General features: G+C 37.1%; 4 protein-coding genes across 7 annotated transcripts; all 4 read right to left on the bottom strand.

Moving 5' to 3' along the window:
• Positions 1-31,348: 31,348 nt before the first annotated feature.
• Positions 31,349-33,304, bottom strand: LOC142632534 (uncharacterized). Its single transcript, XM_075806919.1, has one exon. The coding sequence runs from the start codon at positions 33,302-33,304 to the stop codon at positions 31,349-31,351; it is 1,956 nt and encodes a 651-aa protein (XP_075663034.1).
• Positions 33,305-43,599: 10,295 nt separating this feature from the next.
• On the bottom strand, positions 43,600-46,499 carry LOC142640661 (uncharacterized). 2 transcript variants are annotated; one of them, XM_075814852.1, is made up of 2 exons: positions 44,021-46,499; positions 43,600-43,928 (listed from the first exon to the last, which is right to left on the bottom strand). In XM_075814852.1, the coding sequence occupies exon 1, from the start codon at positions 46,036-46,038 to the stop codon at positions 44,125-44,127; it is 1,914 nt and encodes a 637-aa protein (XP_075670967.1). In that variant the 5' UTR covers positions 46,039-46,499; the 3' UTR covers positions 43,600-43,928; positions 44,021-44,124. The 2 variants fall into 2 exon arrangements, with proteins under 2 accessions (XP_075670967.1, XP_075670976.1); XM_075814861.1 differs by having other exon boundaries at positions 43,600-43,911.
• Positions 46,500-47,460: 961 nt separating this feature from the next.
• On the bottom strand, positions 47,461-48,483 carry LOC142632525 (F-box protein SKIP23-like). The gene has a single exon (XM_075806913.1). It carries the CDS (start codon positions 48,481-48,483, stop codon positions 47,461-47,463), a length of 1,023 nt encoding a protein of 340 aa, XP_075663028.1.
• Positions 48,484-52,817: 4,334 nt separating this feature from the next.
• Positions 52,818-70,758, bottom strand: LOC142621554 (protein RST1). 3 transcript variants are annotated; one of them, XM_075794841.1, is made up of 26 exons: positions 70,217-70,758; positions 68,901-69,185; positions 68,679-68,762; positions 68,190-68,469; positions 67,453-67,730; positions 66,999-67,182; positions 66,588-66,775; positions 66,361-66,461; positions 65,485-65,560; positions 65,117-65,248; positions 64,952-65,033; positions 62,362-62,434; positions 61,677-61,845; positions 61,355-61,485; positions 60,298-60,389; positions 59,806-59,897; positions 59,517-59,732; positions 59,326-59,403; positions 58,688-58,870; positions 56,756-57,655; positions 56,375-56,656; positions 55,116-55,742; positions 54,813-54,963; positions 54,441-54,559; positions 53,478-53,872; positions 52,818-53,366 (listed from the first exon to the last, which is right to left on the bottom strand). In XM_075794841.1, exons 1-25 carry the CDS (start codon positions 70,607-70,609, stop codon positions 53,510-53,512), a joined length of 5,559 nt encoding a protein of 1,852 aa, XP_075650956.1. In that variant the 5' UTR covers positions 70,610-70,758; the 3' UTR covers positions 52,818-53,366; positions 53,478-53,509. The 3 variants fall into 3 exon arrangements, with proteins under 3 accessions (XP_075650956.1, XP_075650957.1, XP_075650955.1); XM_075794842.1 differs by having other exon boundaries at positions 52,818-53,331; XM_075794840.1 differs by lacking the exon at positions 52,818-53,366 and having other exon boundaries at positions 53,373-53,872.
• Between the last annotated feature and the right edge of the window lie 1,331 nt (positions 70,759-72,089).

Raw genomic sequence — 72,089 nt, 5'->3', positions numbered from 1 at the left:
GAAATCTTTGAACCCTAATTGGCTTCTGATCAGCTTAAGACTTTGGCTCAATAGTGGGTTGGCCATATTCCTTATTCTCACTTGGGAAATTAGGATTTTTAAAAACACAAAAGCAAAATTTAAAATATAATAAAATCACACTAATGAGTCATCTCTCTCTCCTTAGATCTTTAATTCATGGACGCGTTTTTGCATGAACGGAGTCATCATCTCCACCGGTATCTATCTTTGTTTCTTTTACGTACTATTTGTATATTTCGTTTGGTTTCGCTATTTTTATGAGTTTTTCTTCATTGTTTGAAACATTAAAAATCGAGTTGTAGTGGAGAATTTCGATCCCTGCTGTGAAATTTGTGCAATATAATTTTTTGCATGTGCAATTGATCCAAACCTAGTGTACGAAGGTATGAATCACAATTCACCCTAGTATGTAAAAACACATTTTGAACAGCAAAAAATTAAACATTGACTGATTTTATGCAGTGCACTTGATGGAAGTCAGGCCTTAAATTAAGAGAGCATTCGTTCTTGTTCCTTTTCCTATTAGCTAATGACGAATGAAATGGTATCTCATTTTTTACATAAAGGAGGATATAAATTAAGGACCAAATAGGTTTATTGAATGAGTAAATTTATCAAAGATAATAAGGAATATGAAAGCTCGGATTTGTGTTGAAAACACAAGAGTTGTTTAGACCCCAAAATAAAAAATACGGTTCGGTTGATTTTAATCTCACTTAAACTAGGTGTGGAATAAAGTAAATGCGAGCGAACAAACAAAACAACTACTCTAAGCTATATTCATTAAAGCATAGCAGTAAAATGAAAGCTAAAAGAGTAGGAAAGAGAGATGCAAACACAAGATAACACTCCGATGTGTTATCGAAGAGGAAACCGAAGAACTCGGCGAAAAATCTTTCCCCGCCCTCCAAGCAGTAAATCGATTCACTAGACAATAAGTTGGGATACACGAAGCAAAAGACCCTCCAAGCTTAGTCTACCCAATGCACCTAAGCCCTCCAAGCTCCTACTCTAACAAGGCTTCTCGAAACCGTGTCTTATCTAGCTTTCCGGATCCCGCAATGCGCCTGATTGTATCCGCCAAAGCTTGGCTTCTTCCAATGCTTCCCAACAGCACCAAAGAACTCACTAAACACTCAATATGAGTATGGTAAGTGTTTGGGCTATCAACTTCTCAAGGATTTAGAAATGAAGAGGTAAGAGTAGAGGAAAATCACAATGGATGGGGTGTAGAATTGTGGGTATGACAATCTCACACTCTCAAGGGTTTGAGGCTAGGGTTTTTTCTTCTGAAAAGCTCTCTACTCAATATGTGGGTAATGATAGTATAAATAGTGTGTATGAGGACGTAGTGAAGCAGATATGACAAAATAGCAAAACAGACTGTTTCGCGGGTATCTCGCAGGAAGGCCTTACCCGTGAGACACTCGCGAAAACCAACTGTCACCATCTGTCATGACTCTTTGCATTCCAGTCATGTGCAAGGCACATGAATCACTTCGTGGGATGCTTAGTCGCGAGCTACCCGTGGAAACTCTTCTGTCTTCAAATGCTTGAATCTTCACACACACTCTCTCTCTCTCTCTATCACACAACCCTTACAATTAAATCCCACAAAAAATACAGGGTATAAAAGATTGAATAAAATTACAATCAAATTTGACACAGAATTAAAACCAACACAAAATAGTTGTAAATCACAACTTTACAGAATATCCTTATAGTCTAAGTACACAAGATAAGTCCTTACTTCAACGAATGCAAGACTCACATTGTGAGTAATTTAGTGATGATCAGAAGTTAGAACATCCAGTTGTACTTTGTAGCTCTTAAAGCAACTAATCATCGAAATCAATAGGTTGCAAGGCCAGTGGTATTATTAGAGCACTAGCATTTGTTAAGAATCTAAGAAGATCATCACAGAGCATTACTCAAAACCCAACTTCAAACTCCAACGGCTAGTGCTTCAACGGCTAGTTCCAGGACTTGAAGAAATGTCGCGGAACGGTGTCGTTTTATTTAACAGTTGTACAAGTATTTAAGTGAAACGATGCGTTTCATTTATGAGGAATTAGACTTACGAAAACGGTGCGTTTCATGTTGTGCATCAGCTCCAGGTGGTTAGGCAGTTTACAGTTAGTTAGTTAGCTCCTCATTTCCCTCCACATTTCACGGATCAATTCCGTGAATTCAGGAGTGGTTGATCAGGTGGTTACTGGTGCTTTGTATTATAAATACTGTACATGGAGTGTAATAGGAAGTTAAGCAATTCATTTTCTTTTCTCTCAATTCAATCTTGTTTTCTCTCTCGCATCTCTCTCTGTCTTTTATCTTCTTCACTGTGTGTGTGTTTGTTCATTGCTTTACATTGAATCTTCCATAGTGTGAATGCCATTGTTGCATTCTTGAAAAGCTTGCCTATAAATTTCTTTTCTTGGTATCAGAGCATACGATCTTACCTTCAATGGCAGAAACTACCTCAGCTTCAACCTCAACAACCATACCTTCAACTTCTACATCTAACTCCATCAATCTCACAAATCAACCACTGCTATTGCTGTCAAATATGTCCAATATGATGACAGTTAAACTGGATTCTTCCAATTACATCGTTTGGAAGCATCAGATTTCCATGGTGCTAGAAACTTACTCCATGATTGAACTTCTTGATGAAGCTTCACTTGTTCCTGAGAAATTTCTCAAGGACTTATCTGGTGCTACAACCTCAGTACTCAACCCAGATTATCTTATCTGGAAATCAAAGGAAAAGGCACTTCTTACCTTCATTAGCTCAACCCTCACTCCCTCAGTTCTGGCTATAACTGTTGGATGTACTTCAGCTCAAGAAGTCTGGAAGGTTCTTGAAAACAGATTCTCATCAATCTCAAGGTCACATGTGATGAATCTGAAGGGTGAGCTACACAATGTGAAGAAAGGATCTGATACTGTGGATGCATATCTGCAGAAGATCAAGGTGATAAGAGACAAACTTATGGCTGTTGGAGTATTCTTGGATGATGAAGAACTACTACATGTAGCAATTAAAGGTCTTCCAAAGGAGTTTAGTGCATTTAGGTCTGCAATTAGGACCAGAAGCACCAAGTTAAGCTTTGATGAGCTTGCTACTTTGCTAAATGCAGAAGAGGAATCACTGAATGAAGGAATGGAGGTCAAGGACTCCACCTTTGCAATGGCAGTTAACACTGCACCAAGGTTCAACAACTCGAGTGGGTTTCATAACCACAACCAGCCTTACAACAGAGGAAGAGGAAGAAATCACAATGGAAGAGGTAGAGTCAGAGGTCCATCACCCAATCAATTCAATCAATTCTCACCACATTCTCAGTTTTCTCAAAGCAGCTCCAATGTCAAATCAGAGAGGCCTATATGTCAGATATGTGGTAAGGCAGGTCATTTGGCATTAGACTGTTACCATAGGATGGATTATGCCTACCAAGGCAAACATCCACCCACAAAATAGCTGCAATGGCAACTTCCTCAAACTCAATGATAACACAAGAACAACCATGGCTGGCAGACAGTGCAGCCACAGATCATGTCACCTCAAGCCTCAGTCATTTGAACTTCCCTAAGCCTTACACAGGTCAGGAACATCTCACAGTTGGCAATGGCCAAAATCTACCTATTACTCATATAGGTAACTCTTCTATTCCAGCTTCCAATAATTCTATTCATCTTAGAAATGTGCTTAGGGTTCCCTCAATTGCTTCTAATCTTGCTTCAGTTCACAAAATTTGTCTTGATAATAACTGTGGGTGTTATTTTGATGCAAACACCTTGCTCATCCAGGCCTTGGCCACGGGGAAAACTCTTTACAAGGGCAAGAGTGAAGGTGGTGTGTACCCCATCTATCCTCACAAGGCCACTGATCTTTTGCTTCCCAATAAACTGTGTCATTCTGTTTAACTTTCCTCTTCAAACTGGCATCTGTGGCACAGCAGAACTGGTCACCCAAACTCTCAAGTCCTTAGGATTTTGTTACAAAATAATGGATTGTCTGTCAATAATAATGCTAGCTTTGTCAACTCTTGTGTACATTGTCTTCATGGCAAGATGCATAGATTACCCTTTCCTAGATCACAATTTGTTGCAAATTCTCCCTTTGAACTTGTACATACTGACCTTTGGGGTCCTGCACCTGTCAATTCAATAAATGGGTACAAATATTATGTGATTTTTGTTGATCATTTCACTCGTTTTACTTGGCTATATTTGCTTTCTGCAAAATCTGAAGTTCACACTAAGTTTGCTATATTTCATGCTATGGTTAAGAATCAGTTTTCTACCACCATTAAAACTCTTAGATCAGATGGTGGAGGGGAGTACACTTCCAAATCTTTTGAGTCCTTTCTCTCCTCAAATGGAATTCATCATCAAATCTCTTGTCCCTATACCCCACAACAGAATGGCCTAGTTGAAAGAAAACACAGACATCTAATTGAAACCATTATCACACTCCTATCTCAAGCTGACTTACCTACCTCATATTGGTCTTTTGCAGTTCAATCAGCTGTATCCCTTATCAATTTACTTCCCACAACTACCTTAGGTTTCAATTCCCCTTGGTACAGATTATATAGTCAACATCCTGACATTTCTTCCCTTAAAGTTTTTGGCTGTGCCTGCTATCCTTTTCTCAGACCATACACCAAGCACAAACTTAACCATAGAACCACTGAGTGTCTTTTCCTAGGATATTCTACCAATTCCAAGGGTTACTTGTGTCTTGATCTTAACATTCACCATCTTTACACTTGTAGACATGTGTTATTCAATGAGGTCAAATTTCCTTTTTCATCTAAACCATCCTCTACTTCAGCTTCTTCTGCCACTAAACCTGATGTTTGGTTCTCCAACATACTTTATTTACATGCCTCTAATCAACCTTCTGTTCTTGGTCCTTATCCCACCACCACTACAAACTCTAGTCATTCCTCCCCATATTCTTCATCTACCTCATCTCCTGCTTCTATCCATTCTGTTACTCTACCTCAATCTACTTCTTATACTCATACTATTCCTACACTTACTTCAACTTCACCTCCTGTCCAGTCTATTCCCATCAGCATCTGTTCTACTTCCTCTTTACCACCCACTGAATCTGCTTCTGTCATTCCTCCTGTGAATGTTCATCCAATGACCACAAGATCCAAGAATGGCATCTCTAAGCCAAAATTGTGTTACAAGGCTATGGTTGATTACACTCACACTGAGCCCCCTTCATATAAAATTGCTTGTAAATTTCCTCAGTGGATTCAGGCCATGGATGAAGAATTTTCAGCTTTACAAAGACAGAAAACTTGGTCTCTTGTCCCTGTAGTACCTGGCCTTAACTTGGTGGGTTGCAAATGGGTGTATAAGCTTAAATTACACAGTGATGGCTCCATTGCTCGTTATAAAGCCAGGCTGGTTGCAAAGGGTTTCCATCAACAAGCAGGTGTGGACTACACTGAGACCTTTAGTCCAGTTGTGAAACCTGCTACTGTCAGACTAGTTCTTTCCATTGCAGTCAATTTTCATTGGCCTCTTAGGCAGTTGGATGTCTCCAATGCCTTTCTCCATGGGTTTCTCAAAGAGGAGGTATATATGGAACAGCCTCCTGGCTATATTGATCCACAATTTCCTCATCATGTCTGCAGATTGCATAAGTCTTTGTATGGTTTGAAGCAAGCCCCTCGTGCCTGGTTTGACAGATTTACCTCCCACTTGTTGCATCTTGGTTTTGAAGCTTCCATGGCTGACTCTTCCTTATTTGTGTTCTCATATGATTCCACAGTCATCTATCTTCTGGTATATGTTGATGACATTATCATCACTGGCAATTCTCCTTCACAGATCACTCATCTTGTTACTGCACTAAGTAAGGCATTTGAGCTTAAGGACTTGGGTGCTCTCTCCTACTTCTTAGGCATTCAAATAGTGCCTTCAAAGTTTGGCCTCACTCTTTGCCAGTCAAAGTATGCCTCTGATGTCCTTCATAGGTTTCATATGGAGAATTCTAAACCTACCAAGACTCCTTGTTGTCCTAATATTCGCCTTACTCCTTTTGATGGTTCTGCTCTGGCTGACCCCTCTGAGTATAGAAGTATGGTGGGTGCTCTCCAGTACTTGACCTTCACTCGTCCTGATCTGTCCTTTGCTGTGCAACAATTATGCCAGTTTATGCATCATCCCACATCTATTCATTTGGAGGCTGCCAAACGTGTCCTTCGTTATGTGCGAGGCACCTTACACTTTGGGATTCACCTTACTCCTGGTCCACTTACCTTCTCTGCTTTCTCAGATGCAGATTGGGCTGGTGACCCCACTGACAGAAAGTCCACCACTGGTATTTTGATTTTCCTTGGTTCGATCCCCATCTCTTGGTCTTCCAAGAAACAATCCACAGTTTCTCGTTCTTCCACTGAGGCAGAGTATCGCGCCTTAGCTTCCACTGCTGCTGAAATGACTTGGCTTCGCGCTCTAATTAAGGATCTCAAACTGTTTCTTCATCATCTTCCCGTTCTTTGGTGTGACAACAACTCCGCAATAGCTTTAGCCTCTAATCCTGTTTTTCACTCTAGAACCAAGCACATCGAGGTTGATTACCACTATGTCAGGGGTTGTGTTCTTCGTCAAACTTTGGGGATCAAATTCATTTCTGGGCGAGACAATTTCGCTGATATTTTTACTAAACCGTTGCCTGGTCCCCATTTTCTGGTTCTGCGCAGCAAACTCTTGGCAGATACTGCCTCGTGTTTGAGGGGGGATGTTAAGAATCTAAGAAGATCATCACAGAGCATTACTCAAAACCCAACTTCAAACTCCAACGGCTAGTGCTTCAACGGCTAGTTCCAGGACTTGAAGAAATGTCGCGGAACGGTGTCGTTTTATTTAACAGTTGTACAAGTATTTAAGTGAAACGATGCGTTTCATTTATGAGGAATTAGACTTACGAAAACGGTGCGTTTCATGTTGTGCATCAGCTCCAGGTGGTTAGGCAGTTTACAGTTAGTTAGTTAGCTCCTCATTTCCCTCCACATTTCACGGATCAATTCCGTGAATTCAGGAGTGGTTGATCAGGTGGTTACTGGTGCTTTGTATTATAAATACTGTACATGGAGTGTAATAGGAAGTTAAGCAATTCATTTTCTTTTCTCTCAATTCAATCTTGTTTTCTCTCTCGCATCTCTCTCTGTCTTTTATCTTCTTCACTGTGTGTGTGTTTGTTCATTGCTTCACATTGAATCTTCCATAGTGTGAATGCCATTGTTGCATTCTTGAAAAGCTTGCCTATAAATTTCTTTTCAGCATTGGGGTGTAAACACCCCCGAGATGCTATTTTATATCCTAATTCCTTAAAAACAAGCTTCATCCCAGTTGCTAAACCTAAATTTTTTTCTCACCCAGCTACAGTGAGGTTGCATATATGCAACCTCACTGTTCACAGGTTGTATAAAAAAAGTATTATTATTTTATTAACCCCTTTTTCTCTCTCCTTTGACTCTCCCTCATCTCATTATTCTTTTGTTGGCGAAAATGCACTTTTGGTCCCTACATTTTGGGTCAATTCTCATTTTAGTCCCAAAATTGATTTCGTTACTAATGTCATTCCTAAAAAAAGAAAATCGTTTTTAAAATGGTCATTGCCGTCAGCTAACCAACGATGAAATTTTACGTGTCTAACGGAATGCCCTGCTTGCTGACATGGCGCTGACATGGCCATTAAAATATTATTAAAAATATATTATTTGGCATTTTTAAATGCCATGTCAGCATTTTAATTTTTTTAAACAAAGCCACATCAGAAAATTTATATAAAAAAAGAAATTAATTTTAAAAAAAAAAAAACTTAAATCTAATTTAATTTAAAAAACAACTTGTTCTTCATATCCTTCCTAATCAAATCAAGGAAGAACTCAAACCCAGATTACAAGAAAACAAACCCAGCAACCAATAACTCAAACCCAGATCACAAAAAAAAAAAAAAAACCAGAGATCAAACACAAACACAGACCCAAATCACAAATAGAGATCAAACACAGACCCAAATCACAACAACACAAACGGAAAAAAAAAAAAAAAAAACAGAGATCAAACAACAAACACAGACCCAGATCGGCGAAGGCTATGCTTCTTACTCCAGCTTTCCATCTGGAGGATTTCCAGCTGACGGTGACGTGGCCATCAACCACGCCTCCGCATCACCTGAGATCTACAAATTCGATGATCCAAACCCTAGCTACTCTCAATCTCCGTTCAACCCGATCCACATGGATAATGGAAATGGGAACGAGAATGGTTACGGTGGTTTCGGTGAAAACGGCATCAGCATCAGCATCGATGACGGTGTTTTCAGCTTTGACGTTCCGGTGCTTCCGCCACCAACCAAAATAGAGCCAGAGGAAGGTTCTTCTCTTCTGTCAACAATGCTAACTTCGCCAAAAAGGTCTTCAACAAGCCCGCCACAACTCTTTCTTCCGCTTTGGCCATGGGTTTCTGGATTTAGAGCTTGGTGTCTTTGGCCATGGGTGTCTGGGTATGGAGTAGATCAAAGAGAAATCTAAGAGACAGAGAGTGAGAGAAAAATGGGTAGAGAGAGGGATTAAATTGATGTTGTGATGTTGATGTTGGGTTGGGTAACTTGGGTTCGCGGGGTTGGGATTGGGGTTTGGTGCAGAGGATTGTAATAAAAAAATTTAAAACTGAGAATTGAGAAATTAAAATTTCAGTTTAAATCAAATTTGTATTTTCAGTTTAAATTAAAATTAAGAAATTAAAAGTTTGTTTTTTAATTAGATTTAAGGTTTGTTTTCTAATTTAGTTTAAATACATGTGGCCTTTTTTTTTTTATTAATTTAAATGCTGACATGGCATTTAAAAATGCCAAATAATCTTTTTTAATAATATTTTAATGGTCACATCAATAAGCAGGGCATTCCATTAAACACGTAGGATTTTTCTGTTGGTTGGCTGACGGTAAGGACCATTTTAAAAACGATTTTCTTGTTTTAGGGATGATATTAGTAACAAAATCAATTTTGGGACCAAAATGGGAATTGGCCCAAAATTTAGGGACCACAAGTGCATTCACTTCTCACTCTCCTCTCCATCCGTCTCACTTCTCCATCTCTGTCTTCCTCTCTCTATTTCTCTTTTCTCCATTTCCCACTCTTCTCTCTCTATTTCTCTATTCTTTTTTCCCCTTCTCGATCTCCCTCTCTTTGAATTGGTGATTGCTAGTTCGGTGGTGGCGTTTCGGTGGTGGTGTTTTGGTGGTGGAGTTGAATCGGTGGTCGGGTTTGGTGGTGGCAAATCGACGTGGCTCGTGGCTCGCATGGGTCGTGAGCCTTGGGCCTAGGGTCGTGGCTAGCATGGGTCGTGGTTTCTTGGTCGTTCTAGGTTTTGAAGATCGGTCTTAGGTCATGGTGTTTGATTGGTGGTGGTGGTTGGTGATTCGGTGGTGGGTTAGGCAATGGCTATGGGTGTGGATCTCGGTGGCTGTTTGTGGGTATGAAAATTTATTAAAAATATTTGGGTTTGTGATGTGTTAATGCTGTAGTGGTGGTGGTTGCTAATTTGTGGGTTGTTGTGGTTCGGCAGTGGTGGGGTGTTGTGGTTTTTTTTTTTTTTTTTTTTTAATAATTCTGTGGTTTTCAGTGGTAGTGGTGGTGATGGCTTTGGTGGGTTGCTGGTGGTGGTGGTGATTGCTGGCCGTGGGTTTGATGGAGAGAGAAGAAGAAAGAAGTGTGAAGTGTGTATTATATTATTATTTGATGGTTGGTTTATATTATTTTAATGGATTGAATCTAAAAATAGAAACTGAGATGTGGGGTGAGTTGTAAAATGAGTTGGTAAAAGATAAAACAGTGTTTGATGATGTAAAATAGACGCTATTTAACGATCTCAAAGGTTAATGCTCTTATGAGTTTGGTTTCAGCTTGGAGAAAGTTCTAAAATGCATGGGCGAAGAAGTCTTCCACATTTGATCAAAAGGAAACGCTTGTAATTATCTTTGTCTCTATATTAAAATGAGCCAATGGGAGTCCGGTTTTTTCAAGCAGCAAATTTGGTTTTGTTGAGCATATATATTTGGTTTTATCGTTTGGTTTTTACACAGGCTTCTAATAAAGGGATTTCTATATGCCCTTTCAAGAGTGGTAAGAATCCCATTCATAGAGAATTACACGAGTTACAAGCGCAATATAGTTAGAAATAAATTAGAAAGATAATGTGGTTTGGGATATATATATTTCTTAACAATACAAAATGGGGTGTCTACACCATAATAATAAATTAGTGTGCAATCTCATGCATATACGCGAGTACAATTAAAAGCAATTACAATAACAAAGTTCAAATTATACGTGGTGTTAACTTACACATTTTTTAAACCATAAATTTTTAAAAATATGTAATGGTTTCTCGTTATATATATATATATATATATATATATATATATATATAGAGAGAGAGAGAGAGAGAGAGAGAGAGAGAGAGAGAGAGAGAGAGAGAATTTAATTGGATTTAGACTCTTTGTTTTTGCATCAAATAACTTGCCACAAAAATTAAAAAAATTAGATGGACACGTGGTGCAAAATTGGACTCTAATTTAAAATCTAATTAGATTTGAAATCTTCGATTTTTACACATAATAATTCATTGGCACAAAAATTAAAAATTAGATGGGACACAAGATGCAAAATTGGACTTCAATTTAGATTCTAAATTGATTTTCTCTTAGTTTTGGCTTTTAATATATATTATTGTATAGCCTCGTGCATATGCACATGTACAATTAAAAACAATCATAATTATATGGTTCAAATTATACTTTTTGATTTTAGAAGAGTTTCAAATTATATATGATATTAGCTTACACTTTTTTTAAATCATACATTTAAACTATACACACACACACACACCCACACCCACACCCACGCCCACACACACACACATATATGATTTATAATTTAATTGGTTTTAGATTCTTCGGTTTTTGCACCCAAAATTTCACTTGTCACAAAAATTAAAAACTTAGATGAACACGTGGCGGAATATTGGATTCCAATTGAAATCTAATTTAGAATTTAATTGGATTTGGACATTTCGATTTTTATACTCAATAATTCACTTGGCACAAAATCAAAAATTAAATGGGACACGTGGAGCAAAATTAAGAATTCAGTTAAAATCTAATTGGATTTTTACTAAGTTTTGATATATATATATATATATATATATATATATATATATATATATATATATGTATGTATGTATATGTATAGATGTGTTTGTGAACAAGCCCATGCACAATATTTCAAACCTATGATATTTGCTTTGTAATAATTATTTTTTATAATCAAGCTAAGACACTTATTGGTTTTTTGGTGTATGCGGAAATTGAATTTCAGATATTTTATTCGACGACAAGAAATTTTATTAGTTGTCTTAATTGAAACCCATGCTCGTGAACATGATATTTAATTTATATTACATGATGTTTTTATATGTATACTTGTCAAAAAATATATTTAAATAAACTTAAAATTAAAATGTAAAGTTCATAAATAAGTTTACAAGATATCAAATTATTATGGTGGAAATACTATTTTTATCCCTACATTTTTACCCCATTCCCACTTTGGTCCTTACTTTTTTATATGACCGCTTTTAGTCTCTAAAATGAAAAACACTTTCTATTTTAGTCTTTATAGTCATCTCACTAATGAAAATTGTCTACGTGGCAAATGAAGTGCACTGTTAGCACAGTAAATGCTGAAGTAGCCATTAAAATAATAATAAAAAAATTTAATTAGCATTAAAAAAAAAGCCATGTCAACTCCTAAATATAAAAATTTTATTTATCAATTTTAACAAAAAAAAATTAAAAACAATAAAATACATAAATTCATATCTAATTTATTTTGAATAAGAACACTGAATAACACAAACCCATATTTAAACATAAAAACATTAACATAATAACATAGGCCAAAATGGGCAATTAGCCATAGTTATTGAACAATATAGTTAGTAGTTAATGTTTACAAACTATATTTTTTACTAGCATCTCGAGTCTAAAAGAGTTGATTTTGGGCCTATAAATTGAGTCTTTAAAGGTCGATTTTTATGGTCTAATTCTGTCTGATGGGCATATTCTGTACGTGGTGTCTAGTTGGAAATCGAGTCTTAGAAACTCGATTTATATCTTATATCTATCCCTATTTTCTTCTTATTTTTTCCATTTTCTGCGTTTCACTCAGGGCTTTCTTCCTCACTACTCTCAATCTGCTTCTTTCTTCCTCCTCCTCCTGCACGCCCAGCCGCCGTCGACCCAGGCTGGCGAGCTGAGGTCGCGCGACCTAAGCCGGCGCACCCAGGTTGCGCGACCCAGGGCGGCGTGCCCAGATCGCGCGACCCCGGTCGGCGAGACCCAGTTCCGTGCGACCCAGGCAGCCGTGGATCTGGGGCATTGGTTTTTTTTTTTTTTTTTTTTTTGTGTGCGTGCTGGGTTCTGTTCAGTCTTGATCTTCACATGGTGGTGGATGAATTTTGATGGTTGTTGTGGATTTTGATGGTTGTGGATTTCAGATGGCAAAAGACTTAGATTTATTTATTTATTTTGGGTTTGTAAATCGAGTCTTAGAGACTCGATTTCCAGGTAGTTTCCACATGGAAAAAAATGCCACATCAGACAATACCATAAAAATCGAGCATTAAAAACTCGATTTATACCCCAAAATCGACTCTCTAAGAGTCGAGATGTTACTATTATATATACTTTCAAACCAATGCCTACTAACTATATTCTTTAGCATCTATGGCTAATTGCCCATTTTGGCCCAATAACATAAGAACACAGATACAAAACTAAACACAAAGATCGCAAACTCAAATTTAAATATTAACACAAAGATAAAAAACACAAAGTGAAAGAACACGATAGCAAACGTAAACTATTAACTCTCAGACTTTCTCTACCTACTCTCAACGCTACCATCAAATCAACACTGCCCACCCAAATCCCAAGCTCTCCCTCAACCTCCAAACACAAACTCTTCATTTCACTCCAAAGAAAGACAAACCCATATCAACTTCGTCCCTGCCAAGCCATCCAAAGGGTCCCACCTTCCTTTCTCTGCAATCCAATCTTCTAATGGTCACATCTACCCTAGTGGGGCTCAAGAAGACAAGTCCATCACCACCCAATCCCTCTCTCCTATTCGATTCAAATTCGAATCATACCAGTTCCAGATCCGAATCTCATGCCTCAGAAACCCATCTTCCTTGGGTTTCTCTTTCTCTTCCTCCTCTACCATGCTGATCCGAATCAGAACTACTCCAAAACCAGCCCCCTCGTGGGCCTCCTATCTGAATTCAAAATGGTCCAACAACTTCAGCCACCTTCAGTCATCCCGTAGAGAGAGAGCTTGAGAGATTTCCATTTGTTCTTGGAGATTTTTGTAGAGAGAAAGAGAGAGAGAGCTTGGAGAATTTCGTAGAGATAAGCTTGGAAAATATGAGTTGGGTCAGTTTGTTGGCTGAAAGTTAATATGTGCTTGAGTTCTAATATTGTGTTTGGTTACCAAGAAAGATCAAGAAAAATTGAGAAAGTTACTGCAAACAATTTTTTTCCTAATCTTTAAAACTGAAAATGTATTTTTTATTATTTTTGTTGTTTTTCAATTTAAATTTAAATCTAGAAATTAGAAGCTTTTTATTTTTGGCTTTAAAAAAAAAAATTTAAATTGCTGATGTGGTATTTTTAAAATGCCAAATAAATTTTTTAAAATATTATTTTAATGACTACATCAACATTTACTGTACCAACCGTATATTCCGTCTGCCTCGTAGATAATTTTTGTTAATGAGATGACGGTAAGTTCTAAAATAGAATGCGTTTTTTATTTTAGAAACTAAAAACGGTTAAATAAAAAAGTAGGGATCAAAATAGAAATATAGTGAAAATGTAGGGACGAAAATAGTATTTCTTCCAATTATTAGTTGTACTTGATTGATAAAATAAACACTTCATTAGATATTGTAAGGACCCTAAAAAGAAAGGCCCAAGCCCACTAAGAATAGTGATACCTTGTCATTCAAATCAGGCCCAAACAATAGAATTTTTAAGAGATTGGGTCTTTAACTCAAGTGCAATGTAGAGATAAGTCCAAGTCTAAGACTGTTGAATCCAAAGTAACAGATTAGCGTGTTTAGAACAACAAAGGAGGATAATATCCTCCTCAAGCGAGTTCGAGGATAAATCTCTTATTAATAAGTTAAGCTAATGTCCCTTTACAAGGTAATCCTTAGTTCTCTCACTTGTTTCTTTTTTCTTGAAAATTGTTCATCTCATTTTTCTGGAAGGGGGGTCCCTCTCTTTTATCGTCCCTTTTCTAGCATCCCAGCCCTCCACCTGTACGCTCAGGTGGTCCTTCAAGATTTTTGTTATATCAGGATCCTTTTGGAGGTGGTAGAAAGAGTTGCTAGCTGTGATGTTGCTGTTCATGGGTCATTTCCTCATTAATTCGGCTGATTAGGTTGGTGCAGAGTATTAAATGCAGAGGTGGGAGGTGTCTTCTTTAGGAAACTTCCTCCCACCACCCTCGCAGGTCTCATTTTCTCCTGTTGCTATCCTTTCCCTTATCCTTAGGCTTCAATGGCGTGCCAGTCATCCTTTGGCTCTTTTGCTTTCCTCGGGTGAGTGTAGGCCTTAGAGTTTGTCTATCTTTCTTTGTGTGAATTGGACAAATTCATCCTCGGATTGGGATTCTCAATCCTTGGCTCCCTCATAGATATATATGGCAAAAGAATACATTTCAGCTCTAACTTTCTCTATTTGAATCCCCTCATACGTAATTGGTTTTCTAAGTAGGAAAGAGTCAAAGATGATCATTCTATATCAGCTACAACTTTTTCTTGATATCAATAATTATCACAACATGATAATATTAACATTTTGCTTTTAACATATGAGCAAACATATGTTTACACATTTATTTCTTTTTCGTTAAAACATTAGTTGAGGCTAGTTGCCAAGAGACTAGTAACTTAGTGGCATAACTTGATTTATTGATAAACGATGACTACATATTTACAAGGTTTAGTAATATTTATAAAAGGATAAGCGCAAGAATTTATTTTCTAGTTACATTCTGAGATGAAAGTTTAAAAAATTAAAAATTAAAAGATCTAATCTATGTCCTAATATTCCAACACCCAAGGTGGAAATTATAAAGTGAGAAATGCATGTGGAAAAAAGTTCAAGATCTTCCAAACGAAGGAAACGATTGTGTATGAGGGACACATAAAGAATGATAATGAAAATAAAAAATTTGTGACCTCCCTATGTAATCTCCAAGTAGAAAATGGATTAATGGGGATACAAACCCATCACAACTATTATTACTTAGGAGATAACTTGTGAAATGAGCAGCTACAGAAAATGCCCCGCTACGAATGAATTATTGGAGATAAAAGCTTCTACAAAGTGGATGACTGTAAGGATATAACTTCCATAACATCCCCACTAAAAAAGGGACTTATGGGAATACAAACCCATTGCAACTATTATTACCTAGGAGATAACTTGTGAAATGAGAGGCAAATATTGATTTATGGCTTCAAAGATTGACATGGAAAACTTATGGCATAGAGTGGTCCTTCATTTTGGAAGTCATGAGTAGATTTGGATTTACTAAGGATTGGATAGAACACATTTTAACTCTAACTTTCTTTATTTGAGTATCCTTATTGGTTTTGTAAGCAGGTTAGAGTCAATACTATCTTCCCATATTAATTACAATTATGTTTTAATGACAACAACAACAATAATAACGATCACGCCATGACAAGATTCATATTGGTCTTCTCAACATACGCATATACATATGTTTATATATTTATTTCTTATACACTAATGCATTAATTGATGCTAGAAATGCTACAAACATATCCTAATTCTTGACTTTTGGTAGACACCTATTAATTTCTTTAGAACCACCTACTCCTAGCACCACCTAACATTTTGTTTCATTAATATATTATATTTATAAAGTCAAAACTGAAAGAAATTTCAATTAGATTTCACATTAGATTTTATTTCATGTATCCATCTAAATTTTTTTTTAAAATTTTTGTGACAAAGTGAATGACACGTTAACACCTAATACAGAAGCCAAGAAGACCAAATTCGTGCCAATTCACCTAAGCAAGAACATCTCACCTACAAAATTTTATTGGTGGACAGTAGACTCAATAAAATCTCAAGCTCTATTGAAAAGAAACGACCACCTAGCCTTTCTAATTAAAAAAAAAAATAGAGAGAGAATCTATAAGACAAAGGGAGATATATGAGGGCAGCCACAATAATAGCCACTACCCACCATTTGGCTTGTCTCTCACCAACGTCTGGCATCTCGACATCGTTCAATTGCTGGAATTGTTATTTATATATATAAGATTAGGTTCAAGCTACACCTAGTAATATGACCCCATCTAATAACTTTTTATAGGATTAATATTTTAAAATTTTACCGTTTGATTATATATTCTATATGTTCTCACCATTTAATCTTTCTATGTTGACTGTGATTATGACTTAGCGTGGAGTTGCTAAGGCATTATGTCAATATTTGGCCATGACATCAATCCTTATTATAACTACTGTTGGACCTGCACTTTGTGCGGAATTTGGTTTGATTATCAAAGAAGTATTGAAACTAAGGCTGCGTTTGTTTCGACGGTAAACGCTTTCAAGAAATTGTTTTCCGCGTTTGCAGGTGTTTGGCAGGTACTGAAATTTTAGTCAAACGGAAAATTAGCATCAGTTGACTGTAAAATACTGCCTCCCACCCGGAAATGATTTTCCATTTGTATTTTACCTTCAATTGGTTTCAGTCCTCATTTTCCCTCTCGACTTCTCACATCGTTAGTCACTCCAGACAAGCTCCACTCCTTGCCTCAAGCCAGTCCGAGCTTCACCTCCGTCCGACGAGCGCCGCCACTCTCCCACGGTGAGTTTCCTCCACCGTTTCTCACAGTCTCCTTCACACACCAAACGACCCACACCTCCGGCCCACTCGACGAAACCTCACCCACACACCTCCGATCCCCACACACCTCCGGCCCACTGGACAAACCCACACCCACACACCTCCGATCCACTTTACCAGCCCACCAACGACGCGAGATCGCGCCATGACCCACCGCGAGATCGCGTCATAACCCAGATCGCGTCGTTGCACCCTGGCACTGCGATCTTGCGCAGTCGCACCCCAGCACCGATTGCGCACCCCAGCATCGCGATAGCGTCGACGCACCCCAGCCTTCGCGATCGCACCAACGCACCCCAGCCTTCGCGATCGTGCCGTCGCACCCCAGCCTTCGCGATCGCGCTACCTTCGCAATCTTGATCGCGCCTCCTCCTTCGCGATCGCGCCGCTTCTCTCTCGGATTTTATGATTTTTTTTTTTTGGGTTTTGTTTCTTTTGTGATTCTACTGAGAAATGATGATAAATATTTGTTTGGAAGTTGAGAAAATGTGAGCATCAAGTAAAAAATGTATTTTCTATAATATTTTCAAGATCACAACCAAACACCTGAAAATATTTTCCAAAGTATTTTTTAAAATGCCACCAAACACCTAAAAATATTTTCCTTTCCGGAAAATATTTTCACCTGAAATTATTTTACACCAGGAAAATATTTTACACCCAACCAAACACAGCCTACGAAGAAAATTTTGGGAAATTTTCAAGCAAGTGTTACCCCTTATGTATCAAATTTGAAGGATTTTGAAGGTGTGTTAGAATATGAAATTGCAAATTGTTATGTCTTTTTTTATAGACGATTTATTGCACTTGGTGTAATTCTATATAAGTAACCTTACCCCATCTAATAACTTTTTATATGATTAATATTTTAAAATCTCATCGTTGAATTATATGTTTTCTATCTTGTTAACATGCCTACTAAGTTTTGTGTCAATTATATGCTATTTAGTATTCAATTTAGAAAAACGCATTTTTTATGTATAATTTTAAATACAATTTATTTTTTTATTTTTATATTTGATCGATGACATAGTTACTGATTGTAGATAATCTTGAAATTTTGCAAACATATAGAATACAAAAAGAGAATCTAATCCAATAATAAATTTATAAAAATTCACTTTCAATTAAAAAAATATTGAGTAGTATAAATATTTCTCAATGTTTAATCTTTTATGTTGTCTGTGGTAACTTGGCGTGGGTGTTGACTGTGGTTATGACTTGGCATGGAGTTGCTAGGCATTATGTCAATATTTAGCCATGACATCAAGTTATCAATCATTATTATAATGGTTTTTATATCCTTGGAATGCTTCAAATGTTTAGAGCCATTGATTTTTTTTTTTTTTGGTGATCAAAGACTATGGGAATCAGGAATACGTTTTTTGATGCGTTCAGGAATATGTTTTTTGATGCGTTCAATGGTGATCAAAGACTATGTTTAGAGCCATTATGTCATTAGCTGAGAAGCATTATGTCATGCTTCAAATGTTTAATCCTTTGAACGCTGATTGACTTCTCAGCTTGAGACTTTGGCTCAATGGTGGCCTTGCCATATTCCTTATTCCCACGTGGGAAATCATTATTTTAAAAACACAAAAATAAAAATAAAATCACACTAATGAGTCATCTCTTGTTGTGAAACTATAATGTACTCGCAAGTGTATGAATTGTTATGAAGCATAGTTTGGCAAGAATGAGTCGAACTCACAATGACTTGTATGGATGTAGGAAAAATAATCAAACCTTAACTAAATAAATCCTAATCTAGTTCAATAAAATTTGATTACTTTGAAATTAAATCTTGGTCCATGCTCTTGTTAGTTTCGGGAAGACACGAGATGAGTCTGACTTTAGACCCTAGTTTTAAGGTAATATCTCGAACTCTTAAGGAGCTAGCAGTTATACATCTAGTTCACGCTGTGATGGGTGAGGTTTACACCCATCTTCTCGTTAAGGGCGTCTACACTACCTAGTATTCTAAACATGTTTGGGGAACATTGGGTCGGACAAAGTTTGTGGGCAATCAGAAAATCGCTAGTTACTCTACCCATAGAGATCCCCATCCCTCCTTCTATAAAGGCAATCATAGGGATTACCACCTTTCCTTCTGATCTCAAGGCATGCCATTCTCCTTGAAGGAAATGACGAATGGAAACCCCAACTGGGATATTATAACGGGTCTTAAAGCTCTCTATGCCCTCAGGGGTATCTACCAAACTAGCAAATCTACCCATTTTTAGATGGGAGTAGGGGATGTTAGAAGAATAAGGCAAAAATTAAAAGGCCGAGGAGGAAGGAGGACCTAATAATTAGCAGGCGAACTAAAGGTTGCTTACAAAGATATAGAAAATGAGCACCTCGGACTGGTTCTTGTGAGTTGAAGATTCAAAAAGTGGGGTATCTAGGTTCTTTGAGCGTTTTATAGAGGAGGGAAAAGTAAGTGGGAAAGTTCCTACTTGAATCCCTAGAAGAAATCTCTACCATAGGATCTTCATCGCACCATAGAACATGGGGAACAAGGCACAGTGTGGAGTAATTGCTGAAGCGTCCCAGGTTCTGAAGCGTCAAGAGCGTGCTTATGGCAAGTGAAAAGACACTAACAAGGGTGGAAATGTCATAAGTGTGGGAAGAATAGTGACGCAAGGTCGAAATCACATTTTTCTCTAAAGGGAAAAGAAAGAACGGAGTTTCGAGGGGCTATTGTGAGGATCAATAGCTCGGATAAGGGTATTGGGCCGTGGGCTGCGCCCGAGGACATACAAATATTAGTAAAGGCAAGTAGGTTGTCAGGCCGAGAACAAGAGCTGATCAGGACAAGTAAGAGATATTGCCTGAGGAGACAAACTTCCTCGGGAAACAGAGTGGAAGCCTGAAGTCCGATCACCCAACAAGTGCTAAGAATGGGCCAACCATGCTCAGAAGGAGGATAAGCTTTAGAGAGAGGAGAGTCAATAGGGAATTGAGAAATATCTAGGAATAAAGCTGCTACCACCGCATTAAATGCTTTGCACTTAAACAACTGGCTGCATTAATGTGAAGGTGATGTCTAAACAGTGACTTCTAACCTTACAGCTACCCACCAAGGATTCAAGAAGGTTCTGATGGGACAAGTATCAACAAGATGAGTTACTTGATCAACAGGTGGAATGCTAAAATGAGAGGAGAATAGGAGTATAAAAGAGAAAGGATTCCCTTACAGAAAATGGGGGATCAGAAAAAGAAGAGAGAAAGCTCTATGTAATCAAGAATTTAAATATTTGTATAAGTCTGAGAAATATATACAAGAACATACTATCCTTGGACCTGACCGATGAATGTTTTTCTTTTAAACCTATTATTCTCGTTCATTCTATCACTAAACTAACTTGTAGTGATTTTTACTTGACTCACTAAATGTTCAATATTGAACCCACTCTTTAACAAATTCATTGTTGTAGGCTTGTTGTGCCTAAGTCCAAACATATTGGGCCTTGTGCCAAATTACGTCCTTACAATTATAATTTTTTTTGTTAAAACGTACTATATTATTGGACTAATGTACAGTATATATATATATATATAGTATAATTACTACGTATGTACTATTGTACTTTTTTTTTTTTGGTTGAGTTAAGGACGAATTGTAATAATATTATAATTTGCAGTTTGCATCTAGTTAAAGAAAAAAAAAATACAACACAGGAGGCCACGTGACCTATGGATGGGTGGAATGTGAACATAAAGATTAGTATTTTTCACTTCCCATCACTGATTACTTATCACAGTCCATATATTTCAAAATTTGCGTAAAAATTCACGGCAGATAAAACATGGAAAATAGGGGGAAAGCAAAAGGTGAAATAGGAAAAAATAATAATAAACTGAGAACTGAGAAGAAGCAGTGGCTTGGTCAACCTGCAACGAAAACTGCTAGTGGTGAGCTAATTTTTCAAAGATTTGCAAAAGCCTCAATTGCTTCTTTTCTTTTTATTCTTCTTCGAAGCCCCCTTTTTCTTAGAATTCAGAAATCTACAAAATAATCCTTTCATTTCAAAAAATAAAAAATTCAAATAAATCTAAGTGCAATTATCTACCAACAAAGACAAAAATAAATACCATTGTTTTTCAATACGTTACAATAAAATCATCTCTCTTTCTCTCTTAACTCGTGACTCTCTCTCTCTGTCTCTCTCTCTCTCTCTAATTTTTAATTTTTTAATTTGGTTTGTCGTTAATTTTGTTTTCATTTTGTTATTATTTATTTTTTTTTTTTTTGCTTTTTAATAAAGTTTGTTAAGTTTTTGGGCTAAGGACTGACATGTTTGGGTTTGGGCTGGGATGGATTGATGATCTTGGAGGGGCCAAAAATTTTGGAAGAAGGGGCCCAAATAAATAAATATTATTTTTGGGCTGAGAAAAAACCTACTTTTTTTTTTTAAGGCCAGAGAGGCCGGGACACCCACCTAGATCCATCCCTGATGTAAAACCTTTACCACCTATAAAAAAAAAAATTATTATTTAAAATCAGTCATAAAATAGCATAAAATTCAAGTTAAATATGCAAATATGAGAGTATTTTAGTATATATATTTCTTACTCCTCGTCTCTATCCTTATATCTTTGATTCATGGCACTTGATGGAAGTCAGGCCTTAAAAACAGCATTCATTCTTGTTCCTTTTCCTATTGGCTAATGACAGATCAAATGGGATACCATTTTTTTACATAAAGGAGGAAATAAATTAAGGAAAAAATAGGTTTATTGAATAAGTAAATATATCAAAGATAATAAGGAATAAGCTTATAGTTTACTTACACAAGATAAGTTCATAAGTCTTTACTCCATCGAACGCAAGACTCCCATTACGAGTAATTTAGTGATGATCAGAAGTTAGAACCCCCAATTGTACTTTGTAACTCTAATACTACCTCTGGCCTTGGAGCCTATTGATTCCATGATTGGGCCTTTATGAGTTTGGTTTCAGCTTGGAGAAAGTTCTGGAATGCATGGGTGAAGAAGTTATCCACATTTGATCAAAAGGGAAACTTTGTAATTATCTTCATCTCCATGCTAAAAAGAGCCAATGGGAGTCCGGTTTTTTCAAGCAGCAAATTTGGTTTTGTTGAACACATTTGGTTTTTGCACATGTTTCACATCTATCTTTTTTACATTTTTGTATGTACACTTATAGGGATTTTTATTTACCCTCTCAAAAGTGGTAAGACTCCCATTCATAGAGAGTTACACGAGTTACTAGCACAATATAATTAGAAATAAATTAAAAAGATAATTGAGAGGGGGGGGGGGCGGTAATGGGATATTTAGTGATTTTTGCTCTTTAATTATCAGACCAAGTCACCAATCAGTTTTTGCTGTAGGCGGAGATTGAAATTTCAGATCTTTTCTTCGACGATAATAACTTTATTAGTTGACTTAATTGAAACTCGAGCTTGTGAACATGAGATTTAATTATATTATATCATATTTTTATAGGTATACTTGTCAAAAAAATGTATTTAAATAGACTTAAATTGAAAATGTAAGTTCATAAGATATCAAATTATTATTTGTATTTTATTGATAAAAACAAAAATAAATTAGTAGTAAAAATTCATTGATTTATGCATGGGTAAAAAATATAGTCATGATTTTTTTGTATATTGGAAAAAAAAAGTTAATTAAGTAGCTCGTAAATAAGCTTGAACTTGATAGACAAGAAAATGAATCATGAACATGTACTCTTATTTGGTGATGAGCTCAAAATCGACTTGTGATCGAAGATAAATTTAAATGAATAAGCCACCTAAACTTTTAATACTCAGCTTGGCTTGGCTCATTTACAACTACTAAGAGAAATATAATCAACGTTTTGAAAGAAGAAAAGAAAAAGAAAAGATGATAATAGTGAGGTCTTAACAATAAAAGAGATTTTGCGATATTTTGTTAACTTCTTCAATAACTTATTCAAATCTAGCAACCTCGTAATATCTAAGGAAGTACAAAGTCTATTCTAGCCATTGATAACCAATACATAGACATAAGAGGTTTCTCTGTAGTTTTATGATTATAAAGTGTGAAACACAATTTGATAATCGAAGTGACCGAGTCACTTGCCAATATGCCGAAAGCAAGGCAAGTAGGAAAAATGATCGACGTTTGCTAAAGAAAGCTCTAAATCTTCCAAACGAAAGAGAACAATGACATATAATGGACATAAATTACATGGACAAGGGAAATGCTTTTGTGTCTCCCTTACTCAATCTACATCTACTTACAATATAGACTTCCACCAACTTTCCAATAAAAAAAATGGAGTAACATGATACTAAACCTTCACAATCATTATTGCTCGCAAGAGATAACTCATGAAATGAAAAAAATGAGAGGTAAGTATCGATTTAAGACCCTAAAGATTGACATGGAGAGCTTATGACAAAATGGAGTGGTCCATCATTTGTGGAACTCATGAATAGATTTAAATTTACTATGGATTGGATATATATGGCAAAAGAATGCATTTCAACTCCAGCTTTCATACTAAATAAGCTACAACTATTTTTTTCATATCAATAATGGTCACTATATGATAAGATTAACAATTATCCTTTTAACGTATGAATAAACATTCTTCTAAAAAAACCATATGAATATACATATGTGTAAGGACCTGAGAATTCACAAACTTGTTTAACTACCCCTTCTTCGTTTCTTGATCAAAGATCCTTATACAATATATTTGGTAGAGAGGGTCCAACAACAAAAAGTCCCCCATTCGTAGTCTCTTGATTCCTATTTATATTATTTTCTGCTTTCATCGTAGCCCTACATCTTGCAATCTGCGGTCCTTTTCCCATGACACCTGTCCGTCGGCAATGGAACAAGATTCTACTTTGCGTTCCGCACTGTTCAGGTCATGTCCACATTAATGCGACGGATAGAGGTGATGCTTGCTAATTAATGCGGCCAGAATGGTTGTTGCCGAGCATTTAATGCAACCTTCCAAATCAGCCTACTACATCCAGATATTTGTAACATGTCCCTTACGTAGTTATCGTCCACGCCACCTCATCTTCGGGCACACCCAGAGAGACCTCATCTTGCATACTAAATGTTGGCCTTCCTTTCTTCGGGTCCTCGGGTTCTTAGGTCCTCAGGTCCTCACAACAGCCCCTTTAATACTTGAGTTATTAACCATGAAGTAATAACCAAGTTTTAACTTCTCATACACGCTTCTTACCCTTCCTATGTTTTCACACGTATAGACGTCTCTTCACTGCCCCATGATCCGCGTCTGGCGCCTCGTATCCCACGATGAGGCATTTATGGCGTCTGACGCTTCTTTTCCCGCGCACGTTCTACGGTTGGATGAGAAATGTGCGGCTCAGATTTTGCTCTTAATTATGAGCGGGAAAGTTACCGCTCTTCCCCCACCCCTATAAAAGCAAATTCTTATGCTGGATGAAGCTCATTTTGACATTTCGAAGGACTGAAAGAAAAGTGAGCTCCCGAGGACCATCCTTAAGCGATCTTCAGAGGTGTGTTCATTTTCCTTTCGTTTTTCTCTTCTTGCTTGCTTTTCTCCTCTTGTAGCGGGGGTTAATGGGTAGATACGCTAAGTTAGTGAATACAGATGAGGCGAAGGCCGCTTTTAAGGACCGATATCGGATCCCCAATGACATAGATATTACGTATTGTGAGGAAGAAGATATTCCACTGGTGTCTCGGCCACCTGAATCCATTTTGATTCCGATGATTGCATTTATTGAGGGGGGTATGGAAATTCCTATGGGTAGAGTAACTAGGGATTTTCTAATAAATTATAGGCTTACCCCTTCCCAGTGCTCCCCAAATGTCCTTAGAATCTTAGGATGCACGGATGCCCTTAACCGAAAACTGGGGACCAATCTGACCTGGCAGGATGTAAATTGGGTATATAACTGCCAAAAAGGGGACAGGACTAAATACTATATGAAGTGTAGAATCCCTTCTGTTAGGCTGATTTCCTGTTTACCCGATTCAAGCAAAGGGATGGATGAAGATTATCTCGTCATCTCGGGCAATTGGCATGACGGATTGCATTGCCCTACCCGAGAAGGGGTACCAGGTAGGGTTCCCGAGGACTAACCTAGCACTTAGGATTAACCATATTCTTTTCTATGCTTTACACCACACTACGTATTTGTTCTAATGCCTTCATTTATTATTGCAGACGATTACCATACCGCCCCGAACTTGTCTGCCGTGAACCGTGCCGATTTGAACAGGATTCTTCGGTCGGAGATATTCGTACATAGGGACGGACAGCTTCGAGTAGCCCACGTCATTCTCGGCTACACCCCTTCTACTAAACGTTTCCAAAGCCCGAAGAACGTAATAAGAGCTAGAGATCTAAGGCTAGCTCAAATTGACGTTGCTGCCCCGGGATTCCTATTAGCCGTACCTCCCCCTGCAGGAACCCAAGACGCACAACTTCCTGCCCCACTTGCCGCCCAACTGATCTATCCTCCTTTGGAGCAAGCTGCTAATCCTGTCGCTGAGGAAAGAGCTGCCACGCCCGAGCTCCCTCCTCCCGAGGTGACAGAGAAAGACTTTGAGGTGTTCTACCGCCCAGACGCTCCCTCCAGTTCCCAACCGTCAAGCAGCCAAATGGGTTTTCAAGAAAAAGAGCCCGACCTGCTGGCCCTACTACAGGCGCATGCAGGCGGCTCTTCTCCAGCGGTGCCGGTCCCTCCTCGTCCCGTTACTCCGGCTGTTACTCGGGCACCTCCCTCGGAGGCGACAGATAAAAAACGCAAGAGGGGTCAGAGTAGCAAAAATGTTATAGACATCGAAGAAGGGGAAAGCCTCGACCCCTCTGTTAAAGATACCAGGGCTGCAAAAGCCCTTTCCAAGAAAGTTGCTCCCACTGGTTCTTCGAAAGACCCCAGTGGTGAATCCACAAGGAAAGCATCAACCTGGCGGCCCAACTTCACCCTCAGCTCGGGCAGCCCTGTTTTGGATGACGCCAATCTACGGGATCCGAAGAAGGGAAGCTCAAGCCTAGTGGCCGAGTGTCTAGAGAAGGCTTTATGCCTTCCCGAAGATATGGCAGAGTTGCGGTCCTTCCGTAAGAGGGAAGTTTTCTTGTCTTTGAAGCAGGACTTAGCCAAGGTATTTTCGAAGTCTTTGCGCATTCCATATATGAGTTTAACTATTTATTGTGACTAACTTTATTAACTCAAATATATCATAGGCGGTCCAGGCTTCATTTATGGCTGAGGAGTGGGTAGATCATTCACTGGATCTTGCCCGAAAAGCTGATCAAAATGCCGAGGCGGCAGTGAAGGCACAAAAAGAAGCCGAACTGAACTTAAAAGAGACCCTCACTCGCCTGTCTGAGGTAGAAAAAGCTCACAAGAATGCTGAGTCGGCCCTGCAAAGTTATGAGTCGCAAGCAAATCTTGCTCTTGAGGCCCAGAAACAGGCTCAAAGCAGGCTCGCCCTCACTGTTGTCGAGCTCAAACAATGAAAGAATTTCTGGCCAAGAAGGAGCAGGAGCAGGCTGCTGCCGAGCAAGCGGCGTATGATGCTGGGTTGAAAAAAGCTTCTGACAGCTTAACTGCCCAACTTAGAGGGGTTGCCGCAGCGTTCGTTCGGAGGTGTGGGGTCGCGCTTTGGACGCCGCGGGAGTAGATGCCGCGCCAGACTCCGTATTCCCGAGCAACATTTACTATCCCCCGCGTTGCGCTTAGCTCCTACTCCCCCAACGCCGACAAATGATCCCGAAGTGCCCATCCTCGCTCGTTCCTTCGATGCCCCGCTCACAAAGGACCCTTCTCCCCCAGCTCAGCCCGTGGACGAAGTAACTGAGGGTGAATTGGCTGAAGAGCCAAAAAAGAAGAAAAAAGAAAAAGACCCAGAGAAAAGAAAAGACAAGCAACCTGTTGCTTAGTCCTTCCGTAGTTTTTGCCTTATTTTTTATTTTATTGTTTTTTCCTTTTTTTTTTTTTTTACGGATGTAAGGGGCTATACGATTGCCCCAGTTTTGTAATAAATATTTGTTAAGAAATTAATATTTAGCTCTTTTCTTCTGTTTCATATACAAGTCTCATTACAATGCGCTGCCATTTATTTGTCATTTTGTATGCATCTAGTTAAAAGCTCACTTGAATTAACAATCATAATATCACTACGAAGTGGTTCATTATACTTGTGTCCTTAAGAAACACAAAAGGCTTAACCTGGGCACCATAATTTCACCCCTTGACCTTTTTTGACGTTTGAAAAGGAAGGTTTAAGATTCAATATGCTACTGAGCAACAAGGCTTAATGATTTGTTTTATGCTAATGCTTTAGATGTTTGAGATTCCTTAGCCGTGATCTTGTTGGATTTACAATTCTTGAGTTATGGTCCGAGGAGCCAAAGAAGAACAAAAATCAGTTTAGCACTCGAATGTTTGCAAGTGATTAACTTCTTTTAGACTTGTGGCCCGAGGAGCCGAACAAGAACTAAGGTCAGTTTAACACTTGAATATTTGCAAGTGATTAATTTCTCTTAGACTTGTGGCCCGAGGAGCTGAACAAGAACTAAGGTCAGTTTAACACTTGAATGTTTGCGAGTGATTAATTTCTCTTAGACTTGTGGCCCGAGGAGCCGAACAAGAACTAAGGTCAGTTTAACACTTGAATGTTTGCGAGTGATTAATTTCTCTTAAACTTGTGGCCCGAGGAGCCGAACAAGAACTAAGGTCAGTTTAACACTTGAATGTTTGCAAATGATTAATTTCTCTTAGACTTGTGGCCCGAGGAGCCGAACAAGAACTAAGGTCAGTTTAACACTTGAATGTTTGCAAATGATGCAGAATTGATACGAATGGAAACCACGCACAAAAGGAAATTCTTTTCTTAATAATAATAACGTCGTAAGTTATTTACATTCCAAGGGCGAGGAATCACCCTTCCATCCAGATCTTCTAGACGATAAGCCCCTATTCCTGCTAATGAGGTAATTTTATACGGCCCCTCCCAATTAGGACCCAACTTTCCCCAAGCAGGATTTCTTGCTACCCCCACTACCTTTCTTAGCACCAAATCACCTGGTACCAGGGGTCTGGATCTAACTCCCTTGTCGTATGTCTGCTTGAGCTTTTGCTGATAACTGCCCATTTTCACATTGGCTACTTCTCTCCTTTCCTCAATAGTATTCAAACAATCATACATCCTCTCATGATTGCTCGCTTCATCATACTGGTCGGACTTCAGGGTGGGAAAGCCCGATTCTAATGGTATTATAGCTTCCATTCCATACGTCATTGAAAAGGGAGTCTCGCCTGTCGATCTTCGGGGTGTAGTGCGATAAGCCCATAATACATGAGGCAACTCTTCTACCCAGCCTCTTTTAGCATCATCCAATCGTTTCTTCAAACCTGCCAAGATGACTTTATTTGCTGCTTCGGCCTGACCATTTCCTTGAGGATAGGACGGTGTTGAATATCCATTTCTTATTCCCATTTTTGCGCGGTATCGCCGGAAAGCCTTGCTATCAAATTGAAGCCCATTATCAGAAATCAAAGTATGAGGGACTCCGAAGCGAGTTATAATATATTTCTAGATAAACTTCTTCGCATCCACATCCCTAATATTGGCTAATGGCTCGGCCTCCACCCATTTCGTGAAGTAATCTGTGCCGACAATGAGCCACCTCCTATTACATGGTGCCCGAGGAAAAGGTCCGACGATATCTAAACCCCACTTAGCGAAGGGCCATGGGCTGGATAACGGGTTTAAGTTACCTCCTGGTTGATGTATGCTAGGCGCAAACCTTTGACACTGATCACATTTCTTGGCATAATCTTGAGAGGTTCTCTCGCATGCTCGCCACCAATACTTGGGTCATGGCTCTATGAGCTAGTGATCTTCCTCCCGCATGACTCCCACACAAACCTTCATGCAATTCTTCCACAGAGGTTCCACGGCTTCGGGATGTACGCAAAGCGGTACGGCCCCGTGTAGGAACGTCTATAGAGTTTTTGCTCCTCCGATAGCCGCATCGGGAGCGCTTCTTCGTACCTTCTCGGCCACTGCTCTATCTTCGTGTAGTATTCCATGTTGCAAGAAAGCTACAATTGGGTCCATCCAACTTGGACCAACATGAACGCTGTGAACCCATACTGCCGAGATGTTGGTCAAGCTAGAGGACAGTAAATCCTCCACCATGACCATACGTGGTAATCTCGAACCCAATGAGGTGGCTAACATCGCTAATGAGTCAGCATGAGCGTTATGTCCCCTTGGGACTTGCTGTACCTTGAAACTTTCAAAGAAACCCAACACCCCTTGAACTCGCTTGAGATAGTTTTTCATTCATTCATCTTTTGCCTCAAATTCTCCATTAACCTACCCTACTACCAACCGGGAATCACAATACAACCTTACTACCTTTCCTCCCAAGTGTTTAACCATTTGGGCGCCCACCAAGAGAGCCTCGTACTCGGCCTCATTATTAGTGGCTGGGAATCCCAACCTCAAGGAGTTTTCAATGACTAGCTTTTCAGGAGATATTAGCACGACTCCAACCCCGGCTCCTTTTCGATTTGACGCCCCATCCGTGTAGACTTCCCAAGGAGTGACGTTTTCCAGCCCAATGGACATTACTGTCATCATGGAACCTTCGTGGCTAACCTGACCTTCCGTGAACTCGGCCACGAAGTCGGCAAGGATCTGCCCTTTGATAGCTGTCCGAGGCATATACTTGATGTCATAAGCTCCCAGTTTGGTTCCCCACTTTGCTACACGACCCGTGTAATCCGACTTCCTAATGATAGCTTGCAAAGGCAGTTGAGTAAGTATTACTACGGTGTGAGCTTGGAAGTAATGAGGCAATTTCCTTGTCGCATGCACCACGGCTAGAAGCGCTTTTTCCAAAAGTAGGTATCGTTGTTCTACTTCCTGTAAAGACTTGCTGACATAATATATCGGTTTTTGGACCCCATCGTCATTCCGTATTAAGACCAGACTTACGGAGTGATTTGTGACGGCTAGGTAAGCATATAACACTTCTTCCTTCTCGGGCGTTGATAAAATCGGTGGTCTAGATAGGTATTGTTTTAAGTCCTCAAAGGCCAAGTTGCATTCGTTAGTCCACCGGAAATCTTTCCACTTGTGCAAGAGGCGGTAAAATGGGCGACACCTGTCTGCGGACCGGGATATAAACCTGTTCAAGGCTGCAATCATACCAGCCAACTTCTGCACCTCTTTCGGATTCTGAGGGGGATGCAAGCCTAAGACAGCCTTAATTTGATCAGGATTAACTTCAATTCCCCGATGAGTAATCATGTACCCTAAAAACTTTCCCGATTCCACTCCGAAGGAACACTTTGATGCATTCAAGCATAATTTATACTTTCTTAACACCGAGAAGGTCTCCTGCAAATCTGTCAAATGGTCTTCTGTCCTCTTACTTTTAATGACCATGTCATCGATATACGCTTCCATATTACGCCCCAACTGCGCATCAAACATTCTGGTCACCATTCGTTGATAAGTGGACCCTGCATTCTTTAAGCCAAAGGGCATCACTCGGTAATGGTAGTTACCATTAGGGGCACGAAAAGCCGTTTTCTCCTGATCATTCAATGACAAAGGGATTTGATGATACCCTTGGAATGCATCCAAGAAGCTCATTCGGGGGTGCCCCACAGTTGCATCCACCGCCTGATCAATTCGGTATAGGGAAAGGATCCTTGGGACATGCCTTATTCAAATCCGTAAAGTCAATACAAACTCTCCATTTCCCATTCTTCTTTTTTACCACGACGTATTGGCCACCATTCAGATAGAAGATCTCCTTGATCGCCCCACTTGCTTTAGCTTACTAACTTCCTCCTTAATCGCTTCGCGTGCTCTTTTAGATGCTCGCCGAGGAGGCCGTTGTCTAGGCGTCGCATGGGGGTTAATATTCAAATGGTGGCAAACATAACTTCTGGATTAATTCCTGGTACGTCATAAGTCGTCCATGCAAAAACATCAATATTATCCCGCAAGAATTGAACCAATTCTTCTCTTTCCCGTATCGGCAGCTTAGATCCGACTTGAAAATATTTCTCTTCATCTACCCCAATAACCACCTTGGCTAGCTGCTCAGCAGAGCCTTCATCCTCATCTAGGCCGACTTCCCGAGCAGCCTCCTTTAATTGCTATGATGTCTCAAGATATTCCCCTTCCAACGATCCTCGGCCTGTTCGGATAGTGGCAGACGTTAGACATTGCCTGGCTACCATTTGACTGCCATGTAATATTCCCACGCTTCCTCATACAGGGTACTTCACCATTACATGTAAAGTAGATGAAACTGCCTCCATTGCATGCAACCAAGGTCTAGCCAAAATGGCCGTGTAAGGAGAGTATGCCATAACAACTATGCAGTTTACCTGCACTTCAGAACCCTCCACCTGCACAGGCAACCTAATCATTCCCCGCGGTATCACCTGGTTTCCATCAAAACCGACCAACGGATGGTCATACTTTTCCAAATCTTCTTGTTTCAACTTTAATCCATTGAATAGGTCCGGATACATAATCTCGGCACCACTTCCATCGTCCACCAAGACCCGTTTCACATCATATCCCCCGATACGCACCGTAACGACCAGGGCGTCATCGTGGGGTTGAAACGTGCCTTCTTTATCCTTATCAGAAAATCCCAATGTGGGCGTCGCCGAGGACCTCATTCTTTTATTTGCTTGATGACTCTCTTCTACGCCCTCACTCCCACACTTGTTTTGAACGGTCATGACCCGAGAAGGTTGCCCCAATTCTCCTCTCGGCTGGGTCAAAATGACGTTAATAGTACCTAGAGATGGTTGAGGGGCCTGACCCCAATATTTCCGAGTGCCTTGCTGGCCCCTTTTCTCGTCCGGATTAACCAATAAATGATTGATCTTTCCCGCCTTAATCAAGTGATTCAGATGATCGCGCAATGTCCAGCAATCCTCCGTGATGTGTCCCTTATCCTGGTGGTAATGGCAGTGGAGGTTTTGATTTCTCGTAGATGCATCTCCACTCATCTTGTTAGGTGGCCCAAAATATGGCTCGTGTCGAATTTTCTCCAGCATGTGATGCACGGGTTCCTTAAATAATGAGTTAATTAGAGGAGACTCGGCGGTCCTCGGATGGCTTGGAAAGTCTCGTTTGGGCCGACTACCTTGAAACCCCCCTACCCGAATATCCTTCCTCTCCAGGTATACTTTCATTTTTGCTTTGCTCTGCATTTGATCCTCTTCCACCCGTTTATACTTATCTATCCGGTCCATGAGCTGACGCATATCTATCGCGGCCTTCATTGTCAAAGACCTCCTTAACCCATGCTCCGTGGGAAGACCCACCTTGAAAGTCCTCACGGCTACATCTTCCACATCCCCATCAATTTCATTATACGTTTCCCAATATCGGTCGGAATAGGTTTTAAGTGTTTCACCTTCCCTCATAGTCATAGACAGTAGAGCATCCAAGGGTTTTGGAATCCTAGTACAAGTTATGAACCTTGCTCCAAATGCCCTAGTCAACTCCTCAAAAGATCTCAGAGAACCTTCTGCCAAGGCATCAAACCACCTCATAGCCACGGCCCCCAAACTGGAGGGAAAAAATCTGCACATCAATGCCTCATTATTCGAGTAAACGGCCATCTTCTGACTAAAATGACTAACATGCTCTACAGGGTCAGTCCTCCCGTTATACATAATAAAGATGGGCTGTGAAAACCGACGAGGTAGCTTTGCCCTATTTATCCTGGCCACAAAAGGGGATTTGGAAATTTGCCTCAGGGCTTTCCCCATTGCATCACTCCCATCATCACGATATATCCCATCAGTGTCAGGCATCCTTGTCTCCTTCTGCTGCTTTGCCCTAACGTCCGAAGACACACTGCCACGGGTGACACTTCGAGTAGGTTCGAGTACTGAGGGACCCCTTCCTCTAAGGTTTGCTCCCGAACTGTCACTGGAAGAGCTAGCATTACTCTTACGCCTCTGCTTCCTACTATCCATGCACTTGCGCAAATAAGCTATCTCAAATTGCATTTGTTGCAATACATCGTCGCGAGACATATGTCCCTCAGTCAGTGATTGCTGCTCAGCCCCCTGACCGCCATCATGTGCTCTCACCACTCCTGAGGTATGTCCCTTCCCTTTGTCATGCTGGAGACTTACCGCTACGTCCCTGCTGCGTGAACTTACTGATTCCTCCCCTTCTAGGTACGCTTCAGCCATCTATTCTTATATTACGTTGTTGTTCCCACAGACGGCGCCAATTGTAAGGACCTGAGAATTCACAAACTTGTTTAACTACCCCTTCTTCGTTTCTTGATCAAAGATCCTTATACAATATATTTGGTAGAGAGGGTCCAACAACAAAAAGTCCCCCATTCGTAGTCTCTTGATTCCTATTTATATTATTTTCTGCTTTCATCGTAGCCCTACATCTTGCAATCTGCGGTCCTTTTCCCATGACACCTGTCCGTCGGCAATGGAACAAGATTCTACTTTGCGTTCCGCACTGTTCAGGTCATGTCCACATTAATGTGACGGATAGAGGTGATGCTTGCTAATTAATGCGGCTAGAATGGCTGTTGCCGAGCATTTAATGCAACCTTCCAAATCAGCCTACTACATCCAGATATTTGTAACATGTCCCTTATGTAGTTATCGTCCACGCCACCTCATCTTCGGGCACACCCGGAGAGACCTCATCTTGCATACTAAATGTTGGCCTTCCTTTCTTCGGGTCCTCGGGTTCTTAGGTCCTCAGGTCCTCACAATATGTTTATACATTTATTGCTTCTATATTAATAATTAGTTGAGTCTAATTACCAAGAGACTAGTAGCTTAGTGGCATAACTTGATTTTATTGATAAGTGATGATTGCATATTTGCAATATTTTTTTCGTTTTGGTCCTAAGTACTATCTATAAAAGGAAATTTCCAAGACTTTATTTCCTAGTTACACTCTAAGTTGAAAGTAATATATGTTACATGAAAATGAAAACTAATAGAAATATACTGACTAAATCTTGCGCAAACATAATGAATCCAACAACCCTAGCATTTTGCGTCATGTGGCCCAAAATTAAGTTTGCATGCTGTGTAACATGGTAAGAAGGTGTTATGTAACAATTATGCCAAATAGATTTAGCGTTACTTACCTACTTAATTCCTTTTTCTTTTTTGGAACCCTTCTAAAAATTCCTATAAAAAAAGGGAGTAATGGGATACAAACTCATTGCAACTATTATCGCTCGGGAGATAACTTGTGAAATGAGGAAAATAAGAGGAAAATATTGATGTATTACCTTAAATATGGACATGAAAAACTTATGACATGGAGTGATTCTTCATTTTCAAAGTCATAAATAGATTTGGATTTATGAAGGATTGGATAGAATGCATTTTAACTCCAAATTTCTCTCTATTTGATTTACGAATTTACAAAGGATTTGATAGAATTTATTTTAATTCCAACATTCTCTCTATTTAAGTCCCCCTGATAGCTTTATAAATACTATAGAATCAAAGACTCTCTTTCTATATCAACTACAATTATGTTTATAATAATAATAATAAGAAATAAATTGAGGAGGCCCGAGTGGCATTGGAGAAAACGCATGATATAGAATCTATCGAAGCAAAGCTCAAGAGATTGCAATCCATCGTTGACAGAGAAGATAATGTGAGCTTTAACATCAAGAGGAATACCCTGTTAGTGAGTATCCTCATAGGAGCTACACTTCAAATTTGTCAAAAATATGTTGGTGTCGGCTTTGTACTTGCACATGCTCCAATGATTTTGCAAATTGGAGGAGTTAACTGAAAGTCAACTGACTTGCAGATATTAGTACTGGTTTCAGCACAATCACTTGTTGGATATAGGCTCCAATGATCTTGCAAATTGGAGGAGTTAACTGAAAGTCAACTGATTTGCAGGTATTAGTACTGGTTTCAGCACAATCACTTGTTGGATCCTTTGTCAATGTGCTTGTTGTCGATAGAACCTCAAGAAAGAAGATAATGTTGGTCTGTTATTTGGTTTTGCTATACTCAATTTTTTTTTTCTATAACCATCAAGTTGTATCTCCTACTATCACTGTCATTCCGACAAGATTCATATTTGGTCTCTTAACATATGCAAAAACATATGTTTATACATTTATTTCTTCTACACTAAAGCCTTAATTGAAGCTAGTGCTAATTAAAAACACCATCCTGATTCTTGGGAGAAATTATATTTTACCACCCCATATTACACTTTGCACCCTAAAATTTTCAAATGCACATTTTGCACCTTAAGTTATGTCTCTTGTTACACTTTGCACCCTAACGTTAAGTTTGCAGTTAACTTAAACATAAATTTAAAGTTTAGGGTGTAAAGTGTAATTAGGAGTATAGTCTAGGGTGGTAAAGCGTAATTTATCTTTTATTTTTAAAGAATCGAGAAAAGGGCAATTAAGTCTTTTTATGCAGCGCCATATTTTTCCGTCCAAGTTATTAGAAAACTTGATGTCGTGGTGTAAAGTGTAACAAGAATCATAGTTTATGGTACAAAACATACATTCGAAAAGTTCAAAGAGCAAAATGTAATTGGGAGTATAGTTTAGGGTAGTAAAGAGTAATTTCCCCTGATTCTTGGCCTTTGACAAACAGTTGGCGCAAGTTTTCGTTATAGAGAAGGTGGAAAACTCGTAGTAAAGAAAGACAAAGTCTCTCATGAGTATGCGATTGTGGCAAGATTCCTAATGAAGAGAGTTTTGAATACTGATGCGATAATTAGAACTTTTAGTCCTCTGTGGCGATCAAGGAATGGCTTCAAGGTCCACAACGCAGGAGATCATATGCTGCTATTTGTGTTTGACAATGCGAAGGAGGTCGAGAAATTTTGGCAAGCGAACCTTGGAGTTTCGACAGGCATGTGGTCGTTCTTCAGAGATTGGATAATGCAATTCCAATTCATGATATGGCTTTGAACACAATATTGCTTTGGGTACAAGTCCATAACATTCTGATCAGCTTTTTGAGCAGGGGTGTAGTGGAGGATTTACGTGACGCAATGGGGATAATGGATTGTAATACAAGCGACGTGGAGGTTGATAGAGGTTGATAGAGGCAGTTTCTTTTGAGTCCATGTGCGAGTGGATATCTCTTTACCTCTCTGTAGGGGCAGGTTCTTTCCATTAAAGATGAAGAAGAGCATTGGGTAACATTCAAATACAAACATCTTCCTAATATATGCTATTGGTGCGGATGCTTGGATCACCTAGACAAGGACTGGGACAAGTGGATTGAAAGTGAAGGAACGCTAAAAGAAAGTGACCGAGAATATGGGGCTTGGATTCGAGCAAACTTAACTCTGATGAGCCGTAAGCCAGTGGTGGTTGTACCGGGGTTCTATGAGAATAGAAAATAGAGGAAGCCAACGCCGGTCAGACTAGTGGTAGAGGTGAGTCTATCGTCGCCGAAAGGACACCGAGAAGAAGTTACAAAGTCAACGCAGCCTAAGGTAACAGTCAGAGCAGAATCAGAAGAGCACGTAACTGAAGCAATAATTACACCGAGGTCATCAATTCCCCAAACGGATAATGGAGGCAATCACAGAATTAAAGAGGATTTTATTGACAATCAGTTATTAGAGATTGACAGAGAATTAAATAAGGTTGAAATTATTGGGAGCGAAAAAATGGGAGTAATGACCAATAAAAAAGAGGCTGACTCGGACATTCCAAATAAGGATAAGGAAGGGAAAAATAAACCAAGCAGCTCTGAAGGGGTACCCAAGTCAGGTGCTAGTCACGTGGCAATTTTAAATGAAAACCCTCAAAGTCTTACTGAAACACATCAACCTGAGGAGCCTGGGGAAAATTCTGGCCGTGCAAGGAAGGGACAAACCCCAATCAGAATATGGACTAGAATTGCAAGACCTGCACAAGAATCTGATGAAGGAGGGAAAGATGGGATTGGCTCTCAAGCTAAATGGTCTCTTATGGAAGTGGATGGGTGTGATGTTCAAAAGAAAATAATGTTAGTTCCTTACAACAGCAAAACAAATTTACCAGTGGTGGAGGCTGATGGTCAGCCCCGCCAAGAGCAATGAATCTCTTATGTTGGAACTGTCGGGGGCTTGGGAACCTTCCGACAGAGCAGGAGCTCGGGAACAAGATCCTTCAATTGTGTTCTTAGCCGAAACATGGTTGGATAAAGCTAGGCTAGAAGAGATACGAAGTATGTTGAAGTTTGGTGGTATGATCGAAGTTTGTCGTGATACGAAAGGGGAGGGGGGATTGTAATTTTTTGGAAAAATGATGTTGATTTCTCTTTGGGCACCTTTTCTCCAAACCATATCGACGGCATTTTGAACAAGGGCAAGGAGGATGAATGGAGGTTTACCGATTTTTATGGAGAGCCAGAGACACAGAATCATCATCTACCATGGACCTGCCTTCAAAGACTTAAGAACAGGAATTCAATCCCTTGGCTTTGTGCAGGGGATATTAATGAGATCACTAGAAGTCATGAGAAAAAGGGAGGGAGACTAAGGCCTGAAAGATAGATGGAAGAATTTAGAGATGTCCTTGACGAGTGTGGCTTTAGAGATCTAGGTTTTGTGGGAGGCAAATTCCCATGGTGTAATGGTCACCCGAATGGCTTCACTATTTGGGAAAGGATTGATAGAGCGGTAGCAACAATGGAGTGGATGGAAAAATTTCCAGCTACTAAGGTGATGCACTTGGAATGTGATTCGTCGGATCACAAACCAATTCTTATAAGCCTAAATGGGATCCCAAAAATTCGAGAAAAACCATGGCGTTTTGAGCACATGTGGTTGGAGGAAGAAGGGTGTAGGGAAATAGTTGAGGAGGCGTGGTCACTAGAAGCTCAAGGACATGCCATGGCCCGAGCTAAAGGTAAGATTGGGTACTACCAATCAAAAATGAAATGGTGGAGTAGGGTGGCTATTGGGAATATCACTCGGCAATTAAAGGAAAAAAAAAAAAAAAAAAAAAAGAACAGATACACAAGGCAAAAGATGTAGCAATCGGTGGGAAGTCCATGGGTAGGGTGTTTCGGCTAAAAAGGGAGATAAATGACCTCCTATCAAAGGAGGAAAAAATATGGAGGCAAAGATCATGCACTTTATGGGTGCACGCAGGAGATGGGAATATTAGATTTTTACATAGTCAAGCTACTCATAGATTCCAGAGAAATAGAATTGAGGTGCTAGAAAATTTGAGGGGGGAAAGGTGTGAGGAAGAAGAGGAAATAGCAAACATACTAATTGAGTTCTATGATAATTTATTTTCCTCCTCTCTTCCAGATCAGATTGAGGAAGCTCTTGAAGCCACACCATTGATGATTACGGTGGAGATGAATAATGAACTTACAGCCCCTTTCCAAAGAAGTGAAGTGGACTTAGCCTTGAAACAGATGGAGCCTTTAAAAGCTCCGGGACCGGATGGGATGCCCTCATTATTTTTCCAACAATTTTGGCCGACCATTGGGGAGGAAGTGACAGAGGCAGTCCTGAATTGTCTCAATTCCGGTACAATTCCACATTCCATAAATCGTACCTTTATAACACTCATTCCGAAGGTAAAAAGCCCGATAAGAGTTTCAGATTCCGCCCTATAGCACTTTGTAATACTATATATAAGATTATTTCTAAATTTCTAGCAAATAGACTCAAGAAAATTTTACTTAGTGTTATTTCGAAATCCTAAAGTATCTTTCAGTCTAGCAAAGCTATTTCTAATAATATTTTGGTGGCATTTGAAACTTTGCATCATATGAAATCTCAAAAATCTAAGAAGACAAGTTTTATGGCTATGAAGTTAGATATGAACAAGGCGTATGATAGAGTTGAATGAGCATTTTTGATAAAGATTATGAAGAAAATGGGCTTTTGTGAAAAATGGGTGTCCCTTATTTTTGAGTGCATTAGTACGGTGTCTTATTCAATTTTGGTGAATGGGGAGCCTAAGGGAGATATTAGACCATCAAGAGAGATTAGGCAAGGTGATCATTTGTCCCCCTACCTTTTTTTGCTATGCTCGAAAGGACTAAATAGAATGCTCCAAAAGGCAACCCATAATGATCAAATAAAGGGCTTTTCATTAAGTAAAAATTGTCCAAAAATCTTACACCTATTTTTTGCAGATAATAGCTTGTTATTTTGTCGAGCTACTATGTCTAACCTACAAGCAATTCAAGCCATTCTATCTTTATATGAACATGCCTCAGGTCAAAAGCTCAATTGGGAGAAAACTTCCATATTTTTTAGTAAGGCAGCAAGTGAAGGAACAAGGGAGGAGATCTCAAATTTTCTAGGGGTACCGAAGGTGAAAGAATATGAAACGTACCTTGGCTTACCGGTGGTGGTGGGAAGAATTAAAAAAGCAAGTCTAAGATATATAAAGGAAAGGATATGAAATAAACTTCAAGGTTGAAAAGAGAAGCTCTTGTCACAAGCCAGTAGAGAAGTCTTACTTAAGGCAGTGGTGCAAGCAATACCTACCTTCGCCATGAGTTGTTTCAAATTACTTGTGAGTCTTTGCAATGAGATTGAGGCCTTGGTCCGAAAATTCTTTTGGGGATAGAAGGGGGAGCAAAGGAAAATCTATTGGAAAAAATGGGAACTTCTTTGCAAACCCAAATCAGAGGGAGGAATGGGATTTAAAGACTTGGAGAAATTCAATGATGCGATGTTGGCCAAACAGGTGTGGAGGTTGCTAAGGGATCAGAATTCTCTCTTCTACCGAGTTTTCAAAGCTAATACTTTCCAAGGGGTTCAGTGTTGGAAGCTTCAACCTCGTCTAGGTCCTTTGCTTGGCAAAGTATTATGAAAGCAAGGAAGGTGATTCTGAAAGGCATGAGGTGGAGGATCAGAAATGGGAAGAGCATTGATATATACTGTGACAATTGGTTACAAGGTGAGGGGTCTTCAAAAATTATTTCTCCACGGATCCCAGAACTAGAGGGGGCAAAAGTCTCAACCCTCATATCTTTGGAAACAGGTACTTGGGACCAGAATCTTGTACGCCAACAATTCATTCATTTCAAAGCTCAACGAATTTTGGCAATCGCACTGTGTATGACCCACCAGAGGGATGTTTTAATCTGGCCTAGATGTCCCAATGGAGAGTATACGGTCAAATTGGGCTACAAACAACTGTGTGAAGATGAGAACAGTGCAACGACATTGGCGTCTAATGGTTCACTCCAGAAGTCCTTTTGGAAACGCATTTGGAAGATCCGGGTTCCAAATAAAATTAAAACATTCCTGTAGTGGGTTTGCTCGGATGCATTACCTACAAAAGTCAACTTAAAGAAGAGGAAAACCATTGAAGACGAACGTTGTAGCATTTGTCATTCAGCGCAAGGAACTACCCTTCACGCAATCTGGAGCTGCGAAGAAATTCAGCAAGTTTGGTTCCCCTGTTTCAGCTGGGTTAGAACAGAGTACCCGAATATTAGAGATACTCAAGAATTGGTTAATCTGATCGGGTTGCAGAAATAGAGACTGGAGTTATTTGTAATAGTGGTGTGGTTCGTATGGAATCGAAGAAATAAATTACGGCTAAAAGAACGGAGCTTGGATCGAGACAAAATTTTCAGTGCAGCAAGGTGTTACCTCTCGGATTATCAATTGAAATTTCCAATAAAAGAGAGCAAGCTTCCCACGACAAGAGTAAAATGGATTATGATGGGGCAGTATTCGAAGATTCGGAAGAGGCAGGAATTGGAGTTGTAGTCCGCAAAGCCAGGGGAGAAGTGTTAGCTGCATTATCCGAGAAAATTTTGTATCCAGGCTCGGTGGAGTTGGTGGAGGTTATAGCTGCAAGAAGGGCAGTCCAGTTTATTATGGAATTGGGCATATCACAGTCAGTCTTTGAAGGGGATTCAAAGGTAGTGTATAAGGCTTTGAAAGCAGCAGATGTGGGTCAGTCCTCAATTGGAGAGTTTGTAAAAGACATTATGTCTATCACTGGTTCGCTTTGAACCTTTTCTTTCTCTCATACTAGGTGGCAGGGAAATTGTGTAGATTATGCTTTGGCTAAGAGAGCAAGATTTTCTTTTCCTTTATTAGTCTGAACGGCATGTTCCAGTAGACGTGTATCCGTTTGTAGCTTCAGACTTTTAGTCTTTTAATAATATCGTGCAGTCTTGATTCTCAAAAAAGGAAAAGAAAAGAAAGATCATTTAATATACATTATTACATAGTGATATCCTAGATTATTTAAATGAATAAAAATAAAATCCTTATGTTTTTTAGAATGAATAATTTTTTTTTTCCAATGGACTCCAATTAGGATGACACCTTCACTTGTAAAGGAAAGGTGGAGCGTAAATTCAAGTTTTTTTAGTTTTTATAATTTGATAATTAAAATTCGTACTGAATGTCTTCATTAAAAACATTAGAAAACTAATTTAAGAACTTCCTTTACAAGAGCAAGATAAAGTGTAAATTTAAGATCTACCTAATGCATATAAAATTATTTATTAACTGAAGAAAAGAGTGAATTGGACTTTCTGTCCTAAAATTTGGTATAAGTTTGATTTTGGTTCTCAAATTTAAAAAAATATCATTATCTGCTATTTGGTCCATGAAATTTCAAAAATGGAACAAGCTAGTCAATGCATCTATTTTTGGATTTGCAACTTTACATGATCAACCTAAGGCACCCTATTTTTCAGGAGACCAAATCAAACCAATTACATATGTAAGGGACCACAATCACACTAGCCCTATTTTAAAAACTAAAATCAAAGCATCCACATTTTTAAGAGAAAAAAAAAAATCCAATTAACTCCATAGACTATTCCCTTTTTGAAATTGCAGGAATTAAATCTTAACTTTTTTTTTTATCTCAAGAACCAAAACCAAACTTATATAAAAATTAAAGAACCGAAAGTATAATCACCTCAAAAAAGAATGAAGAGTGATTGCAAATTTGCACTACTCTGCCACAATTCCGGAAAGAATGATAGGGCATCTACATTTCCCCAATAATTGCACTACTCTAAACGACTTGTAGCATATCTCAATCCAATCCCATTTGTCTGTTTTTCAATTTTGGCTGCTTTTATAATCCCTTCACTGAAACTGCTCGAATTCGTTAATGTCAAACATAAGTACTACTTTTTTTGTGAAGCAAAAAAGGAAAAAAAAAATGCTGAGATGGATTTTCAAGAAATTTATCAATCAAGATAACACAGGAAAATTTATACACTTGCTAATTTGATGAATTTCTTCATTTTGTTTGTACAATTTAGGTTCAAGTTAACTTTTAATTCTGCAACGGGAAAGAACTGATAATTCCTATTCTAACATATACAACAAGTCAAACGATGCTAGATATTATTAGTTCTCAAAATATTGAATTCGAAAGAAAACAAATAAAGCTGAATATAATGTGAACTAGTCCAAGTTTCTCAACCATCAGTGTTTCTGCCACAATGAATGCACAAGTTTATGGTCTCCATTGGCCTTTGGCCACCTATATTTGTCAATTTTCAGCAATACATGTAATACTGGCTGCTAGCTGGTGCAACCTGTTAGGTTAATATGTTTTAAATTCACTATTTCTTAACGACTTATGCTTTGGGACAACCAGTATTATATCATAGTATCAAAGCAAGTGACCTAGGTCTTGTCTCCATTTAAAATTTTTTGCATGTGTTAGGCTTCACTTAATAAGGACAATTTGGGCACACGCGTGAAATGAGAGTGTTAGTTTATATGATTAATTTCATCATTTCTTAATATTTAAAGTTTTTAGAACAATTGGTAATTGATCACAACCTAAGGTCGGACTCTGTCTTTAAGATATAAATCTTGCATGTAACTACTTCAACATATTTGCATCTTGATCTCCAAATTTGTTTAGTAAGTTAGTGATTCTGAATCCCGAATATATTTTGTGAATTGGGACATAGTGATCATGATAAGGACACAGATAAGCTAAAATAGAAATTAAAATAATTTATTCTGGATTTATAGGAGTGGCAAGTACAAGCAATTCCTTAGAATTAAGGTAAGACACCAGATACCACCAAAACACTTGACCAGAAAAATAAATGAAAAAGAAACAGTGAAACACACAAATAACAAAACCATTTTCCTTGGACAACCATGAAATCAGATCTAGTAAATTCTAACTGAGATATTTCTCTTATTGCTATCCTTTGAGCTATCATCATCTCTTTTGATATCTTTATCATCATCAAAATTGGAGAATGATTCTCTACTTTCTTCATCTTGTGTTCTTCCTTGTTTCCCGTGTTCTTCTTCTTTTCCCTAACACCATCTAGAGCTCGAACCAGGCTTTACAGTGTCACCATCCAGTCTTTGGCATCAAACTTTTCAGCAGCATCTGCAGAGTCATATTCACCTCTTCCAACAAGTGGCTGTCTTTTCAAAAAGCGGGTGCAAATGTCCAAATAGTTCTTAGCCAACACTTTAAAAGCTTCATATTTGCAATATGATAACTCAATGTGCTTGTACATTCTTCCTCTTGGAATGGAAACCAGGTCGAGTTTTTCAGAAGAATCTTTTGACAGAACATAATTATGTGTGTGTGTGTGTGTGTGTGTGAGAGAGAGAGAGAGAGAGAGAGAGAGAGAGAGAGAGAGAGAGAAATGCAAAGACATGCTTCCATCACATACCACCATGTAGAAGACAATGTTAGGAAGGAATCAGAAGTCCATTCTTAGATTTCAACCACAGAGAGAGAAATGCTGATGGTCATCAGAATTCTGTATAACCAGAAATATTTCTTGTGCCAATGATGTAAAATTTGGCTGACAAACAGGGCTTTGAAAGTAGCGGACCTCTGATATAGCAAGGTTCCTGTTCAGCAAACAAATAAAATTTGCCTGTATGCATAACCAAATAGGAATAAGGAAATCAGAGAAAAAAATCCAGTAAAAACAGCAAAGTACCTTTTGCTCATAACCAGCCTGCATTGTGGAGGTTAGATGATTTATATACAAAATCCCAGATCTAGTTAAGGAACACAAGGCATTTTCCGCTGTAATTCCAATTCCTACATGCATTCCAGATTAAGCTTGTTCTTGTCCAGTGTCGTAGCTTTCCATAATCCATCAATCACAAACTTGCATGTTAGGTTATTTGGAGCAAATCCTACTTTTTGCATCCTATCCTGAAGTTCCATCAAAGTAGCCACATCAGCATTCTCAGAGAGGACTTTCACAAGTGCATTGTAACTTTCAGTATCGAAGATTTGAAATTCCCGGGCAAAGAAGCCCAATAATGATTCTGCTCTATTGATATCCATTTCCTTGCAGTATCCATCTACTAATGCCTTGCATATTGCCGTATCAGGTGGCACACCAAATTTAACCATTTCTTTCATTACATATTCACCCTCCATACTTTTGTTTATTTTACACAAGCAGTCTATAAGAGCTCTATATGTAACACGATTGGGTTTTATATTTTTATTCACCATCTCAGCTTTCAAAGCTAATGCCTCTGCCACATAATTACATTTGCAAAGGGATAGAATCAGCTCGTTATAGACATCGATATCAGGCACATAACCATACTGAGAGATTCTTTCCAAAAGACTTTTAGCGGCAAATGGCCGATTCTCTTCACACAGTTTGACCACTAGATATTCATAAATGTCAGGAGCAATAGGAATTTCAAATCTCTCAAGCTCTGACAGCAAATTCAAAGCTGAAAGCAACTTACTCTCGTTTCCATATCCTTCCACAACAACTCGACAAGTAAAACTATCCAGGCGAACCCCATTTCCTATCATCTCATACAACAATGACCTTGACTCTTTCATCTTTCCCTCCTTGCAATAACCACAAATCAGAGTATTATAAGACATAGTGTCTGGACTTAACCCTCTGTGAACCATTCGATGAAAAAGCTGATGAGCCTCCCTAACCTTCCCTTCTTTACAAAGTCCATTCATCAAGGCAGTATATGAAAACAAATCGGGCAATGCACCCCTCCTATACATAATCTTATACAAATAAAATGCATCCCCCAACCTTCCTTTTCTACAATAACTATTAATCAATGTATTGTACGTCACCACATCAGGATCAAACCCTTCCTCTTCCATCTTCTCTATGAATTCATTCACCTTATCCACATCTTGATCCTTGCATAAAACATTAATCAACATGTTAAACGTATAAGCATTCGGGTGTATCCCAATTCTCCCCATTTCTTCATATACCTCCCAACACCGATCAACACATCTCAGCTTCACCAACCCATTCAAAAGACAATTACAAGCAACTACACTAGGAACAAAACCAACCTCCACAGAACTCTTAAAAGTCCCAAAACCTTGTTCAATCATGTTGGCTTTCACATAAGCCTTAATGAGCATATCAAAGACAACTGGATCCCAATTACAATCTTCACCGCACAAAACCAAACTTCCAAAAACATCACCATCATCTGGTGAAACGATCTTAACCATTTCTATCAACTCACACAACAAGTTCATGGCTTGAGAAAATTTTCTAGACCAAGTCAGAATATGAACAATAATACAATAATTCTGGATAGTGGGTCTGAGACTTAAATCATTCTTGACCCAATTGAAGAAAGTGAGAGCTGATGAGGAATCAGATTGAAACCTCAACAGAACTCTTGAAATTTCATGAGAACCCAGATGAGGAAGAAGCCCTTTAAGCTCATTTTGAGAAAGAGGTAAATGGGTATTTTGTTTAAGGTTTGAACAAATGAGATTGACAATGTTGTTGGGGTTTTGGGTTTGTGGGAGCAAATGGTAAAGTGGGTTTGAGATGGATTTGGATTCTGAATCCTGAATGGTCTGTAGTGATGAAGAAGAGAAAGCTGAAATGGGTATGAAATTTTTAAGGTTGAGGAATGGTTTTGAATGAAAGGCAGAGTTTTTGTGTGATAAAATGAGGATTTGGTTAATGGAATATATTGAAGTTCGAGGCATCACTAACAGACACAGAAAGCTATAAATATCGAAAAAAGCGTTCTTTTGGTGATTCCAAAGCTTATTCTTTTGGTTTATTTTTCTTTGTAATCCCTTTTCAAGCAAAAGAATGAAGTGAGGTTTGGACAAAGAAATTTTACCGTTTGGCAGAGGAATTCATGGAAGATGCACCAACGTTTAACCATGAAAGAATGAAGGTGCTGGACTCCAAATTAAATCTTCTTTTTTTTTTTTTTTTTAAATTTCACTCTCTCTGTCTCTCACTTGTATTAACACAGTGAACTCTCTGGTTCTCTATCTCAGATGAAAATGGCAAAGCTCATCACCTGATGATTGATCTGGGTGGACTCAAAGGAAGGAGGAAAGTAGCGGAGCTACAGCGGCGAAGCGTCAAAGGCTTAGCCATCACGGCGGAGCTATCGGTGAGGCTTTGGATTTATCTGAGTTGCGCGTTGTGGATTGATTTGGGGAAGGAGAGTGGAGGGTAAAAAGAAAATCAAGTGAGGCTTTATTTTATTTTATTTTTTTTATTTATTTATTTATTTTGATAAATTTAAAATTTAGGACTGATTAGATTTTACCTTACAAAATTTCAAAATTTAGATTTTTTCATTTGAAATTTTGGAATGTTTAGATTTACATCCTAATATTTTTAAATTTGAATTTTACTCCCAAATTTGTAGGGATGTTTGAATTTTACACCACTAAAATTTGGTGGTATTTAAATTTTACACTTTGATGTGTGTTTGGATACCACTTATTTTGCTAAAAACTAAAAACTTATTGCTGAAAACAATAAAAAATAATAATTTCGAGATTACTGTTCACTGCTAAAAATATTGTACCAGTTTTGCCCTAATGCACTGTTTATGGGACATAAACAGTGCAAGAGGCTAGTAAAAAAAAAAAAGGCAGAAATGCAGACGTGATCCAAACGGTAATTTCATAATTTAGAATGTAAAATTCAAAAACCCTCAAACTCTAGAGTAAAATTCAAATTCTTTAATATCAGGGTTTAAAATCCAAACACTTTCAGCTTTAGGGTTGTAATTTGTAATTTACTCTTTTTTTAATCAGGATTTAAATATTAAAATTAAAATTAAAAATTAAAATTAGGTCAAAACGGCAGCGTTTGGGGCCAAACAATGAAAACCATCATCAATGAACAACGAAAAGAACAACCAAATACTAATAGAACACGACTATATTATACGTATATCGTCAGAGATATAATCATGGGTGTGATCAATTAATTAACCATACACTGAATAGAAAAGAAAAACCATAGTAAGCTAATCATTCTATTGTTCTTAATACAAATTACAAAAAACCCTAAACAAATGAAGTAGAGTATCTAATTATATAATTGAAAGTTCGCATAAGAATCCCAGCTTCAGATTTAGCCAGTAAACTTTACATTCTTCAAGTAAGTGTAGGTGTGAACCAAATTGGATCTTCCAAATTAGCCATTCGAGGTGGCAATGATTTAATGCTTCCATCTTTGAGTGAAAAGACAACTTTGCAATCACTAAAGTAGGAGCCACTACAATATACATGATTCCCTTTTAGTCCCGGAGGAGAATTTTGTGATGCAAGAGATAAAGAATAACCATAACCCAAAAACAACACTCGATCATGCAAATCTTTAATCCTAATGTATTGCCCTTGGCTACCATTCACCTCTAACTTGAAAACATCAAAGCCAATTTGTCTGTGTCTACTAGTCACCATCAATAAATCCCCACAAGACTCCACCAAGTATGTCGATGTATCTAGGTATGTGCTGAAGCTGAATCTCGCGAAACCTATACAAAAATCAGACTCTGGCACCAAACTAACGCTAAACCTGTCATAATCATATACACTAAAAACACTGAAGCATGCTTGGTTATCACGATTGATATACGTTGCATATAACTTTCCCTTGTAAAATATGATATCGTCGTAATTTATAGAAGTGGAGGTATTTCTCCATATCTGCTCTCCTACTTTGCAAATTGCCAAATTTCCCAGGCAAAAAAGCACTGCAACAAAAGTGTCTGGACCATGCAACATGATGGCTTTCTTGATTTTGCAAAAATCTGGGACATACGAAAACTGAAAATGATGTGGGAGTTGGAATTGAACGTTAGATATGGGGTTTAAGAGGTGCAACTCGCCGTCTTTTGTTGTGACCAACCAGCCTTTAGAGCATCCTTTAATGGACTCATGTTGTGGAAACTTGTAAATCTTGTAAACCCTATTATCTGTGAGGCTTAAAAACTCGTATGGTTTGCCTCTTTTTGTCATCAACCATGGATGCTCGGGTGCTGGAGGATAAGGTTTTTTTTTGGCTACCAGAAGCCATGACTTGCAAACTAAACCAAATCGAAGTTGATCAGTAAGGTGTAAGTGTTTGTAGACAAGTAGAAGGAGTTCTGAGGGAAGTTCAGACCAGATTGGCATGATTTGGTTTTCACAGTTTTTCAATATTGATCTTTTTCCATCCTTGACAACCTTCTTTTACCTTAGAAAAAGAGAGATATCCTATTCACTGACATAAACGAAGAGGAAAACTTTTAAGAATATTAGAAATCAACCGATGGAATGGCCAAAAAAGGGCATAGAAGCTTTGTTTTATAATCACTCTTCATGCTTGTCCGAGTCCAATTCGGTAAGGAAGTGAAAACCCAATGAATTTCTAACAAAATAACAAACTTTAAAACATTGTAGAGTCATATGTTTAAAAGACTTCTTTATAACAACTAAGACACAAATCAATTCCTTTTTTCTTTTTCTATTTTTAACCTTTAGGGGAAAAAAAATGAGATATATGATTGCGTTAAGGTGATTCTCCACACACAAAAAAAAAAATCACATTTAGGTGATTTAAGAAAGAAATTACTTTTTGTATTTTCATTGAAACAAAAACACATCAAAAAAAATCCCCAAAGCCAACTACTAGTTTTCAAGAAGTCTATACAGACTAAAAGTTTTTTATCTTTAGATCTCTAATTCACTTCATCAGTTGACTGACTCTTTAAATGATTAAATAAATAAAGCTCGATCACCTAAAGCTTCCCTCTTAGTTAATTAAGGTGAGAAAAAAACTAACTTTTTCTATTAACTATATAAAAAGAGGCAATAACTCTAGAGTAATTTTTTGGTTTAGTGAATCCCTGCCAAAACTCACCGTTTCATCTCCTCTATCTACACTCTACTGCTTTATCTTTTTCTTATCATTGTTTTTGTTTTATTTGGGCTTATATGGGCTTAAAAGAAAAGCTTTCACCTTACTTTTTGTTTTCTCTGTATCTTATTATTATTGTTTTTGTTTTATTTGGGCTTATATAGATGCACATAACCAACGGCGACATCTCTTATCTCTTACATGTCTACTATCTATCTACTACCTACTTCTACTAATCTACTAACTATATGAAAAGAGGCAATGCCTCTATCTACAGTGTTTGGTTAATTCAACCCATGCGCACTGTTCATCTGGCCTTTTTTTTTTGGGGCCGGTTTGTGATTTTTTGTCCTTTCCTTTAAATACACCGACTTAACAAATTTTTACACTATTTTCACAATTATTTGACAATCTGCACTGATAATTGGCCTCTTTTTTTTTTCCCCACAGTATGCCCGTTTTGCTTGTACTCTTTTTGTCTTCTCTTTTAAATATTTACAGATGCATATATAGTTACACTAACACAACACATTCTTACAATATTTTCACAATTATTAAGGTGCCAATTTTTTAAAGGTCAAAATAAAATAATAAAATAAGAAATTGAGAATTATTACCATCTAAAACTCAAAATACATGAAGAAAATTTTTGAGATGTTAAAATTTAGTAGATGTATTTTAGACATTATCTACTAACTATATAAAAAGAGGCAATGCCTCTATCTACAGTGTTTGGTTTATTCAACCAATGCGCACCGTTCATCTAGCTTCTTTTTTTTTTCTTTTTTTTTGGGCCAGTGTTGTTTGTGATTTTTTGTCTTTCCTATAAATATTTATTATTTATATATGCATATACAATTACACCGACTTAACAAATTTTTACAATTATTTGACAATTTGCATTGTTCATTGGCCTCTTTTTTTTCCCACAATATACCGATTTTCCCACATTATTTATATGTGCATATACAATTACACTAACACAACACAATCTTACAATATTTTCACAATTATTGAGGTGTCAATTTTTTAAAGGTCAAAATAAAATAATAAAATAACAAATTGAGAATTACTACTATCTAAAACTCAAAATACATGAAGAAAATTTTTTGGATGTTAAAATTTAGTGAAAGTATTTTAGACATTACAAAATAAACATTTTAAGAATCATAAGCTTTCATTAAGGTTTAACTAAGAGAATAACAATATGACATATTTGCTATTTCCCAACATATTAAGGGGAAAATTGCTTGATTTTAAAGTTTAAGAAGTAATGTTATGTCTACAACATTTTCACAATAGTTTCACAACAAATTTTATGTGACAAGGTATTTTTTATGGATAAAAAAGTGATATCAGTAGTGGGCTCAGCTTAAACTAATAACAACTTGTCATTTAGAATTTGTTCTAAACATGTTATGGATGTAACATTTCTCTCAAATAAAATAAAATAAAATATTAATTCGGATCCTAAAAATGAAGCTATTATGAAAATATTGTAATATTTTGTTGTATTCTTAGACTTTTTTTTTAGTATAGTCAAATTGAGTGAGCCAAATATCACAGTTTCACACACAATTTTCTTGTGTTTTCATTTTTTTTAATACATAATTTCAAAACTACAAATAATTTTTCATCGAAAATTTGCTGTAAAAATGCTATGGACGTAAAAAAATAAAATAATAATATCAAACTGAGACCTACCACAATTGGAAATAAAAAAATATTGCGAAAGTGTTGTGACATTTTGTTGTGTTTCTAGGATTCTTTTTTGTGTGACATTTTGTTATGTTCCCAGGGTTCTTTTTTTTATTTAGTCAAATTTGGTAAGCCAAAATTCTTTTTTTTTAGGCACAATTTTCTTCAATCGGCTTTTTACTATTTTTTTAAATACACGGTTAAAAGTGGTTAGCCAAATTTAAAATCAGTAACAATTTACCACCTAGAATTTATTATAAAAATATTGTTGACGTAGTATTACTTTAAAATAAAATAATAAAATATGAAACCAGAACCCACCATAGCTAGAAATAAAGGTATTGTAAAAGTATCGTGACATTCTGTTGTATTCCTAGACTTCTTTTTTAGTTTAGTCAATTTGTTGAACCAAAATTCATTATTTTATGCATAGTTTTTTAGGTTGATTTTTTTTCACACATTGTTTCAAGTTTTTTTTTTTTTTTTTTAAACACATTGTTTTACACACATACACACACAAATTGACGAAGTAGTACTTTCCTCTTTTATGTTTGAGGTAGTTTCATTTCCCCTAAACTAAAGTTGAATAATTCCCTCCTTTATATTTTATAAATGAGCATATAGTCCTATTGTTACTCTCTTATTTAAACTCTAACAAAATCTTATAATTCCTAAAATATTCCATTGTGCAATGTCTAAAATACTCCTACTAAATTTTAATGTCCCAAAAAATTTCTTCGTGTATTTTTTAATATTTTGTGGTAGATTGGTAATCATACTTGAAAAGTTAGAATGATGATATATGGTGTTCTATTTGTGACCTAGAGAATACTAATTTATTAGGTTTAAACATTCTAAACTTATAATTTTATCTAATAGAAACTTTGATGACAGATATCTTTTGTTATTTTGTTCTCTTTTTTAATTTCTTTTCCTACATAAAAGGATGTTCATTAAAAATAAGTAAGCTAAACATCGTAGTTAGACTCATAAAATAAGATGATAAAGAATGAAGTATGAATAACAAAATCTTCATTGTAGATGGTTACAAGTATTTGATTTGATGAAAATCTTCAAAAAAATTGTAGCATATATTCATTGCGAAAATCTAAATATTGTAGAAAGATGATAACATTCATTATCATTCTTTGTAGCATTTTTGGTAAGTAGATATTACATTTAGTAAATAGATTCTAAGAAATTGTCAGCAAATAAATATTCAAATAATTATTTTAAATTTAAGTACATGATTTCATATTTCTTCAAAAAAAAAAAAATATATATATATATATATATATCTATATTAATTTTCTCACTAAAAGGGCAGCATGTGCCTTGCACGTGCAACCCACACTAGTAATTTGAAAACCCTAAATTCAATTTTATTGATATTTGGCAGACTCCATCACTAAATCCCCATCCCCACAAAAACTACTTGAAATATATCCTTATGCACAAGATACATGATAATCATGCCCAAGGTAGGAAATAATGCTCATTGATTAAGAAAAATAATAATAATTTGAGGACAAAATCTAAATGGAACTTTACAAAATAGTCTGTCTTCTGTCATGGATGTTTTTGTCTTGAATCTTGATAAGCCAGAGATCTCAAAGTCTAATTGACTTTTACTCTCTCTATATATTTATAATTCTAAGTGGTTTCCATTATTTTTTTAATTTAAATTTTAGGTTTTATATATTGTTGAATACCAGACTTTGCAGCATTACTTTTTTTTTTTTTTTTTTTTTGGATAGGTAAGAAAGATGTATATTCAAAAAATTGCTAAATGCAAAGCAGCACCAGCATATCAAAAGTACAAAAAAAGATGGAAAAGCAAAAACATTAAACTATAAAAAAAACACTAATTACAAAGAAGAAGAGAACTAAGGAATAAAGGAAAAGAATCATTAGATGTGAGTCCCCAAGCTCTAACCCAATCAAAAATGGAACCAGAAAAGAGAACAAACAGTTTGTCATTGAATCTATCCAAATCTTCAAACGTTCGCCGATTGCGTTCCCTCCAAATACACCACATCAAACACAACGGAACTAAATTCCAAATGTGAGATGAATGCTTCCCCAACCAATTCCACCAACCAAAAATAAAATTTGACACCGTGCATGAAGGGACCCATGAAATCCCAAAAATTCTAAAGACAAAGCACCACAGACTTTGTAGCATTACTCATTCAACAATACACTTTTTCTCATTTTCCCTGAGCGCAAACCGAACCTAAGCTAACCTACTACTTCGAGGCCATGAATGTAGCTTTAATTTGTCATCCAATGAATCCAAACAGGACTTGTTCATGATTTTTTGAAAAGTTACAACGTAAAGATCATTATGGTCCAATTCCAAATTCTTTCAAACTCAGGCAGACCTATTAAAAGAGAATCGAGGAAGATAAGGCTGTCCGTTCGTCCTATGAATATATGCAAGATTTTTCATTATCATTATCTGAAATTTACAATGTTGGAAGTCAAAAAGAATTTACATGCAAATTTAGCAGGCCTCAATTGACCATCTCATGAGAAAACCATAAATTGTCTTATAGATTTTCATACTAACCATCTGAATGCCATTGCAGAGACAAGTGCTTGTTAGTCGACAACCATGTTTGCAAGCTTCAGCTGCTTCTCTAGAGGCAAATGATCTTTCAAAGATACACAGGCACGATGCATCACACGCAATAGGAAAGCAACCATATCATTCTCACTTTCATCAATAGGTTGAATGCCTGGTGTATCATCACTGCTTAAGTTTTGAGTAGCCCAATTGTAAATGCGTTCCGTTGATACCCAAAGATAAGAAACAATGGATTCTGCTACAACTTCCCAACTGGGGTCTGAAATAAGAGAAGTCAGGGTAACTGGTAGATCACTCAACACGGTAAGACGGTCCAGAATTAGAAGAGGCATATATTTGCAGCTGATACCGCATAGCATACCAAGAAACTGCAGTGCCTGGATTCAGTAAAAAGAAAGGGCACAAAGAAATGTAAGTTGGCAATAAAAAATTCTCTCCTTCAATATTTCATTTAATCCCCAGTTCTGGCAAGCCACTACACTGTCCAGAAAAACATGCAAATCACTTCACCAGCCGAGAGGAATCCTAAAATACACTAGCGCTTCACCAAAATGACTTTAAGACACTGTTTTAAGGCAAAAGGAAGGACCATAGGACAAGCAAACAGGCTCCGAGATGTCAATGTTAGCAGCATTTAAATTAAATAAACTGTGACACTGCCATTGAACTGAATGTCAAACAAAATGGATTCTTATATAGCAGGCCCTACCAACAAAATTATGTGGAATCTTCGTCCACACAGATTATCTTTTCTATCCTTTTTCTTTCTTTTTTTTTAAAATTTTCGGCCTCATTTCTACTAACATAGGTCAGCAATAACATGGATTTTTGTCTTCCATTCCCATACAGGCGCAAGGGTGGATTATATCTGTTTTTGCAATGGTCCCATATATAATTCTTATACTAATCATTCAACATTAAAGTAATTTCATGCCTAGTCCCTACCGTGGAAGGATAACTTGATATACAGCTAACTTCCAATGCATCGACAACCCACTGTCTTCTAACACTTCCCTCTGCATGTTGTAGAGTTGCTACAACTTCAATGAGCACATCCCAGACACCTACAAATAAAAAAGTTTAAATGTCAGAAGGTTTAGACGCTTTGAAGTAAAAGCACTGCACAGTACTACTCATTCTTTTTTTTCTTTTCTTTTCTTTTTTTTTTTTGATAGGTAACATAAAATATTATTAAAAATTATAGCCGATCTCTGTTTAGCATTGTGGCCAAATACTATCGTTCTAAAAAATTTAATTTTCCTGACTCATACATATCCACCCAAACTTTTTTTATTGTCTTTGTGTATAGAAACTAACCACGTGGTTCGGAGTTCAGTATGTAAGCTTTGAGTCTTCCCAGCTCAGTCAATGGGAGGGAACCAATCCTGACTAGCTTGGCTTTCACTTGAATCTTTTTTACTACATCAATAAACTCGCCAGCTCCATGGACTAGGTCTTCCTGTGAAACCTGTAAGGTGCACAAGGCAATTAAAGGTATAGAGCATATAGTGTAGTCGAAGGTTCTCATGCCATATGTGTATCTTGGTAAAATTCAATGTAAATGAATATTTATTCACAAGTTAATGGTGTCAGTCATGAGGACAAAAATTTAAGGTATACCTGCAAAAAATCCAATAACCAACCCCGCCGAGCCTTTCCTAAGCATTTAATAGCCTCAGACCACTCCTCTACAAAACTTAGCTGATCCACTTCCGTGATGGAGGCAGATTGCATTGGCAACAAAGAAAATAGCACCTCCATGCACTTCTCAATGTGGTATATGTAGTCTACAGAGTCGAGAGAAGCTTCATCTAGGCACTGATACAGACCTTTCCAGCATGAAATTCGTAATATTGAAGTAACTGAAGACAAGTAGTGAGTTATGTCATTGAGCAGTTTCTCAATCCTGGAACCTGAGAATACTTTTATCAGGTCTGCCAGATGAATGAGCAGACATGTTTGTAAATTCAGCTCAAGTGTCTTAAATCTGGACAGGTCAGAGAGCTCATCAAGGAAAGTTAGGAGTGGGTCAAATTGGTTTGCATGAGATATAGAAAACTGCACACATTCCTCCCTGAGAATTCCTTTCATGAGAGCTGAATCTGGTGGCAATAACTCTGCAACTTGATCCTCGTATCTCATGCAGCGTCTTATGATTGCACCCCAATCCAAGACTGGCAACCTAGAAGCACGTGAAAGGCACCTTAACACAGTGGCTACCGTGCCAACATGTGCAATGATACCTTTCTGAAGTTAAAAGTTAAGAAATTAGAAATTTTTATTAGAAGAATGCGTGCGTGTGTTTGTGTGTGTGAGAGAGAGAGGAAAACTCAAGGATTGGTTTATAACACATACTACCGTGTAGAACACATTGTTGGGAAGGAAATCAGTAGTCCCTCTGATTTCAACCTAATTAATGCAGATGACCATTATATATATATATATATATTTGAACATGTCATACTTGATCGCTCAACCTTTTTTCGCGACTCATTTCTCTCATGTATGTAAATATACTATGCAACATAAATGAGCTTGGCACCCTATGGGGGGAGGGGGGAACCAAAAGATTTTGCATGAACATACAATACTAAATACTTTATGTCCACCACCCAACAACTGAAGTACCAAAGAGATTATATCAATATAAATCAAGATAAATGAGAAAAAAAAAAATGTAATAATCATAACAAGGATGATACAAAAATGGCACTATTGATAAGCATACTGTATCAAAACGCATCTTATTTTCAGAGAAAGTACCTGAGAAAAGAAATAAGCTATGGAATAACATCAATGCATTGTCTAGACACACAAGTTAGCCCAAAAAAAAAAATCAATTCATTATGAAACCACAAAACTCGTAGTAACAGACCTACCTCAGAAACACTCAGATGCATTAACCACAAACAAAGCCTCATAATTACACTGTCATCAGGAAAACTATGAGAAACAGATTTTGAACCAGCTATATCATCACTGTCAAGGACTTCCTTGGACCACATATGATGTCGAAGAAATGAAACCGCCCATGCTGCATATTGTTGCAGCTGATGCTCATCGGAATTCTGTGCAACCAGAAATATATCTTGCATCAATGATGTCAAATCTGGCTGACAAACAGGACTTGAAAGTAGAGGACCCCTGAGATAGCGAGATTCCTGTTCAGAAAACAAAGAATATTTAATTGTATATACACATGCAAATAGGAAAAAGGAAATCAGAGATAAAAGGACCTAATAAGAACAGCAAAAAAGTACCGTTTGCTCATAACCAGTCTGCATTGAGGAGGTTAGATGATTTATATGAACCAAAATCCCAGCACTGGCTCCCATAGCATTAACAACCCCAAGCATCCCACCCAAATGAATGAGCGGAGGGTAAGGATCAGAATAACATTTTCTAAACAATTCTAGTAAACCTTTGACACATTCAACTTCAATAGAATGCACCCCTTCATTCAAAATGCAGGCAAGAAGGCTTCCAGCTCCAATGCATGATGCCATTAACAAACTCTGATGAAAGCTGCCAGATTTTTTAACAGAAACTAATTCAGAAATGAGCTCCATATAGCCATTCAATAGATGATCTAGCTCATTATCATTTATCAATTCTACTCTCTGGCAGAATGTCACTACAATGGGAAGTGCAAGACAGGATCCTACGGACATAAGAATCTCAGTTCCTTCACTGCAAAAACCATAATTTTGAACTAACGAATTGACATGTGGAATCCAAGATAGGATTAAGCCTTTTATCTTGAGCACAGCATCATGTGCCCCAGCTCGGTATATTGCACCAACAGAGCTCGCCAAACCAAGAACAAGTCCTGCAACACCCCAGATATCTTCCTCCAAGTCATCACTGTTCTCACATGGCAGGTTAGCAGTTCTAATACTATCAAGATCAAACGTGTCTAGCGTGAAATATGCAGAAAGACTTTCCACAATATCAGATGAAGATTGAGTAAGCTGACATATCATCAGAGATAAGGCCCTCACGATCTTTCCAAGCAAGTGCTCTTCCTGAATCTTGCTAGTTTCTTTGTCCAAGTCAGAGTTATCAGCAACTTCAACCCTGGTAAGAAGATCTTGGCATGAAAATCCCAAGCCAACCCCACAGGCTCCTTTGACAAGGGTGCTTTTGCTACCACATAAAACCTGAAAGCAAGCAGATAAATCAGAAAACCTTTTTTAATGCATACTGAGTAGGTACCAAATTAATGGTGTTCCATGTTCAAATTTCATACATGCATACATATATAGATAAGGTTGTACCCCATGCACAAAGCACCCACTTCTGTGAGGTCTAGGAGTGATAATTGGTAGGCAACCTTACCCTCACCCCCCCCCCCCCTCTCTCTCTCTCTCTCTCTCTCTCTCTCAAAGAGGCAGTGTGTGTGTGTGTGTGTAGGTTAACTTCTTCTTCAATGAGTTTTAACTCTCATGAAATCTCCTATTCTTGTAAGAACAAGATGAAGCCATTTAGGGACATGTCTGACATAAGGGGAAAAACTAAACCTTGACCATAATTTAAGGGCAAAAATAAAACCTTAAAACTATATTCTTTTCATCCTAGAATTGCAGTCTAGGTTCAAATTTTGTCCTTAAAACATATATTATGTTAGACAAACTGGCAAAAGACTTAATCAAAGTGGAAGGAAGTGAGGGACACATAAATTTTGAAGGACAGAAATAAAACTATATTTCAGGGACGAAAATAGTGTTTTTACCTAAAATTAAAAAGAGCAAGTCCTTCACCAGAGTGGTACGAGTACATTTAACCGTTTCAGTTAAGAAGAGGGAACATTAAGTGAATTGCAGAAGAAAATATAAATTAACAGTATCTGGGAATTCCTCCTTAAGGATTTAAGGCAATAAGTAGGCATCTAATTGAAACCATATGGTGAGACAAAATGAAAAATGACACCAAAATTAATTAAAATGCCCACCACATGTAACATATGATCATAACTACTTGCTTATCTTAAGTAAAAATATGACAAATCATTTCGCTCTATACAAGGCACCTAGAGGGTCTTGGACCCATGACCTCACCCTCCATCTTACTCTTACCAGGGAAGAATGTGTCATTTGAGTTAAGAGGCCATAGAAGTATTTGAAATATGCTACGCTATTTAATTAAAAGCTAAAAAATAAATCCAAAACAGTCAAAACCAGAACTGTGCCCACCTCAACAAGTCCCGTGATATTCTCATATTTCTGCTTATGATCGGTTACATGTAGGCAACTTGAGATCAATCCAAGGGAAATTGCAGCCGACCATTGGCGGTGTTCATGTTCATGCTGCAACAACCAATTAAGCAGGAACTTTGAAGCTGTTGATTTAACAGTGTGGGCGGATGGAGGCAAGACCTGACAAAAGCAATCAAAGCCAAAGCATTCTATTGAGCAAAGAATGCAAATCAGGAAATCAATTTCCTAATGGAATGATGCAACTGATAAAAAAAATTTAATCCAAAATCATTGACTGCATAGAAGACCCTTGAGAGGATCAATTGGATAAGCAGGTTTCTGCCTAGCCTGCCAATTACTTGATTCCAAAAATGTTAAAATTGTAAGGAAGAGGTATGCTAAGATACTTTGAAAAAGTGGGAAATGCCAACTGACACATCTATACTGCAAAAATGACCATAATTGAGGCCTATGAGGCAGTGTTTGTTCCCACAATAAAGATATTAATACCATATGTAACTATGGTATGCTAACAACGGTTCCATTGGTCTCATGTATTTTTCCATTCACCGTTAGCTAAAAATATGCACAGAGTATGAATTCTAGAGAACTTTACAATCACACAAAACTCTTACCAAACAAAGTGCACCAATGGCTAGTGCAACATTTTCCGAAGATCTAGGGATAGCTTCTTCTGCTATTCGTATCATACTCTGCATGATAAAATTAAAAAGGAATTACAACACCAAATAATCTCTTTGAAATTGGTGCAGCCAAATACTAGAGCGTGAAAGGAGTATTATGAAAGCCAAAGGTGATAGACAACCTTCAGAATATCATTAGCAGCTTTGGAAGATTTGTCCAGGATGATGGTTGGTGATTTAGCATCAAAATACAAGATATCAGCTCTTATCCAACGTCGCATGAATGGTTTCCATGACTGCAGTGCAAGAAGTGCAACAAAAATATTTCTTGAGAGCTGGAGAGATGCCGCTATTTCCACCATTGCATTCTCATATTCAGCATGTGGATCTCGTAATCCCTGTACACTACATAATGTCAGAGTAAATCCTACAGGGGTAAAAAGAAGATCTTGTTGATTATGATTATCTTACTCTTGAAGCCCCTTGGTTGCTCACATCTTTAGGAGTAAATGAAAGACATAAAAGAGCTGCACCAGGTAAATCTCTAGCCTTACTTCTTTCCCCTGCGAATGTAACTCTTAGAAGGTCAGAACAAAAACCTGGGGGAAAAAGAGAGAGGAGGATATGCTGTCACAGAAAATAAAAGGAATTCATACAGTAAATTTTTTTTGACTAATTATCATCAATAAAATCCACCATTATCACTCTACTAAAGAACTATAGTTTGCAACATGACACTTTATACCCATACCTTTCTCTTATTTTTCAAAAACTTGTAATAATAGTAGAACAATTTGGATAGTTTGGTATGCCGCACAGGTGGGAGTAGTGAAACAGTTTCTCACAATTTGGTAGAAAGAATTATCATTCAGACCTTTTTTTTAATCAACAAGCAGGAATAAAAAGTAACTCGCAATTTTTTAGGTCACAAGCAACACTATATGGACACTAAGCTCATGATACCTGAAGAGAAGACAACCTGAGGAAATACATCCAGAAGCTTCTCAATCTTACTTCCTACAACTCTTTTCTCCTTGACCAGTCTTCGCCGATTGCTGAAGCACATTGACAAAAGCTAATCGGTATCATATACATATTATGTACAAAAAGATCATAAAGGCGTATCAAAAGTGCTCATAAATCAAAACACATAGATGCATATCGTAGAATCCTATGTATCATACATAGACATGAGGATTTAAAATGAGTTTTTTGTTAAAAAAATTTCTTTTATTTGAGTCTTGTTAAACTTTTAACACAAAATTATTGGGTTACTTAATTGAGCCCAATATAAATAACATGTCCATGAATTTTTATTATATTTTCTCCCCTCTTTTTCTACAAAATTTGGACTACACAACACTTCACCTTCATATTTGCAAATTTCTTTTCTATACAATGAATAAGGTATTAAATGACTATAATTATTTTCTTTTTTTGTTATTATTTTTTTAATTCTAAGAAGCTAGAATCCCAAGAAAAAATAGAGGAAATTATTAAAATAAAAGAACTAGAAAAGATAGTAAATGTTGTGATAATGAAAAAAATGTCAATGAATAAATAATTTTGCAAGATAATGAACATGATGATAACATTGACTTAGATGTAATTGATTTCGCAAGATGATGATTAAGATAAAAAGAAATTATTATTTGGGCTCATTTGTCATGTATAATTACTTTTGAGTTTAATCAATTTGAATGTGTATTCTATAAACATATGTTAATTTGATTTATTTAGTTATCTTTGTTAAATTTTATTACATAAAGTGATGATTAAATTAGTCATTAGTTAAATATATTATAAATTTATAATGAAACACCTTTTATATAAATATGTTTATAATTTTTTTTATAAATTTTATTAGGTGTTTGTGTATCTTACAATACATGATACGATATAATAGAAGATACAGAAATATCTAAATCAATTCACAATTCGATTCACGTTTTGACAACTATGATCATGTATCTCCAGCATGTGAAGTAGTAAAAAAGTTAAAAGCAAATGCATGCTTTACATGTGCTCATATGTTAAGATCTTGACTTGAAATTCTTCCATGGCCTTGAGTACATTAGGGTTTGACTCAGAAAAAAGCAATTCTGTGCTCCTTTTCTTGAAATCTGGAGTATTCTTTTCAATATGTGATACCTGGGCAAATATTATTTAAAATAATAATTAAGACAACTACATCAAAAAGAAAGTAATTAAAAGGCAAGAAATCAGACAATGTCACCAGCCAAAAAAATAATAATAATGCAGGATTTATTATAGTCCACCAATTAGACGCATAGAGTAATGAAAATTGGGGGAAGATTACTGCAACCATTTTTAGATGTTACCTCATATTGGGTCAATGCCTCAAAAGCAGAAGTTCTTGCCATTGCCCATTGTAACCCATGAATAGGGTGGACAGAGGTAACAATGCCCCACAAAATCTGCAAAACATTCTCTGAAGCTTCTGGGTATGCTTCGGCGTCCATTGCACCCCACCTTAGCAGAAGGCAAATGCTGCCAATGAAGCAAAAATTAAGAGGTACTTAAGTATCCCTGGATTGAAAGACATGCAAACAAACTTTGATATGAAATATCAGAACAATTGAACAAATGCCGTATTGAAGAAGCAACTCTCATGTTAAATAAAAATGCCAAAAAGAATGTTGCAGAAAGCCGCAGATAACTGAACAACAGAAAGGCTAAAAGTAATCAACTTTAATAATTCCAATGAGCAAGGAGACACGTCCCTAAAATTACATGGAGGATTTCCAGCAACATTCAGCATGTTATCAAATCACTCCATGACCCAAGCTATTTTCTTCTAATTTATTTTATTTTTCCAGGAAGACGTCACCCACTATTAATGATAGTTGTTAGTTACCATAGGTTGTGAATGGCAAGGGATTCCACAATAATTTGAACCCAACCTGACCCAACTTTCTAGAAAATTTTTCCAGCATTAATAATGTATCAGTGCCAGTTAAACAGATAAATAATCCAAAATAGAGGATCAAACTCAGAAATATTTACCTGTGTGCAAGAATTGGGTCAGCAGAGTAATCCAACACATGCTTTGCAATGACATCCCAGGCTGTATAAAAATCTGGACACAAACAATTTATTGAATATACTTTCAAAATGCTTCAAATATGTGAAATAAGCTAGTAAAAATTCATATGAGTGACAGACAATATTAGAATATAAATTTCTTAGAAACAATTATAACATTAGCATTGAGAAAAGTCAACATATCCTTAAACAATGATACTGTCTTTCCCAAATAACTTTACTTTTTTTTTTTGAAGTATCACTTCAGGTCGCACAGACATTGTCAAAAGTTATTATCAAAGGCACTTGAACAGGTCTGGCTCTTAGGCTGTTGCCTAGGGTCCCTGATAATTAAAAGACCCCCAAAAGTTAGGTTAATAATTAGTTTTACTTGAAAAAATAAATTTTAAAAAAAAAAAAACCTAGATGGGTTGTATGCTCTCTTCCCCACTCCAATTTGGGGCCCAAAATTGCATGCCAATAGAATTCCGGCTGAATTGAAACTATAAAATGTTTGTGCCAAATCATCATTGATGATCAATTTTCTATAACAACTTGAGGTTTCAATTTTTGTAACCAAGTATCCCACCCAGTACACAGTAGATTGTCAACTTTAGTCACCCAATCGCCCATATGGCCACACACCAAACAATCTTTTTGCTCTTATCACCAAAATCAAAATCAGAAATTAGATTTTAGCTTTCCTTCACCAAAATTAGAACAAATTATTCACCTTACCCCCCAAAGTAAATTAAAACTCTTTACTACACTTTAAAATTTAGTTTATTCTTGTCATATTATAGTTTTATATTGTAGATAGTGTTCTTTTTATTTGAAATTTTTTAACAACAACAACAACAACAATAATAATAATAATGCTTAAAAAATCAATATTGATATGAAAAATTTAAGAAAAAATGACAGAAGTATAGAAAAATTAACTGAATCCCTTGAAAAAGATATTACTAGGGAAAAAATAGAAAATTTGTAAGAAATCGCATAATTCAACAAGAAATTCATTAAAAAGACTTAGGAAAAAAAGAGATATTTAGGTTGCGTTTGGGATAAGCTAATATTAAGCAATTACTTTTACTATTTAGCTTATTTTTGCTACTATTCATGAGTCCCATTGCACTTTTTGGTACTATTCATAAGTTCCACTGTACTATTTTAGCTAACTTTTAGCTTTATCTACAGAACTTTCAGCAAAAAGTTTTCAATTTCAACTAAATAAGTTGTTCTCAAACGCATCCTTATTATTATTGTTTAACGTCGCAAGTTCAATTCTTGCAACAGCCCTATCTCTTTTACCTATCAAAAAAATGAAATAAAACAAAGGAAAGATAACAAGGAAAATAATCAGAATAATGTTCAAAACATAATGTAACATATATTAATTATATAAAAAGACTAAATTCTTTTCTTCATTTCTAAATATATGTATCTCTTACAAATTTTTACTAACAATCTTGTTACAGAGGTTATTGCAAAAAGAAGTTTCTCAAAATTAAAATTATAAAAATTAATATATCCTACTTAGAGCATTAAGTGGACTATTCATATCAATTGAAAAGTAGATAAACCTAAACGCAAAACTTAAGTAATTTTGCATCTCAAAAAACAAGAAAAATGAGTTTTAAACTCCACACACACACACACATATACACATATATGGATTTTTTTTTTGGGGGGGGGGGGGGGGAGGAGGGTCCCACTTAAAATTGTCATTTAGGCTTCTACACTTCATGTAAAGATGCCACAACGTCAATCATGCAATTGTGAACACCTTATGTCCAACAACACATGCATGCATGTGATGCACGGTTTCACATATTCTGAAGCAAGCATTTGGGCAAGCTACACAAGTTAACATTGGCAGGCACCCTCTTCCAAACAGATTTAGAAACTCTTAAGAAAAGAAAATTTGACCATAATATTGATAATTATGGATGGACAACCACGGTGATTTGTTTATAATGTTTGATTTATAAATGATTCTCTTTAGGATTCCACATAAGCAATCTGTGCAGTGAAAACAACACTCCAACCAACTAGTAGTAGTAGATGAACCGAAATTAACGCGTGCTACAGCACTCAGGAGAGTGCCTGCTTGATGCCAAGTAAATCTGGCAATCAAGGATTATAGGACCCCGGCACCTTCTTTTTTTCCATTGAGTCAAGCTTAGAGTTGAGACAACCATGACGTGTGAACTGCCTTAATGATTTTTTTTCCTCAAAAAAAATTAAGAGAAACTCTAACACCCATATAGTTTACATGAAACTTTTCAAATTAAAAACCAAGTAGTTATTCTATGTGAGATTAATTTTTTATAACACAAAAAATCATAATTTATTAGTATATCTTGACCAGTCACAGTAAACATTAGAAAGATCAACTTAGAGAGATCTCACTATTTATAATGTTCTCCATAGTTGCTGATGGTTGCCAAAGATATGATGAGGTTTTCAGACATTCAGAAATATGAAGAAACCACATTTTTAAGGTTAAGCTTCTTAAGGAATAAATGGGAAATAGAAAAAATATTTTAAGTTTAAACACAATTAAGATTACCGATTACATCAGCTTCACAAAGATGGGCAAGACTTTGAAAACCAATAGCTTGAATTACAGGATCTCGGCTCTCAATGCAAGCCTGTCAATCCGAAGATTAAGAATTGAATTTAGAACTGCATACATAGGACAAAGTAAAGACAAAACAGCTTTTAAAACCCATACCGAAACAGACAAGATAAGGTCCACACCCCTATCAGGGTTTTTCCTGCAAACAGCCTGAATGGAAGCAGCAATACTGATGCAAATATTTCTCTCAGACATGAATTCAGTGAACCCTTTCGGGAGTAGTACACCCTAAATGTTGAGAAGAAGCAATGGAGAATTAAAAGAGAACAAATTAGCAATAATAACTAAGAAAATGGCAAGAACACAGCATAAGAGCTAGTGCTCAGGGGATTGGCCCGTCTGCAATCGCCATATTATCTGCATTATGTTCCATACTTAGTTTAACTGCCCTGAATTTTTCTTTTAAAGGAGAAAAAGACCATATGCCATCAGGAAACAAAGAAGAAGCACGGGAAAAATCTTACTTGCAAACTCCCAAAGGCACGGTCATTGACCTCCCAGGTTTGACAAAGCAAACGAGTGGCTGTAGCATATAATGTTCTGTGCATAAAATAAAAACCATTGAAACAGGCTTAAAAAAATGTAAGCAAACTATTAATTGTACATGTTACATTCAAATGATAACAAACAACATGAGTGAAACCTAAAGTCCCTAGGTAAGCCCCATGTGAATTTAATATAATCAGCAGTTCAATACATAACGTTGATGAACAGATCAGGTGAAATTAACCACTACAGACAACGATGCCATGAAACAAGAAATTGTCAGACAGCCACACATCCAAAAAGGAAACAAGAAGCCCCTACCGAGCCACACAAGCCAGCCCCCCACAGAGCTACACAAGCCAGCTTAAACCTCACAATTTGATATAGAAGTAGATATTGATCAAAACTCCATATATTGGGTATATCGAGTACAATGCTGGTATATATATAGGATGGAAAAGACAAAGCAACCCATGGTTCCCTAAATGACAAACCCATGATCCTATCACAGGAGATTTATGTGTTTTTCATTCTTGTACAAGTGTTTCTGGTGGTATAATAGTAATGTCAGATTACTTTGCCAAATCGTAGGACAATCAAGCATGTATGTGTATCCAGTGCACCCGTGTGTAGGACAACAAGCCTGGTTATGCATTCAAGACTGTATCATTCACCACAAATCAGAGTACAGTCATACATCTAATACGCGCGTGCGCGGGGGGGTGGTTGCATGAACCCCCTCCATGACATAGCAATAATTGCCACAAAACATGCCATGATAAGGTAAGGCCACTAAAATAATTACAAGAGAATGAAATGAAAGACTTCAAGGATATTTTGTTCAGAGGACGTACGGTTTGGCATCCTTGTGAAGCATAGGCAGGATAGTTTGGACTATGAGTGGAATCATCATGGAATGTGAAGCAAGTGATGGAAGCACTCCCAAAACTTTTAACTGCAAGAACGGTTGGGAAAGAGGAATATTATGATATAGTGACAGATAACAGAGCCAAAAGGTGAAGCTAACACGCCCATCATTAAGTACAAGAGAAACAAATCAGCATATAAAAGGAAAGCTTACCAACATATTATGGCTTATAGTATCATTCATAGTGAATATGTTACTGTAAAATAGAACTGATAGCAATAAAGGAACTCCCATTCTAGGATCCATAACACCAATAGCAGCCAAAGAATCCAGAGCAGCATTCCCCAGTGACTGATGCATCACCAAAACACCAGCAACAGCACTGAGCAACAAGGGCATTTCTACAAGGTACAATAGTGGGGCAATCATGCAAATGAACCTTTGGCCAGTTTGGATGGAGGGGGAGTAGAGTAGAATAGGGTTGGCTAGAAATTCACAATTTTTGGCAATTTCCAGCCAACTCTACTCTACTCCCCCTCCTTCCAAACTGGCCATAAGCTTTAAAAAATCATACCAAACCAAACCAATCCCATTTATTGCATGCTAAGGAACACAACCAATTACCAGTTATAAATAACTCTTGAGATTGAGAGAGAGGCAGGGACGATTTTCGTCTATCAACGATCCATAAAGAGTATTCCCTTAGTTGAGAAGCCCAAGATTTCGGTAAGTTAAGCATTTCTTTGCCATCAGCTTTACAACTAGATGCAAAATTTAAAAAGAAGAAACCAGATAATGAAAACTGATCCTGAAAAAATAAAAAAAAAAAGAAATTTTATATAGCTGGCAAGACTTGCATATCTATATTATTATATTTCTAATATTGATTGTTAGGCTTCCTCTTTTTATGAGGATTTATATAAACGTCATTCCAAATGAATAGCATGAATTTGAAACAGAGGCCACAGTAAAGCCCTTAAGCACTCTTTTCAACATCTACTTAGCACTAAAACAAATATAAAAATCAAATAACATTTCAAAGAAATAAACAATCCAGATATAAGATACAAAAAGAAACCTGAAACCATAAATGCTGTAGCAGTCTAAAAGCAATAGATCCAGGTGTGCTGAGATATGGAAATCCCCCTTTCATAGCTAGCTTGTTTAATCCCCCTTTCATTGCTAGTTCATTTGATGGTGCTACCAATGTTTTCACTAAGAGCTTTTCTAATGTGACAAGCATATCAGTTGCTGCTCCTTTTACACATTTAGAAGGAGACGACAAAAGGCTGATGACAGGAAATATGAATAAAAGCTCTTCACTCGGACCACAGGCAGCTTTGCCACTATCATATTCTGAAAAAGCAAATAATATTAAAGCAAAAAAAAAAAAAGGATGAAAAAAAGAATCAGTAACTCATCCAAATAAACAGAGAAACACAATCAGAACAGACCAAGCAATATGTACAATGAGATCACTACTTATATTAAAAAATATAAATTGATTAAATGGGATCATTCACTACATTCATTATAAAGCAAAACATAATTATAGGGGAAAGTTCATAATCATTAGCAGATGATAAGAACAATGCAATAGACTATAATAGAACCGAAACCAAATGGATTCCCAGGTGCCCAAGGCATACAAAAAGATTGAGCAAACGTAACGCCTCTATAAGTGTATGGATATTGTCGATGAGTGTCATGGATTCACATTGACAGAAACCTATAAACTTAAAATACAGATATTATAGTTTTAACAATGTGTATTTTGATTAACAGAATATCTATAAACTCATCAAGTTAACGTACCATTTTCACATTTCCACTTTAAGAGGAAATGGAAAATTTTCAATATAGAAAGTTGTTCATGTTCAAGCTCTGACTCTGTAAGGATAACAAACATGGATAGCACAACAGATGATAATTCAGGTACATATTGCAACCCAAGATCTTTTTGGACAAACAATAACCGCTTTGCCAGTTCCACTATGAGCTCATTCCCACCAGAATGCCTGCGATGACACGTACATAAAGAAAGAATAGTCTCTAACATTTCGACACCACATAGTTGGGCTTCAGCAATCAACCGCTAACATGGACAGAGAGAAAAAGAAGGGAAAATATTAATAACCAGAAGTGAACCCACAAACAAGGTAGTACGGTACAAACTGCCTAACTATAAACTCAATATAAGAAGACATTCCCATGAATCCATGATAGCAGATTGAAGACAGAACAAACAAGAAGAATTCTTTTAAAAGTCCAAGGGTGCACTGAAGTAAAGCTATAAGAGCATACCAATTTCCTTCCAGACAAATTTCTCAATACTACTACATACGCATCCACCAAACACTCCACAAAGTACATAAAATTCCTAAAGTCCTGCAAATTATCACGAAATAAGAACATAATTAGCAGAAAGCTACATGGGAAACAATAGACTCCCTACTTAAACTAATCACCTTAACAGAATCAAATGAAGCCAGTATAGACAACACTTTCACTAACATGTATACTTACTTCTGAATTTTTGCACGGAAGAAATTTGATGCATTCCATGAGCAACTTAAAAACTGGAATTGCCTCTAGAGGGAACGAGCAACAAAGAGATGCCATCGATGATATTATATGCCTTGCAAACAAAGACGATGACGAATCCGAAACAGATATCCTCAAAATCAAATAATTCAAAAATGGTCTCAAGAATTCACAAACTTCCACCATTCCCAACCGCTTATTCTGTGCCATAAACAATAACACTTGCTGCACAAGCTCAGTCTGAACCTCTGGACGACACGAGAGGACCTGCAAATCATTACAAAAAAAGCAAAAACTACTTTAAGCCTCAAATTCTACAATGATTTGGCCACACTGATCACCAATATTCAAAATTTCCAAAAACTAAGACTGGGTTTTTGTTGTATCCAACTTGTACTTAAAACGGTCCATTTGGATGAGCTCATTTCCCTTAGCTTATTTTGCTTATTCCTTGGTACAATTTTTAAAGGCCTCATTTTTATTCTAGTTCTAGGTACAACCATACTTTTAAACAATAAACAAAATAAGAATCGGATAAGACACAATTGACTACCATATACTATTGGCCCTTACAATTTGAGGTTGTTTTTCATTTTGGCCCTTCATATTTGATTTCGTTTTCATTTTGTCTTCTCATCCATTTCCATTAGCAATCAGTTGACACTTATGGGTAACATGCCTTAATGGACAACAATAATAGGCACTCGCCAGTCAAATCACTATAAAAAATGGATGACATGACCAATATGAAAATGCTCTTAAGCATGAATGGCCAAATAAAAATTTAGAAACATAAAGAGCCAAAATGAAAACAACCCCAAACTTAAAAGGCCCAAAGTGTAGTTTAGTCATACACATACAGTTTTTTAGCTTTAGGTTCTGTTTGGAAGGGCTCATTTTCACCTTTTTATTTTTTTATTTTTTTTTATAAAATAAATAAATAAATAAGGTGTGTAAAAGTACCATGGTACCTGGCAAAATAAAATGGTAAAATTACTACCAATTTTACCACAAAATGTTACAAACAATGAATGTGGTTGGCGCTATTTCAAAATTACAACAAATTATAGTGAAAAAAAATTACAACAAATAAATATTTGAATTACTTTCACAAAGCATCACTCTGAACAAAATAAGCTAAAACAAACAGAGCCTAACGACCAATAATTTGCAAATAATCAAGAATTTCTGTTATGGAAGTTAAAAATAACGGTCCCAAATCCAACGCAATGAGAAATGAAAATTTTATTCTGCGCAACCAAACAGGGACTTAAACTCGTATCATTTCTCTCACTCACCTTAACAAACGGGTGAGTCACAGCGGAACTGAATCTCCACGCGCCATTGCTCCTCTGGAACTCGAACCGAACGAGGAACCCGATTGCTTTGACGAAGAGGTTGACGAGATTCGGGTCGGATCCTTCGAGCGCGGACTGGAGCTCCAGCAAGGCGCGAGAGACGCCGTAGTTGGCTTCGGTGACGAAGCGGCATAGCTCGCGAACCGATTGGTCGACGACGGGCGGAGAAGCCGAGTGGAGGCACCGGGATATGGCGTCTCTGCCGGGTTCGGATTCGGAGTCTAGGTGCTTCGGGGCGGACCGGAGCTTCGAGAAGATTGAGATTACAGCGAATTTTTGCAGCGAAGGTTGGGGCACTTTGGTCCTTTCAAGTAACGGAGCGTACGAATCCATTGTTAGAGTGAGAGAGAGAGAGAGAGAGAGAGTTACAGTCAGTACTGAGTAGCAGAGAGCGAAAATGAAGACGGAGATTGGCGGTAACAAAACGACGCCGTATTTTTTTTTTTTTCTTTGCTAAATTAGCAGTAGAGTAGAGAGCTCTAGCGGTCTAGCCACAAAATGTAGTTGTGTTGAGGTGCCTTGAGACCTTGGTCAAGTCGGATTCGCGCGACCGCAGTTTTAAATTTATTAATAAACTTTTTAAAAGTGAGAGATGGTGGATTTTCTTCAATTTTTTTTTTTTTGTTAATTTGATTTAATTTTTTAATCTTGATCATTTGATATTTGGGAGGGAGGGATTTAAATTTTGTTTCTTTTTTTTTGGTTGAAAATAATAGAATGTGCCAACTAATTAAACTATAAAATTCTTAGCAATTTTCTATTCATTTTATACTAAAATTGTGTTTAGGATATCATCACATCATATCATATCATATATCATATAATGCGAGTTGAACTTTAAAACCGTAGTTGTGCGCTACACCAAATTGTAGAAATTTTTATTAATTTTAAAAAAATAGCATCGTTATTTGTTTATATTTTTCAAATTAAAAAATATATATATATAGAACAAAAGATAGTAGGTTTTTTGTTCATATTTACACTAAATGGCTGCACCAAATTGCATAATTTTTTTTTTTTAAAAGCAAAAATATTTGTTTATATTTTTTCTACCAACTATATAAAAAGTGTCAATAGCTTTTCTACAAGGATTTGGTTTATTCAATTCTTGTCTTTTTTTGGGTTGGGTTTTTGGTTTTGTTGTGAAAAAGCAAAAGTTGTTGTTTTAGTGAGAGATCAAATTTTGTGAGCAAAAACTCACCATTTCAAGTGACTTGGCTTTTTCTTTTCCATCTAATAATCACCATTCATGCCAGTATGCTTTGAGCTTGTTTCCATTTTTATTTTTTAAAATATTTATATGTGGTGATAGATTATTTTGGTTTTAGGAGTTGTTATACCTACACAAAAAATTTGTCATAATATTTTTACAATTGTTGAGATATTAGTTTCTTACTGATTAAAATAAAATATAATAAACTATCAGACAGAGACTAACCACAACTAAAAATAAAACTCTTATGAAAATATTATGACATTTTGGCGTTGTTACAATATTTTTTACAATTACTAAGGTATCAATTGCATATAAATCAAAATAAAATATAATAAAAAATTACCATATCAAGACGTACCACAACTTAAAATAAAAGAATTGTAAAAATGTAACATTTTGTTATTGTCATAATATTTTCACATTATAAGTTTTTCAAAGCATTTACATCAGTTAATACAAAATGGCATGAGTGCCAATTTTTACCCAACCAACCCCAAAAGTCACTCACATCAGTTTATGCATTTATTGCCCGTTTGGATCCCCGTTTTCTGGGCTACGTTTGCGTTTTTTTTTTTTTTTTAAAGACCAGCGCTTGGT

This window comes from Castanea sativa, chromosome 1 (assembly GCF_040712315.1).
Source record: "Castanea sativa cultivar Marrone di Chiusa Pesio chromosome 1, ASM4071231v1".
In the NCBI taxonomy this organism is placed as follows: domain Eukaryota; kingdom Viridiplantae; phylum Streptophyta; class Magnoliopsida; order Fagales; family Fagaceae; genus Castanea; species Castanea sativa.
The sequence above is the reverse complement of the archived record's forward strand: the minus strand, read 5'-3'. Positions and strand labels throughout refer to the sequence as shown.

What these genes read in the sequence shown, in the direction of transcription:
- LOC142632525 (XM_075806913.1), bottom strand. Translation starts at nt 48,483, where the DNA reads ATGCCAATCTGGTCTGAACTTCCCTCAGAACTCCTTCTACTTGTCTAC.
- LOC142621554 (XM_075794841.1), bottom strand. Translation starts at nt 70,609, where the DNA reads ATGGATTCGTACGCTCCGTTACTTGAAAGGACCAAAGTGCCCCAACCT. An exon ending in CTTCACAAGGATGCCAAACC is followed by an intron (nt 65,561 to 66,360) that starts GTACGTCCTCTG and finishes TTTTATGCACAG; the next exon opens with AACATTATATGCTACAGCCA. An exon ending in ACCTTATCTTGTCTGTTTCG is followed by an intron (nt 65,034 to 65,116) that starts GTATGGGTTTTA and finishes TCGGATTGACAG; the next exon opens with GCTTGCATTGAGAGCCGAGA.
- LOC142632534 (XM_075806919.1), bottom strand. Translation starts at nt 33,304, where the DNA reads ATGGCTGAAGCGTACCTAGAAGGGGAGGAATCAGTAAGTTCACGCAGC.
- LOC142640661 (XM_075814852.1), bottom strand. Translation starts at nt 46,038, where the DNA reads ATGCCTCGAACTTCAATATATTCCATTAACCAAATCCTCATTTTATCA.